Source organism: Natrix helvetica (assembly GCF_964273705.1).
Source record: "Natrix helvetica genome assembly, chromosome: Z".
Classification (NCBI taxonomy): Eukaryota; Metazoa; Chordata; class Lepidosauria; order Squamata; family Natricidae; genus Natrix; species Natrix helvetica.
This window is the reverse complement of record NC_138554.1, coordinates 135,988,209-136,060,076: the sequence shown is the minus strand read 5'-3', so window position 1 is coordinate 136,060,076 and position 71,868 is coordinate 135,988,209. Positions and strand designations below refer to the sequence as shown.

The 71,868-nt window shown below is 45.3% G+C and overlaps 2 protein-coding genes across 4 annotated transcripts in view; one reads left to right on the top strand and one right to left on the bottom strand.

The window, feature by feature from the left end:
- Nucleotides 1–1,260, top strand: part of LOC309401171 (solute carrier family 22 member 13-like) — a 7,786-nt gene extending 6,526 nt beyond the window's left edge. The window contains exon 11 of one of the 2 annotated variants that reach the window (XM_081970215.1): nucleotides 906–1,260. In XM_081970215.1, coding sequence (XP_081826341.1) covers nucleotides 906–1,002 — 97 coding nt within the window. In that variant the 3' untranslated portion in view covers nucleotides 1,003–1,260. Of the gene's footprint in view, nucleotides 1–868 lie in introns of both variants that reach the window. The other variant, XM_081970216.1, reaches the window with a different exon arrangement.
- A 22,397-nt stretch (nucleotides 1,261–23,657) lies between these two features.
- XIRP1 (xin actin binding repeat containing 1) lies at nucleotides 23,658–66,245 on the bottom strand. 2 transcript variants are annotated; one of them, XM_081970183.1, is made up of 4 exons: nucleotides 66,199–66,245; nucleotides 39,107–39,270; nucleotides 37,194–37,246; nucleotides 23,658–32,474 (listed from the first exon to the last, which is right to left on the bottom strand). In XM_081970183.1, exon 4 carries the CDS (start codon nucleotides 32,470–32,472, stop codon nucleotides 24,889–24,891), a length of 7,584 nt encoding a protein of 2,527 aa, XP_081826309.1. In that variant the 5' UTR covers nucleotides 32,473–32,474; nucleotides 37,194–37,246; nucleotides 39,107–39,270; nucleotides 66,199–66,245; the 3' UTR covers nucleotides 23,658–24,888. The 2 variants fall into 2 exon arrangements, with proteins under 2 accessions (XP_081826309.1, XP_081826310.1); XM_081970184.1 differs by having other exon boundaries at nucleotides 37,194–39,270.
- Between the last annotated feature and the right edge of the window lie 5,623 nt (nucleotides 66,246–71,868).

The window sequence follows — 71,868 nt, the reverse complement described above, 5'->3', positions numbered from 1 at the left end:
CTTGAAGACATCTTGCTTCTCATCCAAGAAGCTGCTGCTCCTTCTCCTTCTCTTCCTTCTCCTTCTCCTCCTTCCTTCCTTCCTTCCTTCCTTCCTTCCTTCCTTCCTTCCTTCCTTTCCTCCTTCCTTCCTTCCTTTCCTTCCTTCTCTCCCTTCCTTTCCTTCCTTCTCTCCTTTCCTTCCCTTCCTTCCTTCCTTCCTTCCTTCCTTCCTTCCTTCCTTCCTTCCTTCCTTCCAACTCTGTTATTCTCTGAAGCTTCTCAAATAAGAAACTAAAATGTTTTCAAAGAAAAACAAATTTGCCTTTTGAAAAAGCACCTTTGGCACTAGGGGTGGGTTCCTGCCAGTTCTGACCTCTTCTATAGAAGAGGTTCCACAAATCTACAGTGCCATTTAGAACCGGTTCCAGCTCCCTCCCCCCCTGCCCGTCTGCACATCATCAAGATGAAGAGCGAGAGGAGGAATTCTGGGAGTTGAAGTCCACAAGTCTTAAAGCTGTTTGAACACCCCTGGGTTGTTTTTTTCTAAAGGGTTAGGGGTGCAAGGGTTTTGTAACTTGACAGCTTTAAGACTTGCGTGCTTCAAATACCAGAGTTTCTGAGCCAACATTTTGGTTGCTATGCAAGAGCGTTGCTAAGTGATTTCACCACGTCTTACAAGTTGGGCCACACCCACCCATCACAGGCTGGCAAGCCACTCCCACAAATTAGGCTACACCTACAGAAGAGGTTCTAAAAAAATTTGAAACCCACCACTGCAATGGCACGCAGAGAAAGAAACATTCAAGTGAACTTTAAGATGGTGACTATTCCAAAGATCTAGTGAAGTCTGTCTACTTCAGTGTTTTCTCAATCTTTGCCCCTTTTAGATGGATGGACTTCAACGTCCTGTTCCTTTCTTTATAGGATCGCGGCGATTTACCACATTGATTGTGATCTGGAAACCATACCTGAAGAAGAAGAAGTCCTGGATGAAGCAACGATCAAGAAAAGTTATGTGTAGAACCAAGAGTTCTTTGCAAGCCATAATTTGGTTTGCTGATCGTAAATGTAAACCATTTTCCATCTTATCCAGACTAATTCTAATCATAGTTATAACACTGACATAATGTTTTCACACTGGGGTATTATTTTAGATTTGGGGTGCACATAACCTTGGACTATTGGGCTTATTACAACCACCCTCCGGAGTTCAGCGGGTTTAAATGCTGACTTTAATTTCTTTGTATCGGCATATCAATAAAACTGCATGACAAAAACCGCTGCTGCCTAATGTTTTTCTTTTACATTTTCTATTTATTAAAATATTGTGTTCATTACCTGGTGGCTGCTTGGAAACTCAGTGGGTCAGAATAATTTTATACAGTATTTGGTTTCAAGAAATCTTGAAACAATTGGAACATCCTGGAACATGGTTGGCTGACAGGATTATACTGACACTGTTAAATCTTTGTGTGGATGTGGCTGAAGGGCAGACATGAACCCAGCTTAGGACTTTGCTTTAGTGATTGTTCAGAGTTACAAAGGTGCTGTAAAAAGTGACTTACTGGCACGTAGGATGTCTATGGAGATTCTCAATCACCAAGGCCATAGAACATAGATTCAGAGAGTTGGAAAGGACCTCAGAGGTCTTCTAGTCCAACCCGCTGCTTGAGCACAAGACCCTATACCTTTTCAGACAAATGGTTGCCCAATCTCTTTTTGAAAGCTTCCAGTGATGGAGTACCAACAACTGCTGAAGTTATTCTCACAGTGCTTTGCAAACTTTATGGTTTTCAAACTATGGTTTTCAAATTTCAAACCAAGAGGTTTGGAAAAGCATCTTTCCAAACTTCATGGTTATCCCAAAGTTGCTTTTCAAAAGGCAACTGGACCTTTGTGTTTTCCTTAAACCAGGGGTGTCCAAACTTGGCAACTTTGGGGAATTCTGGGAGTTGAAGTCCACAAGTTGCCAAGTTTGGACACCCCTGCCTTAAACATTTCCCCCCTTTCCAAGAAGCTTCAGAGAATAACATAATAACAGAGTTAGAAGGGACCTTGGAGGTCTTCTAATCCAACTCCCTGCTCAGGTAGGAAACCTGATACAACTCCAGGAAAATGGCTACCCAATCTCTTCTTAAAAACCTCCAGTGTTGGAGAATTCACAAGCTGTCTCAGCCTGAGTTCAAGGTAAAAAAAAAACACCCAATGAAGTCCAGTTGAAAAACACTCTTGGCATTTAGGACCATTGCAACTTAATTGCTGTCACATTATTGCGGTTGGGATGCTTAGAAACTGGCATTTATGCCACATTTAGCATCCGGGGAGGGTGGTTCCTGTGATTGCCATTGTAATCTTCCCAAGAGACTTCTGACATGCAATATCAATACAGGAATTTATTTATCCAGGGTGGGAAAAAAAAGAGTCTTAAATCAGGCACAATCACATGACTGCATCACTTGGTGTCACAGGTGCTGGTCCCAATTATAGTCATATGCTGAGGAATATTTGTCTATGGAGATTCTCAGTTATCCAAGTCAAGGTTTGTCCCAAAGGTGCTTTTTCAAGATGCAACTGGATTTTCTTCGTTTTTATCTTTTAAAACATTTCGCTTTTCATCCAAGAAGCTGGAGCTGAGAAAGCTTCTTGGATTAGAAGCCAAACGTCTTGAAAGAAAAAGCAGAAAGTCAACTCCTGAAAGAAAGCACCTTTGGGACTGAGGATTATTTCTACATGGACATTGTTGGAAGAGACCCTTAAGTCTTTTTTTTCCAGTGCTGTTGTGACTTCGAATGGTTCCTAAATGAATTGTTGTAAGTCGAGGATTACCTTAACCTCCCTCACCTTCTTAGATCGGTCATTCAGCCGTTTTCAAAGATAGCAGCTACATTTTTCAGGGGGAGAGAGACCCAGTCCTGATTTGGGGGAAGGGAAGGAGACCATAAATAAATAAAATGAAATTCAATGGTGAAAAGAGTAAGGTTCTACATTTAGGTAACAAAAACGGAATGCACAGGTACAGTGTGCAGCAGCTGCCAAAAAAGCCAACGCAGTCCTAGGCTGCATCAACAGAGGGATAGAATCAAGATCACGTGAAGTGTTAATACCACTTTATAATGCCTTGGTAAGGCCACACTTGGAATACTGCATTCAGTTTTGGTCGCCACGATGTAGAAAAGATATGGAGACTCTAGAAAGAGTGCAGAGAAGAGCAATGAAGAGGATTAGGGGACTGGAGACTAAAACATATGAAGAACGGTTGCAGGAACTGGGTATGTCTAATTTAATAGAAAGAAGGACTAGGGGAGACATGATAGTGTTCCAATATCTCAGGGGTTGCCACAAAGAAGAGGGAGTCAAACTGTTCTCCAAGGCCCCTGAGGGTAGAACAAGAAGCAATGGGTGGAAACTAATCAAAGAGAGGAGCAACTTTGAACTGAGGAGAAATTTCCTAACAGTTAGAACAATTAATCAGTGGAACAGCTTGCCTCCAGAAATTGTGAATGCCCCAACACTGGAAGTCTTTAAGAAGATGTTGGATAGCCATCTGTCTGAAGTGGTTGTAGGGTTTCCTGCCTAGGCAGGGGGTTGGACTAGAAGACCTGCAAGGTCCCTTCCAACTCTACTATTGTATTGTATAACCACTACAGATCTTACAAATTGCTGCACATCCTCTTTTTATAAACCTTGGTCTTCTGCCCCTGGGATTGTTGCAGAATACTTCTCCATGGGAAAATTAAAAAACAAACAATGCAGTTTAAAAAGAAGAAGGGAAAGCATCTGATTTGTTTTGGAGAGTCAACAGAAGGTGAGGGATACACTTTCTCTAGGGAAAATGTGGCCTGGTGGAGAATCCCATAGAGATCTTGAAGATGGCTGCCAAATTAAAAGAGCAGCATTCCAGCTGTACAACAACAACAACAACAACAACAACAACAACAACAATAATAATTAGTCTGCAAAAAGGAGGAAGCTTTTGGAAATAAGGGAGAGAAGGAGGAGCCGGTTGGGCATCTCTGAAGTTAATTTTGTAAAATTAACAGCAACACAACACATGTGAAGCTGGAGGAGGAATCTTGCTAGAGCAAGATTTGCAGCACGTGGGCTGGTGCAAAATAATAATAATAATAATAATAATAATAATAATAATAATAATAATAATAATAATAATAAATTTGGATTTATTAGCCGTTCCCTTTCCAGACAGGACTCGGGGCGGCGTACAATGGAGCATATAGAACATAAAACATGTGTACAAACACATAAACATACATATATACAAAGACACACATGCACGGAGGAGGTAACAAATTACATAGACAGTTAAAAAGATGGACGTTTGGGCAAATTCAGCCAGAGATCAGACATGACAGTTGAAGGAGGATGCTGATTAACAGAATATAGGTAGTCCTCGAATTATGACCATAATTGAACCCAACGTTTATGTTGTTTTGTAACTTTGAGTGGTCACTAAGTGAGCTCATTCATTTAGTAACCGAATAAGGCTGGAATTCCTAAAGGAGTTATTTTCCCTCTCTTTCCATTCTTCTTTCTAGGGTTTTGCAAGGATAGGGTCAAAAAAGTCAAAATGGTCAACACAATTATGTTTTTTTCCCCTCCCACCCAGAAGACGAGATTTGAATTCATACTTGTGGCCTCCATTTTGACTTTTTTGACTCTATCCCTGCAGATATACCCCTACTAGGATGGGAAAAAAGGCACAGAAGTGAAGGCATAAGAAGAAGATGAAACAAAGGGAGGTAATCAGTGGTGGGATTCAGCCAGTTCATATCTATTCGGGAGAACTGGTTGTTAAATTTCTAAGCAGTTCAGAGAACCAATTGTTGGAAGAAATCTCCTTTTGTTTTTTTCCACTTTACAGGGCTAATCCTGTAAGGAAGGCAGGAAGGAAACATTCTGGTGTTGTTTCTAGCCTGATCTTTATTGCCCTGCTTACAGAAACTGCCTCTCTGGTTAACCCTTGTCACATTGCAACAGCTAAGGCCCATCGACGTGAGTGACGTTGAGATGGCCATGCCAGAGGTCAGTTGCTACCGGTTCGCACCGGTATTTTGGCCTGAGTTGTCCGAATTGGCAGCGACACAGGCTTGCCACACCCCTGAATCGGTTCCCCTGTCTCTGCTGCCGTTGCTGGCAAGGTATTTATTACTTTTTAATGGTCCTTGCGCATGTGCAGAACAATTTGCATTGAACTGCGCATGCACGATCAATGTGCGGCTGGCGCAAAGTGTGTGTGAAGTGAACTGGTAGCAACGCCGGTGGCAACCCGCCCTTAGGCCACGCCCACCCAGTCACATGACCACCGAGTCACATGACCATCGAGCCAGCTGGTCATTAGGGCGGAGAACCAGTTGTTAAATTATTTGAATCCCAGCACTGGATGTAATGAACAAAATAAGAGACACTGATTTTTCTTTAAAATCAATACCAGGGGGAGCTTTTTTAAAAATATTTTATTTATTAAAGCATTGAAATGAAGAGAATAAATGAAAATGCAAAAGAAGAACATGAAAGGAGCAGTGTGGCTCAAAACATCATTAAATGACCAAAGCATTTGCAAGTATGGGAGCATTTGAAGTTTTACTCTTTCCTCATTTATTTGTTAAATTTACCCCACTCGGTTCATCCATTTGTCATAAGGAATCACGAGCAATCTCTATAAAACGCTAACCATAATATTTTGATATACGGCTATCTGTAATTGCTAAAAAGCAAAAGCGGTAGAAAAGGAAGAAAAAGGGAGGAAGGGGAAAATTCAGAGAAAGAGGGAAAAAGGAAAGGATCAATTAAAAAAAAGAAAAAGGCAATAAAATCAATATTAAAATTCCTTTGTGGGATCTTCTTCCATCTAGCCATGCACCGCTTCCCGAAGAGAAATAGCTTAAATGTGACATATGCTATTTGGGCAGAACTTTTTAACTGATTGACTCCTCAATGGACAATCTTGGCTCTCTTCCAGGATTCAAATTCGACTTACAACCACAATTGAGCCCAACATTTCTGTTGCTAAGCGAGACAGCTGTTAAATGAACTTTGAGCCATTCATCGTCACAGCTGTTAAGTGAATCACTGCCGTTGTTCCATTAGTAACACGGTTGTTAAGTGAATTTGCTTCCCCATCGACTTTGCTTGTGAGAAGGTTGCAAAAATGGATCACATGACCCCCAGGACACTGCAACCGTCATAAATATGAGTCAGTTGCCAAGCTCCCGAATTTTGATCACACGAGGAGGCTGTAACTGTTGTGAGTATGATAAATGGCCATAAATCATTTTTTTCCCAGTGCGGTCACAACTTTGAACAGTCACTATAGGAACTGTTGTAAGTTGAGGACTAGCTGTAAAGAGAAAATATATACACCACCAAGGCGTTCTCCCAGTACTGGCGAGATGGGAAATATCATCTCTGGATCTTCCATGTATATAGAATCACGATGTATATAGAACACGTTTTGAGGGCACGCGAGCCATCAGCCCAGTTCAGTTCTGCTGCATGTGCATGCACATCTCCCATCAGCCAGTTGTCTTTGGGTCTCTGCTGTGCATGCACAGGGGTGGGGGGGCATGTGCGAGGGCCACATGTGCATTGCATTTTGGGGGTTCGGGTCAGTGGTCGGTTTCAAATTGTTTTAGAACCTCTTCTGTAGGTGTGGCCTGCTTTGTGGGAGTGGCTTGCTAGCCATGTGACTGGGTGGGAGTGGCTTGCCAGCCATGTGACTGGGTGGGAGTGGCCAACTAGTAAAATGTGGTGAAACTCACTTAACAACTCTCTTGCTTAGCAGCCAAAATGTTGGCTCAGGAACTCTGGCATTGAAGTGTGCAAGTCTTGAAGCTGTCAAGTTACAAGACCCTTACACCCCTAACCCTTTAGAACAAAAAATCCTGGGGTGTTCAAACTTGACAGCTTTAAGACTTGTGGACTTCAACTCCCAGAATTCCTCCTCTCGCTCTTCATCTTGATGATGTGCGGACGGGTGGGGGGAAGGAGCTGGAACCGGATCTAAACGGCACTGTAGATTTTTGGAAACTCTTCTATAGAAGAGGTTAGAACTGGCAGGAACCCACTCCTGGTTCGGGTGTACATGCTTTGGGCACTCGGTCCGGAAAAGGTTAGCCATCACTGATTATGACCCACTTATTCGCTTTTTTCCCTGGGTCTATTAGGGCAGGATGGGAGAACACATTGTTCCTAGTTTCTCAGCATACAATCATATCTGCGTTTTAATTGACCCCCGTTTCTTTTTTCATTTTATGCTCAGGGAAAAAGGAGGAAATTGAATGGTGTTGTGATTCCCTGGGGTTAGTAAAAGCAATTTCCTTTCTGCAGAATAATGACAATTCAGGTTTTTTTTTTCCTACCCTATAAAGAGGAAAAACAACTGAATTAGATGAAATGACCTGCAATTGGGCAGAAGTCTAAATAAAAGCGGATGCTATTTTTCCTTCAATCTTTTTCAGGTTTTTATGGGCTAAGAAGGAAGGAGGATAACATAAGTGAGGTTTTAAAAGGCAGGTAGTTAGACTAGTTCTTGTTTAATGTCACCACCTATCATGCCACTGGTCCCAAGTGAGGACGGGAGGATTAAAATATATAGGCAGTCCTGGATATATGGCTACTTGTTTAATGATAGTTCACAGTGATGTCAGTAGAAGTAATCCTTGACCTACAACAGTTCGTTTAATGACTATTCGAAGTTACAATAGCACCGAATGACCGTTTTTCCCACTTACGACCACTGCAACATCCCCATGGTCACATGATCAAAATTCAGATGTTTGGCCACAGACTCATATTTGTGACGGTTGCAATGTCCCAGGGTTATGGGATCCGCTTTTGCGATCTTCTGACAAGCAAAGTCATTAACAGGTTTAACAGAGTTGGAAGGGACCTTGCAAGTCATCTAGTCCAACCCCCAACCCAAGCAGGAGACCCTACACCATTTCTGACAGAGGGCAGTGCACTCTCTTCTTAAAAGCCTCCAGTGATGAAGCTCCCACAACTTCCGAAGGCAACTTCTGTTCCATGGGTTGATTGTTCTCCTTGTCAGGAAATTCCTCCTTATTTTTCAGATTGAATCTCTTCTTGTTCAGTTTCCACTCATTATTCCTTGTCTGGCCTTCAGGTGCTTTGGAGAATAGCTTGACTCCCTCTTCTTTGGGGCAGCCCCTGAGATATTGGAAGACTGCTATTCTGTCTCCCCTGGTCCTTCTCTTCACTAGACTAGCCAATGCCCAGTTCCTACAACTGTTCAGCGTATGTTTTAGCCTCCAGTCCCCTCATCATCCTGGTGGCTCTTCTCTGCAGTCAATGGGGAAGCCAGAATCACTTACTTAACCGTGTGACTTACTTAACAACTTCAGTGATTCACTTAACAACTGTGGCAAGAAAGGAAGTAAAATGGGGCAAAACTCACTTAACATGTCTCACTTAGCAACATAAATTTTGGGCTCAAAGGTTAAGTGGGAGGGCTGGCAGGAAAGATTGCAAATCACAATTACATGATGTCTTGCAAGAGTCACAAATTGTGATTGTGATGACTTACTTAATGACCATGGCAAAAAAGTTTGTAAAATCAGATACTGATGCCTCACTTAAGAACTACTATGCTTAACAATGAATTTTCCGGTCCCAATTGTGGTCATATGTTGAGGATTAGCTGAAGTCTGATCCACATCTCCTAGCAAATGAAAGTTGGTCCCTCTTGGAGTTTGGTTCCCCTTACTTATTACAACTGGAATACCTCATTCAATTCAATGGATCCTATCTCGGACTGCAAGCTTATGACTCATGACCACTGCACCCTCCCCATGGTCATGGGATCAAAATTCGGACGTTTGCCAACCGGTTCATATTTATGACAGTTGCAGTATCCCCGGGATCATGTAATTGTCTTTTGCAACCTTCTGACAAGCAAGGTCAACGTGGAAACCGGATTCGCTTAACAACTGTGTTACTAACTCAACAACTGTAGGGATTTGCTTAACAACTGTGGCAGGAAAGGTTGCAACATATGGCAAAACTCATTTTACAACCATCTTGCTTAGCAACAGACCCAACTGTGGTCCTAAGTCAACGGCTACCTGCAGAGATGGGATCCTACCAGTTTAACAACCGGTTCGCGGAGCGTGGGTGCACAGTTTACAGAGAAATCACCTTCCACATTACTGCTGGGGAGGACAACAGCTGAGGCGCAGCAATCCACTCTGCTGTGGATCAGCTGGGTTTCGGAAAAGGGAATATAGCTGAGTATAGTGCAGGGGCAGGCGGGCCCATCTGAAAGTCGGAGCAAACCGGTTTGCTCCCAGCTGATAGTAGGAGCTAGCGGTTTGCGTGAACTGGTCTGACCCGGTAGAATCCCACCACTGGCTATCTGTATTTTTTCCGTTAGCTTGGTTTGATTTCTCTTGGGTTCAGCACTTAGCCACAAGCCACTGAGAGAGACAAGTGCGAGAGAAATAAATGCACCAAATCTAAGCTCTCCTATGATTGCAGGAAGGGAGTTGGGACAAAAATGTATGGTTGTACGGATAATACTCTGTTTGCAACTACAATTGTGGCCAAAGTCCCCCCCCCCTAAACAAGGGGTTGTTAAGTTAGCTGTGTTCGGTTTTTCAATTTCTTTTTACCATGGTTGTTAAGCAAGTCACTACAGTCGTTAAGTGAATCATGCCATTATTAAACAAATCTTGCCTCGTCCACTGACTTTGCTGGTTGGAAGCTGGATCGGAAGATCAACAATGGGGATCACATAACTTCGACCCACTGCAATCATCGGAAACACAAGCCAGTTGCCCAGTGTCCAACTTTTGGTCATGTGACCAGGGTGTCGTAAATGTGAGGACCAGCCATAAGTCATTTTTTTTAGTGCTGTTGTAATTTCGAGTGGTGCTAAATGAATACCTGTATTTGGGTGTCTAGGAGAGCAGGGGTGAGCTTCAAAAATTTCAGAGAACCGGGTTCTATGCCCAGTTGCTGGGTGTGCATGGCCTAGTCAGCATCCTACACCATGGCGGGGGCTTCAAAGGTTATAGCAATTGTTCTTGGGGATGTCTACTCTCCGACACTTGTATTTGATCCTCTGGCGGATGTTTAACTTCAGCCGATTTTTCTATGGCCTTGCTCTGGAGTGTGTCTCGAAGGAGCTCGGGCATGGATTGAGATGGAATAAGCACTGGGTGGAAGCGGCTCTCTTTAATGGAGTAATTCTCATTAGTGGCTTGTTCAACATGCAGAGTTAGTTCAAAAGGATGATCTGAATTAGACTCCGGGGCCTGGAAATTTCCACTTTCTGGAGGCTGACTGTCCCTAAGGCTGCCATCTTTGATTGTCATGTTTGGCTCCAACTCTACAAATTGGGGGTGGCTGAGTCCCAGAAAGTTTTCTGAAGACCCTGAGCAAAAATGATCTTTCATGGATGTAAGTTCTGTATCTGATCCGGGTGAGGATTCTGCATTCTCTTTCTCCATTCTTCCTGATTCTTCCATCCCCTTAAAAGTTGAAAGCATATCAGGGATCCAATTCTCCTCATCTAATGCCTGGGTTTCATCTTTTGCCGAAGGGTCTAACAATGAAACATTTCTTGCCTTCGGCTCTAAATCTTGAATGTCCACATTGTCCAACTCCTGCTCAGAAAATGTATTTCTGCAAGAAACACTTGTCTCCACCGAAGTATTTGCAGGATATTGTGACGTGATCTCTGTAGACATCTCACAACTCTGAAAACTAGTTAGTGGTGATGATATTTCAGGTTCCTCCATTGTACGTTCTGTATTTATGTTTGATTGCCTGGGAATGTCAAGGGACTTTGAACTAGACTGCACTCTTGTGGGACTTGAAATCTCTCTTCCAAGCTCCAAAGAAACTGTTATGCTGTCCAAGAATGGAGAATTCCTGTTTTGATCTCCTTTTGAGCCAATTCCATGACTCTCCTCTGAAACTTGTGGGCCTACCTCTGAATTCCTTGTCTGGAGAACTACTCCAGTGTTCTCGTCTTTCTTGCAAAAATCAGGTTTTGGTAGCCTTGAGAAATGTGTAGATTGTAAATCTACTTTTCCTGAAAGTTCTCCTAAATCTATTCTTGGCCATTCCTTTTGACTCTTGTCTTTATTCACTGAATGTCCAAACAGTGTGAGCAGAGCAGACTGACTCTTGGGTGCGTTTTTAGTTCTTGAAATTGGCTTTTGGCTGGGAATACTTCTTTGTGTTTTGGATGCAAAAAATTGAGCAAAAGGGTTGTTTTGTTTTTTTAATGGTTGTTTTCTGGAAGACTTCGCTATAATATCTTGACTTGTCTTTATAACTGGGACACTTTCATGTTGAGCTTTGATTTCCATAGTTACATGTCCTGTCTCCTGTTTTTCTATCAAATGTGGGACTTCAAGGGAGGGAAGTACTTCTGGCTCTTTGGCAGAAGACAGAAGACTGGTATCTCTAGAGGTATCTTCTTGGGATGCAAGTTCTAGGTTAGGCGCACTGCTGGCTTTTGCTTTCAGCTTTTCATTTGTGTTTAGGATTTCAGGAGTAGGTTCTGAGTTGCAGATCAAAGTGGCATGTTCTTGTAGGCTATTTCTTGGTAGAACTTCCCCATTTTCAACATCATCTGCTTGTGAGCTGGATAATGAGCTACCACCTTCTATGTTCCCATCTGTGGCTGAAGAACTGGTTCGACCTTTAGCTTCAGTGTCTGGAGACACTGAAAAGCATGTTAGAGTCACCAACTTGTCTGAAATTCCACTTGGGTTCATTTCATTCTTTTTATCTTCTTCACTTAAAGGGAGGGTTTCAGGAGAAAGTTGATTGTCCACACTTGGACGCTTTTCAGGTTGCAATATTTCAGTCACTTCTCCAAGGAACTCATTCCTACTCATCCGAGATGGCTTTGGTTCCTGTTTAGTTTTCACTGGATCCACACTGAAAACCGATGTCTTCTCGTTATGTTCTATTGGATCGTTTTTCTTTTCTTCATGCCCGGGAGAAGATACCAAACCTTTAGGCTTAGATTGGGAAGTTTTCTCATTTTTCATTGGTGCCATGGTGTTGTAATATGGTTCTTCTACTTTAGCATCTAGCATATCCAGCCTATTTTCCTGTCTGGCTTTTTGAAGTTTCTTCTTTGATCTCTGCTCCAGTGGTGTCACCAAAGCTGGTAACATTGTCCTGATTTTAGGAAGAGGTTCAGCCATCTGCCTTGGATTCTTTCCATCTGATGTGATCTTCCAGGAGGAATCTCCACCAGCTTTCTTTCCCTGGAAACGATCTTTTGCAAGTTGAGGAGCACCTAATGTTGTAGCTGCAGGTGTTACTGTGGTATGCCTACGTGCACCTTCAGAAGACAGAAATGGACCACCAAGTGAAAACCTTGGAAGCTTCGGCGATAAAGGCGTGACCTTGGAATTGCTTCTTTCAACTTCAGATGTGTTAGGTTGAAATCTCCTGGCCTTTTCTAATATGCTGGACCCTATTTTCCTTACTTGAACTCCCACAATTCCTTCCTCCACAAACAATTGTCTGCTTTCCAGTGCCCTCCGTTCTTGACTTCCATGTACTTTTTTAATCCCATACAAAACTCGGTCCCCACATTTTGGGCCAATGACTCTGGGAAATTGGCTCTTCTTCTGTTCCCCAAAACTTTCCGTTGTTGAATTATCTCCCCAGGTCTTGGAATAACTCCTGTCTGATCTTTGGTGACCATGCAGAACTATTGGAGAATCTTGTGGCTGTGTTTCCTTTGTTCCAGATATCTCATGTTTTTTGCAAATGTAACTTTTAGCATCTCTCTTTAAAGGCGAGCAGACAGTTTTTAGCTTGTCTTGTGAGGTCACATCACTCTGGTTACCCTGGAGGTGTAAATTGAAAGGCCTCTGTGGCATTTTCTCTCTGGCCAATATCCTTCCACTCTTAGATTTAGATTCTTGCCTTGGATTTGTCTGAGTGTCCTTCAGTGAGAATTGCCGATGGTTTGGGCTGAGGGTGGTGTTGGGAGCTCTTTTTCCTATAACTTCAGCAAGCAGCTTGGAACAAACTTTGCAGTAGAAAGCTCCTTGAAAGACTTCATAGTTGAGCAAGCTGCAAAACACACATGGTTATTTCTATTATTTTGATGTCTTAAATGCCATCTTTGGAAGCAAGGCTACCATAGCAAGAAAAAGAATATGCAGTTTCCTAGGTGAGGATGGCTCAGTGGCTAAGATGTCGAGCTTGTCAATAAGAAGGTCGGCAGTTCGGCGGTTCGAATCCCTAGCACTGCATAACAGAGTGAGCCCCCATTACTTGTCCCAGTTTCTGGCAACCTAGCAGTTTGAAAGCACGTAAAAAATGCAAGTAGAAAAATAGGAACCACCTTTGGTGGGATGGGAACATGCTCTACTGTTGAGTCATGCCGGCCACATGACCATGGAGACATCTTCGGACAGTGCTGGCTCTTTGGCTTTGAAACAGGGATGAGCACTGCTTCCTAGAGTTAGGAATGAGTAGCACATATGTGCAAGGGCTTTACCTTTAGGTGAGGATGAGCAGACAAGGATTAAGTACTTTATCAATATGAAAACTTGTTTTTATTTTTGGAAAGGGAATTGATGTGATTTTTTTAAGGAAGAAAAAAAAATTAACCCAGGTGCCTTTTCAAAAATAAAAACCACTTTTGATATTACTATGTCTTGCCCTGGATGACTGTGAATTTTCATAGACATTTACTCTATCAATAACCTCCTGTGTTTCTTGGAGACAAAACCAATAATCTAAACACTTGCAGATGAATGTCTAAGGAGATTCTCAGTCACCCCAAAGGTGGCTTTTCAAGAGGAAACTGGACTTTCTGTTTTTTTTTTCTTTGAAGATGTTTCACTTCTTATCCAAGAAGCACCTTCAGCTCTGACTGGATGGTTGAGAATGGACAGAGAGGACCGCTGGTTTGAAAGAGGGGTGGAAGAGACCATCTATGTCAACATTGAACAGCCCTCTTTCAACAGAGGGGGGGGGTACAACATCATCTATCCCCAGTTTACAACACAGTCCTCTCCGCAGTTCCAACAAGGCTCCACACCCATTTGCACCACTCAGGTGCCCCTGAGGACACAGACAAACCTCCAGGTAGCCTTAATGACTCTCCAAAGCAGGGGTGTCCAAACTTGGGAAGCTTAAGACTTGTGGACTTCAACTCCCAGAATTCCCCAGCCAGCCATGCTGGCTGGGGAGTCCTGGGAGTTGAAGTCCACAAGTCTTAGGCTTCCCAAGTTTGGACACCCCTGCTCTAAAAGGATGCAGATGACCAGTTTTCTGTAAGGCGAGTAAGTCTTTCCATTCCCCTTCACTCGGTCAGAGCTGAAGAAGCTTCTTGGATGTAGAAGCGAAACATCTTCAAAGAAAAACTGAAAAGTCCAGTTGCCAATTGAAAAAACACCCTTGGGACGACCTGCAGGTGAATAAAAAAAGCATAACTTCCCTGAAGGATTTGCTTACTAGCCTTGAATGTTAGCCAGTTGCCATCTCCTGATTCTATAGTTGGTTTTGCAAACCCATCTTTACTGTTAACACTGATTATGATCTTTCTATTTGAAAAAGTTTGAAAACTTGACTCTCCAGCTCTTTGAAGGAAATTGAGGAAATTCTTCCAAATTTTCCAAAAATAGACAAACAAAATCATGGTCAGTTCCCACTCCAACCATATCAGTGAGGTCAGCAATCATTTTATATATTTATTCATAAGGTAAAGGTAAAGGTTCCCCTCGCACATAAGTGCTAGTCGTTTCTGACTCTAGGCGGCGGCTCTCACCTTCATTTCAAAGCCGAAGAGCCAGAACTGTCTGACGACCTCTCCGTGGTCATGTGGCCGCCATAACTAAATGGCGAAGGCGCACAGAGCACTGTTACCTTCCCATCAAAGTGGTCCTGATTTTTCTATTTGCATTTTTAACTGCTTTGGCACTGCTAGGTTGGCAGAAGCTGGGACGAGTAACAGGAGCTCACTCTGTTATGCGGTGCTTGGGATTCGAACCGCCGAACTGCCGACTTTTCTGATCGACAAGTCCAGCATCTTAGTCACTGAGCCACCACATTCCTTATTTATTCACACCCCAGCTTTATTCTTTTTTTGTGTGTGTGTAAATAATTCAAGGTGGTAAATATACCTAATACTTTTCCTCTCATTTTTCCCCTGTTCCTTTCTATCCTTGTGAATTGGGCTGAGAGAGAGAGGGACTGGCTCAAAGACACCCAGTTGGCTTTCACAACTAAGGTAGGATTAAAACTCAGAGTCTCCTGGTAATTGGCCCAACGTCATCCAGCTGGTTTTCAGGGCTAAGGAGGGACTAGAACTCATAGTCAGCTAGTGATTGGGTTAAAGTCACTATGCTGGTTTTCATGGTTAAGGTGGGGCTAAAACTCAGGTCTCCTGGTGATTGGCGCTCAGTCCCTCAATCAGCTTACGTGGCTAAGGCGGGACTAGAACTCACAGTCAGCTAGTGATTGGGTCAAAGTCACTATGCTGGTTTTCATGGTTAAGGTGGGGCTAAAACTCAGGTCTCCTGGTGATTGGCCCTTAGTCCCTCAGTCAACTTAGAACTCACAGTCTCCTACTTTCTAGGTCAGGGCGAAAAACGGCCCTATGGCCAAACCGGAAGTCCGTTCCTAAACTTCTGGTTTGTCCGTAGGGCCGGTTTTTCGCACTCCGGAGCCTTCAGGGAAGCCTCTGGAGAGCGAAAAACAGCCTTAAAAGAAGGCCGAAGTCAGCTGGCCAGCCGCGCATGTGCGCTGGAGCTGACAGGGCAACTCCTCACGTACCCTAACAAATAGCTCCACATGTCACCTGTGGCACGCATGCTATAGGTTCGCCATCACTGTTCTAGGTAGTAGTCCTCATGTTGTGACTGCACATTCAGCCACTATGTAAAATTACAGTGACGATAAATGAGGAAACTTATTAGTAGTCCCATCAGGCGCAGCATCCCCATGTTCGCATTGATTGTAAACCAGGAGTTTGGCTCCTAGCTTGCAATTATAATGTCATGCAATTATATAGCGAATCATGGTCACATAATCACAATTTCCGATGTTCTGTGCATGATTCCGGCAAGCAAAGTCAATGGGGAAGCCAGCAGGAAGTCTGAGTTCATGCCACTTTTTTTTTTTTTTGCCCAAAGGCCTGCACTCAGTAGCACCTGCCCATAGCTCTCAACCACAGTTGCTTGCCTGGGGTTCCTGCCTCTTCCCACACTGCAATAATGTGAGGGCCTCATTTAACGACTTTGCACAATCCTGGTGTTATAGCAACAACCAGGACTGCTGGAATTGCTATTGCTAACCTATGTGGTCACATGCCATGGACCTCTGCAATTGCATAACTTAGCAATGGAAATTTCCAGTCCCAACTGCTGTTATAACTTGAGGACTACTGTACTTGTATCAATTCCTCCCCACTCCCCAAAAAAAGAAAAGTTGGTTATGAGACTAATGATGACGTCAGCTTTAAAGTTTAATGACTCACCTTAAATTCCGTCTACAATGCTGGCAGCAGAAACACATCTGGTGCATAGGAATATTTTGGACGACCAGGCGCTGTGTTGCGTAGACTGGCATGCTACATAATGCACACATTTCCTGTGGTTCTACCTGAAACAAGAAGGCAGTAGCAAATCCAGATGTTCAATAAACGATTGGAATTTTTATTGGGCTGCTCCATTAAGAATAGGGCAGTAATGAATAAGTTGCACCTCCAGCAAAACTGGCGGGGAAAACTACTGTATATAAACAGGAAGCAAACTCCACACCTACTTGCACTGGTGATGTTACTTAGATGGGTAAAGAAATGTCTTCTAGAACAACCAAGAATCACTGACTCATCAGTTGCAGGAACTCAAGTCTGTATATTTATGGAATGCAAAGGGAAGAAGGAAAAGGAAATACGGCTGCTATCAAGGCAATGTTCAGATAAGAAGGGCTAGAACCCAGGTCGCTAAAGTAACTTGAGAATCCCTCTCAGACTTCTCCTGGTTCATCAAAGATAAAGGGAGGGAGGGAAAAACACATTCAGATTTGCAAAATTCTGTTTTTTTTTTTTCAACTGTTACAATAAAAGAGATCCTAACCTGTACAGGAAATCCTCAACAACTCATCTTATTTAAGGCCACAGTTTTGGCCATAAGTTGTGATCGTCATATAATGAGTCATCACACGAACACACCCAATTTTACAATTTTTTTTGCAGCGGTTGTTAAGTGAATACGGTGGTCATAAAGTGATCGTGGCAGTCGCTAAGTGAATCCATTATTGGCTATGGGGTGGTTTCCTCTCCCCCCCCCCCACCCTGAAACTGGAAGTAAATGCTGGTTTCCAGAAAAAAATTTAATTAGTGATAGAATGTCAATGGGGAAGGCAGATTCACTTAACACCTTTATTCTTCACTTAACAACTGCAGTGATTCACTTAACAACTCTGGCAAGAAAGGTCATAAAAGGTGGACAAATTAAATATTTCACTCAACAACAGAAAAATTTGATTTAATTGAAATGATAAGTCGAGGACTTCCTGTGTAAATGGGGGCTGGTTGTAGTATGATCATGCAATCGTGGGCAGGGGGAGAGGAATGAGAATTTGAATCCGAATTGTTAGCCCCCTTTCCAGGGTCTGTCATAACTACAAAAAACCAGCGCTTGTTGTAAATCAAGGGCTACCTGTATGGCATTTAGCCTTGTTTATATTTTGTAGGGAAAATTGCATTTCACTTATTTTGGCCACATCATGCAGGGGAATCCACTGGAGAAAGCAATTATGCTTAGAAGAATTAATGGCACAATTAGTCCTTGACTTAACATCAATTTGTTTAGCCACCATTCAAAATTGCAACAGCACTGAAGAAAATGACTTATACCCATTTCCCACACTTATAATAACCATTGCAGCACCCCCAGGATCACGTGATCGAAATTCAGACACACGGGTGACGGTTGCAGTGTCTGGAGATCATGTGACCTCCTTTTGCAAACTTCTGGCAAGCCAAGTCAATGGGGAAGTCAGGTTCACTTAACAACCATGTTGCTCATCTAACTGCAATGATACAATACACTACGGTAAGAAAGGTTGCAAAATGGGGCAAAAATCACCCAACAACTGTCTCATTTAGCAACAGAAGTTTGGGGCTCAATGATGGTCATAAATCGAGGACTACCTGCAAAACTAAACCAGGCCATCAAAGAACAGGGTGGCTGGAGGCCCTCAAAGCTGACACCAGCCACATCATAGAATCGTGATGGTGAACCTATGGCACAGGTGGCACATGGAGCAATACCTGCCAGCACGCAAGCTCTCAGCTCCAGCACACGCCAGCTGATTTTTGGCCTTCCGGAGGGTCGGTGGAGGCTGTTTTCGCCCTCCCCAGACTCCAGAGGCTTTCCTGGAGCCTGGGGAGGGGGAAAAGAGCTCCCCCAGAGGAAATACCAAGCTCAGCTTGGAGTGCACCATGCGTGGGGAGTATGCACGCATGCACATGTGGGGCGGGATTTGCACTGTGGGTGCTGACACGCATCGTACATGCCCTCGCACTTTTGGCACCCAACAACAAAAAGGTTTGCCATCACTGTCATAGACCAACTCAAAGAAGCACTGCATGATCGGAAGATGTGGAGAGACCGCTGAATCGCGCAAGTGTTGGACACAACTGAATGGATACTGTCATCATCATCATCATCATCATCGCCATCACTTTGTAGGTCTGACATCAAGAGGTGTTCCCAGGTACGGACATAAAAGTGAGGATAATGGCTGGAACAGTGCAATTGAAGTTTCTGCTGCTTTTCACGTGCAGCACACAATGCACAAAGCACATCTGGAGCTTTGATCGCAGGGCTGCATCAGCCCCATGAAATCGGGACCTCCCACAAAGGCAGGCTGCCAGATTTCCATGGCTTTCCGTCAAATTTGGACAATTCAAGAGGTTGCAAATGTGGGTAATGGTGTTGGTCGATCGTGTTAGATGCACACATCATGATGTTTCAGAGCAGGAACTAGACTGGTCTAAGCCACCCAAGGTCTTTGGGCCGATCACCAGGAGACTGGGAGTTTTAGCTAGAATCAAGATCACGTGAAGTGTTAATACCACTTTATAATGCCTTGATAAGGCCACACTTGGAATACGGCATTCAGTTTTGGTCTCCACGATGTAGAAAAGATGTGGAGACGCTAGAAAGAGTTCAGAGAAGAGCAATAAAGAGGATTAGGGGACTGGAGACTAAAACATATGAAGAACGGTTGCAGGAACTGGGCATGTTTAGCTTAAGAGAAAGAAGGACTAGGGGAGACATGATAGCAGTGTTCCAATATCTCAGGGGCTGCCACAAAGAAGAGGGAGTCAAGCTATTCTCCAAGGCACCTGAGGGTAGAACAAGAAGCAATGGGTGGAAACTAATCAAGGAGAGAAGCAACTTAGAACTGAGGAGAAACTTCCTGACACAATAGAACAATTAATCAGTGGAACAGAAGTTGCCTCCAGGAGTTGTGAATGTCCCAACACTGGAAGTCTTTAAGAAGATGTTGGATAGCCATTTGTCTGGAACTGTATAGGGCCGTGATGGCGAACCTATGGCACGGGTGCCACAAGTGGAACGCGGAGCCATTTGTCAGGGCACGCGAGGCGCTGCCCTGTCAGCTGGCCAGCACGCATGCGTGCACTGGCCAGCTGAGTTCACCTTTTTAAAAGCTATTTTTCACCTTCCCCAGGCTCCAGAGGCTTTATAGGAGCCTGGGGAGGGCGAAAAGAGCCCCCCCGCCCCCCCGGAGGCTTCAGGGACCGTCTGGACGGCGGAGGGAGGGGGGACTCTATAGCCTTCCTGCCATGCATCCCGCACAGGAATCCGTCCCCTTGGGGCTTTGCGCGGGCGTCGCAAGGATTAAGCCGAAGGGGGGGGGGACGGGGAAAGCGAAGGGGGCTTTGTTGTCCTCCTTCTCCTTCTACTCCTTTCCCCCTCCGTCTCGAACGCGGCGCCGGGGCCCGGCAGGCAGCGAACGAGTCGGAGCCTGCTGACTGGAGGAAGAGGGTGAGAGGCGGGTCCTGTGAATGGCGGCAGCAGCGGCGGCAATAGTCGCAACTCGGCGGCGGGCCACCCCAGCTGGGAGACAAAGGAGGGGAAATGCAGCAGGCAGCCGAGTTGCGACTATTGAGCACGCCGCGGTGCCGCCTGAGGCCGGGATCGAGGCGGCTGCGGGCGTGCCTGGTGTGGCGCCGCGGCAGCGATGTGAAGGCCGGGCCCTGGCGAGCGCGCAGAGGCTGGGCGGAGTGGCGCAAGGACGCTGGGCCCGAGGCGCCACACAGCGGAGGTGATCCGGGCCCGGGCGATGGAGACGCATGTCTCGTGTGTGTTCAGGGAGCGTCCCGAGGCTTCCCTGAAGCTTTCAGAGCGCTTAAAACGACCATCCGAGCAACCCGGAAGTTGCTCGGAGGGTGGTTTTAAGTGTTCCGAAGGCTTTAGGGAAGCCTCCGGATTGTCCCTGAAGCCTCCGGGGGCTGGGGGAAGCTCTTTTCGCCCTCCCCAGGCTCCTATAAAGCCTCTGGAGCCTGGGGAGGGCGAAAAAAGCATGCAAAAATGGGCGCGTTGTGCGCGCATGCGCACTGGGGAGCGCGTTGCATTATGGGTGCGACCCCCCCCCGCGCTCCCCCCACTTGTGGCACGCGAGCCAAAAAAGGTTCGCCATCACTGGTATAGGGTTTCCTGCCTAGGCAGGGGGTTGGACTAGAAGACCTCCAAGGTCCCTTCCAAGTCTGCTATTGTATTGTATTCAGCATTAAATGACTTTGAGCCAAATCATTAGGAGACTGGGAGTTCTAGTCCTGCTTTAGGCATGAAAGCTGGCTGGGTGACTTTGGGCCAATCACCAGGAGACTGGGAGTTATAGTCCCGTCTTAAGTATGAAAGCCAATTAGGTGACTTTGGGCCAGTTGTCCTTTCTCAGCCCAACCAACCCCACAGAATTATTGTTTGTGGGGAAAATAGGAGGAAGGGGAAGAAATATTGTGCATTTTACGGCCTCAAGCTACCTATAAGCGACAAAGGCAGGATAAACATCTAATAAATAAGTAAACATTGTCAGAAGTGGATTTATCTTGGTTCTTTCTTTGGATTCTCCAAGATTCTGGAGTTCCAGGCAGAAGAAGGCTGGGGAATTCTTCCGTTAGACTTGGCCCTATTGAACGGTGTGCAGCCCAAAGGTAGGTTCCTAATGGTTTGGCCCGGTTCGGCCAAACCAGTACTGGTATGGTGGCCAGTTCCAGCAACCCAGGCCACCCTACCACTACCGGTGGTATGGCCTGCCACGCCCCCGAACAAGTTCCCCAGTTTCCACCACCACTGCCATCTTATTTTTGAGTTCTCCGCATGCACAGAACTATTTTAATTGAGCTGCGCATTCATGCACAGCATGCACACGACCGAACCGGCAGTAAAACTGGCCACAACGCACCCATGATGTGATGCCATACAAATCAAAGGCTCCAGCCCACTATTCCAACAGGAGGCAGCAATGGGCCTGGTGACCATCCCTCTCTTTTGACGGGCCCGGAGATGTTTGGTCCCCATCAGTGTCCCTTTCCTCCTCACGTCTTCCCTCTGTCCATGGTCATGGATTTTTTGTGGGGAGGGGAAAAAAGCAATTCTTATACAGGTACTCCTCGATTTACAACAGTTCATTCAGTGACCATTTGTAGTTGAGACGGCACTGAAAAGAGTGACTCACGGCCATTTTTCATACCGACTACCATTGAAGTAATGTGATCCAAAATCAGATGCTTGGCCGCTGACTCCTATTTATGACGGTCGCAGTGTCCCAGGGCCATGCGATCCCCTTTTGCGACCTTCTGACAAGCAAAGTCAGTGAGGGAGCCAGATTCACTTAACAGCCGGGTTACTAAGTTGCAACTGCAGTGATTCACTTAACAACGGTTAAATGAAAGGCGGGTGGTAAAAATGAGGAAGTAAAATGGGGCAAATCTCACTTAACAAATGTGGCTTGTCTAAGCAAAGCCCTGCTTAGCATAATGTGCCAATACTATTAAAATACTTCTGGTGAAAAGCAAGGGAGCAGATAGTCAAATGTATTTATTATTTAGTAAGCAAATTTGTATAGCCACCCAGCTCGCGCTTAAATGACTCCGGGCAGCTTACAGCATTTTAAAAAATCCACTATATAATTAAAAAACCTATGAATTCCACCCCATCCCCTCCAGGGGGCGCAACAGTATGGGAGCCAACCATACCTCAGGGTGAATGACATTCCATAAAGGAGCCACCACTAAGTAGGTTCTTTTTTGTGGTACCACCAGATGTACCTCCCTAATCAATAGGACCTCTTAACATGCCCTGGTGGGTTAGTAAAGGTAAAGGTTCCCCTGGCACATATGTGCTAATTGTTCCCAACTCTAGGGGGCGGTGCTCATCTTCCTTTCGAAGTCGAAGAGCCAGCTGTCCGAAGACGTATCTGTGGTCATGTGGCCGGCATGACTAAACACTGAAGGCGCACGGAACGCTGTTACCTTCCCACCAAAGGTGGTTCCTATTTTTCTACTCGCATTTTTATGTGTTTTTGAACTGCTAGGTTCGCAGAAGCTGGGACAAGTAACGGGAACTCACTCCTACACCTCACTAGGGATTCGAACTGTCGACCTGGTGGGTTAGGTGGATATAATAAAGGAGTGGCAATTCTTCAAAGAGCCAGATCCACTCCAAGTTATGGAGACTTTAAAGACGATGGCCAGCTCCTTGAATTATAGCCAGAAATACAGCATATCAATCCTTCAACTTGATCCTGAGACCCATGGAGAGCATCTCAGGATATAGAAAATGAAAATAAAATTGGTTCTATCTTGACTTGTGGTTCCAGTTAATTTGGTCTATGAGTTCTCATGTACTTTGCAAAATCACCCCTGAATATAATGTCGTGACTTCAATTTCCTGGAGGAAGATTTGCTGTAGGAAAACCATCTGCTTCATTTTATTTTTACTTTATTTTACTTCCCAAAGTTCTGACTTCATTACCCAAAGCCACTTATCAGAAAGTCTCCTCAACTGTTGAGATTCTGTCATAAGTCCTTTCCTCAGCAGCGTCGTAAAATTGAATAGTCGCTGAATGAAGGGTGCACCTGTATTACAAAAACACCACGGAATGCTCTTTATATGATTTCAATCATTGGACTGGTCATAAGCCATTTCTTTCAATGCCATTGTAACTTCATAATAGCAGCAATGTTTCTCCATCTTGGTCACTTTAAGATAGGTGGACTTCAGCTCCCAAAATTCTCCAGCCATTTATGCTGACGAGAGAGTTCTGGGAATTGAGATCCACCCATATTAAAGTTGCCAAAGTTAAGAAACAGCATTCTACAGTAGGTGACTATTGATACTTTTAATTACCAAATGATAGGAAAAACATTTTTTCTGTGTACTAAAATTTACATAAAAGATGAAGCATGGGTAAAGGGATTAGTATCATAATTGTTGTTTTTGCTACTAACTATTGGCTTTGAATGGATATACTCAGCCATCTTTTATTCAAAAAGTGTTGTTACTAGTCTGGGCCAACTCATGAAGAGAATAGGAGGATTCAGAGGAATTTGAACTCTTTCAGCCAAAATACAGCAAATAACCAACACAAGAAAAACAACTACAAACTAATTTTCAGAAGTCATTGTTTATCTTCATATAGGGGTTAAAAAAAATACCCCCCAGGATATCTAAAATGTTTGGTTGAGAATATACAAAAAAGGCATAATAAAATTTATATAATTGATTTAAACATGGTTGCAAGAGATAAAGGAAGCAATGCCTCTAGGATAAAATACATACTAACAATCAATTAATTACAATCCTAAATAAAAAAGAGGATAATAAAATCATTATCAACATGTTTAACTGCCTCCCTCATTTAACTAGAAAATGTGTTCCCCGTTTTTCATCAGGGGGAACTGCAGTGAGGAAAATCCTTAAAATCCCGTAATTTCCCCTAATATGTAACTCTTGCTAAATAGTGCTAACAAATCTGCCCAAATAAAGTATAATAAAACTAAAAAAGGGATAAACTCTCTACTTTTATTTGGGGAATATCCCCCACACTCATTTTCTGATGTATCTCTATCAGAGAAAGGATTTGGGAAGAGAAATCTCCCTAGACACACAAAAAAGGGAAACAGAGAAAGAAGCAAAATGTCAGGCCAATAGCAAAAGGGGCCAAGGAAATTAGCATATGTCTCAAAAATGACAGCCAGTTTGGTGTAATAGTTGAGGTACGAGGCTAGAAATCAGGAAACCACGAGTTCTAGTCCCTCCTCAGGCATGAAGTCAGCTGGGTGATTTTGGGCCAATCTCTCTCTCTCTCAGTCCTGGGAAAGAGGCAATGGCAAACCACTTCCAAAAAAGTTTCCTGGAAAAACTTAGTGACTAATCCAGGAAATTTGCAGGAATTGAGACTGAGTTAAAGACACCCACTTATTAAAAAATCAATATTCACAATATTGCTTGAGGACCCTAATTTGCCACGGATCAGATGAATACCCTAAGGCAAACATCTTCAGCTGGCGATGATTGGGGTTGAAAGAATCCATCTTGTTTTTGTATTTTATTTCACAGTTGTGGCTTTTTCTTTTCTCTCTCTGGAACTGGAAACTTGGATTTCTACTGAATTGGAAGTCCTTTTAATCTTCAAGAACCAGCTTTGAAGGAACATCATCTCATCTCTCAGACCCAACATTATTCGGAGGGCAAAGAGGGTTTTTTTGTTTGTTCTTTCTTTAAAAAACAGTAAAGGACACAAGGACAACATTGCTTATGGGTTTCAGTCCTTTTAAAATCCAATCAAAGGTGTAGAACGCCGGACGGTCAACATCAATGATCTGGTTGACCTCAAGGACGTTTGCTTATTTCTTCACTGGCTTAGAATTGCTAAAGGTGACAAAGACCACTCCTGTTTCTTGGTGACCATCATCTGAAGGGAAATTTGCTGGGCTGTTGAGATACCGGCGAAGTATTGGAGAAGCTGTGACTTCATATCTGGTTGGGCAAGACACAATGCCGCAAGTGGAGGAAGTCTGAGTCTCTGATTGTTTGGTGACGGTTGTGGACGATGTGATGATTTTGTTTCCGAATTCATCCACCTCCTCGTACTGCTCAGTCACTGTCCGGGTAGCCCCATAGAGTTTGGATCCATCATGGCTCGTTTGCAATTCTAGGATACTTTTCTGTCTCCTGGGGTTGGAGGGACTTAAAGCACTTAAAGAAGGCTTGGAGTTGCCATCAGAAGCTCCCTCTTGGACTGTGTCCTTCTCCTTGGTACCATTACTGTTGAGGTGTTGAGCCAAGTGTCTAGCACTGCTAAGCTGTTGCTGTTTAATCAGACTTCCTCCTTTTTTAATTTGGATGACCTCCTGATCCCCTTCACCAAGGGCCCTTTCGTAGCCACCGGATCTCATTGGTTTACTCGGCAAGGAGCCGAAAATATTTGGAGAGAATGCCTCTCTTCCGGTGGCCACTTCCATAGGGTGGGATGAAACCAAAGGCACAATCTGGGACGACTCTGTATTTTTCCGTGCAGCAGATTGAATGGAGATGTAGGACGGAGAAGAAGGAGAACTTGACCGAGGCTGAACCACACGTGGAACTTCTAGGGACAGTTTGGGTGCCTCGTGCTGATCAGCTACCTTGTCTCCTTCCCATGATGGACTTGGTGTCCCTTTTTCTTGCTTGGCTTTGCTGGATATAATACTGATTTTGCGTATATTGTTCCCCGCTGCAAGGCTTTGAGAACTTCCAAGCGATTCCTTCAGGAGACCTGAAAGCCCAGCTATGTCTGATTCAGACTTGAGACTAGAAATGGAATATAGAGCTTTCTTAATGGCTTCTTCAATGTCCAGAAGTCTACTTAGGGTCTGCTCCTTCAAGTGAACAATCTCAGCACTGGCTCGCTCCAGATCTTCAAAAGCTAACTCCACCGATGAGACACTCTCTGAGTCTTCTTTAAGTTCCTTCAGCTGTTCAGGTTTCTCTATTTTGGGCTGTCTTGTCTGCTGAGGCTTTTCATTGACCACCCAATCGGCCACATTCTCAAAGAGATTTCTCAAGGCCTTGACGTCCACCTTTGATGTCTCCTCTTCAAACTCCTTCACTTGTGTCAATATTTCTTCTAGAGCCTCCTGTTTCCGTAAGTTTTCAAATATCTCCATGGCTTCCTTGACGTTTCCTTTCATGATCTCCTCTTTATGGACGGATAATCTCTTGCGACGTTCTTCTTCGGTTTCTTTGCCAACCTTTTCCCTCATGACCACTCCAAGATTTCTCTTCTCTACATCCCAGTCATTCTTCCTTTCTGGATCTCTTGAGCTACCACTGTGTGCAATCAGATGTCCTGTAAGAACCTGTTTAGCTTCTAAGTCTGGGGGAAGAGCAGAGGCTGACCTGTCTGCCTGTGATCTCATGCTTGTTTTTTCTGACTTAGGTGGTGTGACATGTGTCATGACAGTTCCTTTCCTCAGAACATTGGCATGGCATTTTGCAGACAAATATGGCTTCCTCTGAACTTCTAGATTAGGATTAAGATTCATTTGGCATTCAAAGGGTGTGAGAGAATCTTGCTTCTCAGGCAAAGAACATCTATTTTCTTCTTCGGGTGTCTCCTGGGACCCTTGAAGGTCTTTGGTTAGATGACAACTTCCTCCTTCAGGGCTCTCCAATCCAGTTTTCACTGTCTCTAACAAAGAGCTGTGGCCAATCAAATCGACTCTGGCTCTCTCCTCTTTCCTTGCCTTAGATTTCTCTTCTTCATCCTGCAGAGGCAATTTGATGATACCTTTTATTGACTTCTTCTCAACATTGATGCCCTCAACATTGGTCACTTTGGGTGAAGGACACACAGCGGAATCCTCTCTACATTCCAAATGTCCCCAAATCTCAGCTCCACATGCTTGGTTCATTGTAGGTGAAGTCTTTGGCTTGTTCTGTTCAATCAAGGTGAGTGACTTGGAAGGAGAAGGAGGCAGGGTTGCGTTTCCTGGTTGCCCTCTGTTGACACTGGCAGGATGGGGGAGTCCCTCCTTCAAAAGGAAGTCTGGTTTTGGGGGGATAACAGGCTTTTTCCTTGGTGGGGTGATCACATCAGGCTTGGGTGGCAGTTGGGGCTTCTCTGAAGATCTCTGATGACCCGCTTTGGTTGGGGAAGACAAGGGAGTTTTGAGGTCACATGGCTGCGTGGATGGGGAACAGCACCGAACTTCAGCCTGTCTTGGTTGAGGTGAAGCTGCGTGGACATCAGGTCTCATCAATGAAGCTGGAGGAGGAGGAGGAGGAAGAGGAGGAGGAGGAGGAGGAAAGTCATTAACATCTAGTGAGTCCGCAGATGGCACAGCTACAGTAACTGTCTGGTCACTAAGACACTCAACCTCCTGTTTCTTTTTACCCATGGAATGTGACTGCCCTGCGTTTCTGTATATCATGGCTGCTTTAAAGTCCCCTTGGGATACATTAACGTTAGACTTCTCCAGAGACTCGAGCGCGGCTTTTAAGTTGCCGCGGACCACGTCCTCTTTCTCGACTTGTCTCTGCTCAGCTGCAGCGTTCTGCAGAGCTCTGATAGCTGTCTTTACATCCCCTCTGATTATAACATCTTGCTCGCGTTCTTCAGGAACGGAGTGCTCTTGGTAGTCCAATTCAAGGAATGGATTTACATAGGACTTCACGGGCGTGGCTGTGTATAGGCCATCCTTAATACTAAGATCTGTCCTAGATAACTCTTGGCCAGCTTGGTGAGCCACAAAAGGCTGTGTCCCTCCCTGTCCTTCCTCAGGGTCACTGACCTTTAGGGGCAAGGATGCCGGGCTCTTCTGAGACAGATTGACGCCAGGTTCGAACGCCTCCTGCGGTCTAGAAGAGGACACTTTGCTACTTGGCTGTAGCTTGCTGACCTCACAGCCTTCTTTGGGCACTGTGTTTTGCACCATTGCAACGCAGGGCTGGGTGCTGCATAGTTGCACGCTGTCAGTCATCTTTTGCAGCTTATTCTGCACTTGCTGCTGCAGAGTTTGGGCTTCTGCTGTGGCTTTTCTCAAGCTATGCATTGCAGCTTGAAGATCATTCCCAGGAACCTGTGTTGGGGATTGAACTGTTGTAGAGTTGATTTCTCCTCCTGCCTTAAAGCTGTGGTGAACTTCAACCATCTTCTGATCTGCCACTTGCATGGATGTTCTTTCCTTTCCATTTTCCAGAATTATTTGTTGTCCTGGTGTTCTTTGGCTACTATTTCGGGCTCCTTCTACCAACTGGCAGGGCAATGTGACAGGTGGAAGAACTATGCTTTCTTTGGATGACGATGGGGTCCCACAGTGTGCCAAATGAAAGGGAGTACAACTTGCGTGGGGGACTTCTCTTTCTGAGACACCTTCTTTGGTCTTCCACAAGAATGCTTGCTCAGAGCAGTCATGCTTCCCTTGGATCACATCTGCCGTCATTACACCTTCCTTGTTCTGCACCATGGTTGGTGCCACAATCGCTTGCCCAATTTTTGGTGGTTCTTCTTTCGCTTGTGTAGAAACTAGCGATTCTATCTCCGACTCCCTCTGGAGGTTCTTTAAGTAGTCAAGATCTCCCTTCTCAATGCAGCGAGTATACAACTGGACATTCCCTTTCTCGTTGTCCTCTGGTCTGATGGTCCCTGTGGTTCTCTGCTCTCGTGAAGTCAGGAGATTCCCAATCACTGACTTTACATCACCTTTCACAAATGTATGCTGCTCAGCCACCCATTGACGGAGGGAATAAACAATCACCTTTGTTGATCCTATGTCTGCCTCCTGCATAACTATTCCTTTCTTAACTGAGATCTCTCGGTTAAGAAGTTCTTGAAGAGTCCTTGCCATGTTGTTCCTCATTTCCTCTTGGCTCTTCTCAGCTTTGTCAAAGTCCAACAGCTGTATGGGATTAATTTTGATGCCGCCATTCTCCTCTTCTCGCACTAGCAACCCACAGGCCTCCACATTACTATTCTGAAGGAGTTTCAACAAGACCATTTGCAAATTGTCTTCTACAACCATTTCATCTTGGACTTTGGGGGTTTCCTGGTTGCTAAAGTGGTATGCTGCCATCTTGATGCCCTTGGTGTTATTGGCTTCAATAAGGATGCCGTTCTTTTGGATCAGTTGATGGGAGAATAACAGTTCCAAAGTATCTGATGGTGTTCTCTCTTTTGCCTCTACTTCTCTGCCGCATTGAAGAGAGCTGAATTTATCCAGAGGGATACTTTCAAACAACCACGTGGTGCTTTTTACACAGGCCTGAGAAATTCCTTTCAGGGACTCTGTGCTTGTGGAAGTCTCCGTGTCTTTGAAACTGTCCATTGGTTGGGTCTCAAAGAGCCATGTGCAGCGTTTGGCAGCTCCTTTATGGGTATCTTCTCTCTGGACTGTGGTCAAGCTGCAGGCACCTTCAGAATCTCCTTTCAAGGAATCCATGGGTTGATTTTCAAAAAGCCAGGTGGATGTCCTTACATCTCCTTGCTGGACATCACTGACACTAACCATCCTCACGTACTTCTTTTGGCTGAGTTGTTCTGACTCAAAAAGTTGCTTGTTCGATTGGACATCTCCCTTCGGTATCTCCTCAACGTTCTTCAAGGTGGGCCTCGTTTCCTCTGCAACGGAATCGAGAGGCTCTGTTTCAAATCTCCACCTAGCGGACTGGACATCTCCCTTCTTGAAATCTTCTTGCGTTACAGCTCGGATCACAAAGACCTCGTCGTCTTTCTTGATTTCATCCAACGGTTTCGTCTCAAATTGCCACCGGGCACCTTTCACGTCACCTTTTACGACTTCTTCCTTCTTCACTGAGGTCACTTCATGGTATCCCCCATCTTTGTCCTGGATAGCATAGAGAGGCTGGGTCTCAAACAGCATAATGCAAGAGTTGACGTTGGGTTTTCTTGAGGTTTCTTCATGGACTTTTTGGATTTGTGTCTCATTCTCTTTTTCATGGATCTGATCAAGAGAGAAGGTTTCAAAAATGAATCTTTTGCCCCCAACATCTCCACCTTGAATGTTCTTTTCCAGAGTTGTCTCTTGGAGACTCTCGGCACTGCTCTTCAAAGTATCCATGGGGCAGTTTTCAAAGAGCCAAGTGAACTTGGGCACAGCCCCAGGTTCAATTTTTCCATCTACTGGGCTTTCTTTCACAACTATCCTTGATTTAGCTGCTGTATCCAAAGGCTTTGCTTCAAAGAATTCTTTTACTCTGGACACCTCTCCAGACTGTATCTCCACCCGGCTGGAGCACCTGATAATTTTCTGGCTATTTCCAGGGATATTACTGGACAGAGGTTCCATTTCAAAGAGATGCCGGACCGTTTTCACGTCTACCCCTTGTAATTCTTCCTGGTGGAAGGTCTTTCTGACTTGTAAGTGTTGTTCCTCTTGACCTTTCAGGGTATCCAAAGGTTGAGTTTCAAACATCCACGTATATGATTTGACATCAGCTTGAGGCACAGGCTCTTCCTGGCTCTCCTTCATCTCATCTTTTTCACATAGGGCATCGATTGGTTGTGTCTCAAACAACCACCGACAAGTCTTTACATCTCCCCCTTGAGAAACTTCCCTTTTCTCAGAAATGTTCTGCTCTGCTTGGTTGACTTGGCTGTGGATGACTTCGATGGGTTGGGTTTCAAAGAGCCACTTGGCTGTCTGAACATCTCCAGCCATTATCTCCTGCTTCGTGATGCCCTTGATCACATCCACTTTTTGGATGCTCCCATCAAACTCATCCAAAGGTTTGGTTTCAAACATCCATTTGTAGTTCTTCACACCTCCACTGGTCACTTCCTCGTCTCTACTCACATATGTGACTTGGTGGAAGTGGCCAAAGGAGTCCTTAATGGCGTACAAAGGTGTTGTTTCCAACAGGAGCTGGTTACTTTTCACCTGCCCAGAAGGGATGTCTTCTTCTCCCTTGGTGATCTCCTCAGTGCTGACTTGCCTGATGCTATCTAGAGGAAGTGTCTCAAAGAGGCTCTTGAATGCTTTCACATCTCCTTTCTCTACCTCTTGGACAGGTGCACTGGAGAGATCTTCAGCGGGAGTTTTTGAGATGCTTCCAAAAGGGCAGGTCTCAAAAAGATGTTTTGTTTGCTTCACAGCTCCTTTCTCGTCTTTTGAAAGCTCTACTCTTTTTAAACGCCCAACTTCAAAGTGATCCCTCAGGGTTTCCATCGGTTGGGTTTCAAATAACCAGAGAGTTGATTTCACATCCCCTTTGATAACTTCTTCCTTAGCTGGAGGGCTGTCGGAGGACTCACCTTTCAGACTATCAAGAGGTTGGCTCTCAAAAAGTAGGCACTGTTTGCCGACATCAGCTCCTTCGATAAGATCTGGAGACGCTTTGAAATCTGCTTCGGACACTGTGAATTCCTTTATGGCATCTAGAGGTTGAGTTTCAAACACCCATTTTGTTCCGCTGACATTTCCCTTGACAGCTTCCTCCAGAGATATTCCACGAATAACCTGCACTTTGGAAGTATCCTTGTTGATGGTGTCCAATGGCTTTGTTTCAAACAGCCACCGAGCCGTCTTCACAGCGTTGGTTTGTATTTCTTCTCTGCAGATGGATTTGATCTCATGAATGCTTCCTGTTTTATCCTGAAGAGCACAGATGGGTTCAGTCTGGAAAAGCTTGACGGTTTTCTTGACGCCTCCTTTGAGTTCCTGAATTTCTGACTTGAGCTGTAGGATGCTCTCCTCTTCCACAGAGTTGCAGTGACCCAAGGCTTCTAAGGAATGAGTTTCAAAGAGTTGGGCTGCTCCTTTCACGTCCCCTCGCTCAACAGGTTCTTTCAAGAGTACTTCTTGGACACTTGTCTCATCCAGGTACATTTTGTTTAAAGAATCTAAAGGTTGAGTTTCAAATAACCAACGAGCTGCATGTACGTCTCCTTTCGTTTCTTCTAGCTCCGATCCTTTGCCCGAATTGAGCAGCTCATCTCCGTGGGAAGGCTGGCCTTCAAACCTCATGGACCTGTTCTTTACATCTCCACTTGGGATGGCTTCTTCCTCAGACAGCTTTTTAGCAGCTTGGCGTTCCCCAATGGAGTCCAGGGACCAGTTCTCAAAGATCCAACGCATGGATTGAACTTCGCCTGGGACCACAGCATCCGGAGTCGCCACGACTGGCTCGTTAGGGTCATCTGGACTCAACATTTCCGCCAGGTCTTCTGACACAGCCTCTTCCAGATTTTTTCTCAGCTCAGGGTGCATGTGGCGGTAAAGTCTTTTGAGCTCATTCACTTGGCGTTGCTGGTAGAACTTGGAGAAGGATTCCTTAGGCGGAGGTAAAGGAAGATAACTGGAATCCTGTGTCACAGGGGCAGCAGGAGAGTCCTGGAGGTGAGGAAGAGGAGCAGGAGGTGGTGGTGGTAGATCTTCCACTGCTTTCTTCATATCTGCACTGGAAGTCCTTTCACTCTGAGTGTCTGCCATCTCTAAGGAAACAGGGGTTTTCAGCATCAGTATTTGCCACCATCAACCATCCTGTTAGTGTCCAAACTCATGCAACAGTTTGGGTTAATATTGAAAAGAGGTGTCTTCATTCCAGACTTCTCACACATAGACACACACACACAGACACATATGCCAATTCCCACACCATGAGAATTCCACCATCAATACTACAGGTAGTCCTCGACTTGCAACCACAATAGAGCCTGGGATTTCAGTTGTAAGTCATTGCAGTTGTAAGTCGAGGCACCACTTGACTGGAGCTGATGTTTCTACTGGTTTTATGACTGTCGTAAAGCAAGCCACCATGGTCTTTAAGCAAATCACGTGGTCGTTAAGTGAATCTTGCCTATCCAATGTACCTTTTTTTTTTTGCCATTTTCTGCTGGAAAACACAATTGTAAATTGTGGCTGCATGGCTGCAGGACACTGCAACTGGTCGTAACGGAGATCTGTTTGCCCAGCACCCAAAATGCAATCACATGACTACAGGGTTGCGTATATCAGCCGTACCTTTGAGGATGGGTAGCAAGAAGCTTTTTCAAAATACGTTTTAATTTTGAATAGTCATTAAGCAACTGGCTGCTAAGCGAGGACTACCTATACTGTGTTAATGAGCGGGGTGAAGAGATGCCTAACTTGACACTGAAGTGTCAAGTGCTACTCTGGTGTTTAATGCTTTATTCAGGCATTCCAGAAAGTAACAAAGTTCATCTAATCTGGTTGGCATCAGATATGGGTAGCAGGGACCGAGATGGCAAAGAGCAGGCACGGCAGTCTCTTAGCACATAACTTCTTGTATTCGGACAACGGCCGTCTCTTCCTTGTGAAGGGTCATAAAGTCCCAGTGAGTAGCTACAGCAAGGGAGCCATTTGCAACCTATTGATCTGGCTCACGCCGAAGCATTACGCCCAAAAGCTTGGAATGAATGGTGTCTATTCTTTGGGGGGAATTTGGAGGAGAAGTTCTACCTGTACCCGTGTCTAAAGATGCCCTGTTTGACATTTATTGGCTGCCTCTGGTGAGCCCATCTGAAAAGAAGAATTAAGGGTGACATGATAACAATCTTTCAATATTTGAGAGGCTGCCCCAAAGAAGAATGGATCAATCTATTCCCCAAAGGCAAAGCAAGATGGAAACTAATCAAGGAGAGACTCAACCCTAGAAATAAGGAGGAACTTCCTGACAGTGAGAACAATTAACAAGTGGAGTGGCTTCAGAAGTTGTGAATGCCCCATCACTAGAGGTTTTTTGGAAGATATTGAAATGCCATCGGTCTAGAATGGTATATAGGGCCTCCTGCTTCAGCAGGGGGTTGGAGTAGAAGATCTTAAAGGTCCCTTCAATTCTGTTATCCTGCTATTCTTGCATGTTTAAAAGTTTCTGATCATTTTCATTTTTTTCATTATTCAGGAAAACCAACAAATAAGTGCATGAAGCAGCTCCAAAGATTCCAAGACTTTTCCAAGAAGTCTTCCAAAATCATCCCTTAAATTTCAATCCATTGTGTTAAAATGGTTGACTGACTGACTGGTTGGTTGGTTGATTCATTGTGACCCAACAAATCAGCATCAAGAAGGTTTTGTTTGGAAAGGATCAATTAGGCACCCCATTCTTCAATGGCTTTAGCTGGAGAGTTGGAATCTCAGAGGTTCCAATATTTCCAACCACAATCTCAATGTTCCAGTGTTTGAGGGGTTCTTACAAAGATGATGAGGGGGTCAAACTATTTTTCAAAGCATCAAAAGGCAAGACGAGAAGCGACGGAAGGAAACTAACCAAGGAGAGAAGATGTTGGATAGCCATATGTCTGAAATGGTATAAGGTTTCCTGCCTAGGCAACGGGTTGGACTAGAAGACCTCCAAGGTCCCTTCCAACTCTGCTATTGTATTATTGTATAACCTAGAACTAAGGAGAAATGTCCTAACAGTGAGAGCAATCAACCAATAGAATGGGTTGCCTTCAGAAGTTGCAGCTGGCTGGCACACATGCGCAGTTCCACCATGCATGTTTGCCGGCCAGCTGATTTTCGGGTCTCTGCCATGCATGCGTGGGGGGGGGGTCACATGTGAATGTGTGGGAATGGGGGAGCATGGGGGAGTGGTGTGCCCCCCTGCGTCCCATTTTTGGTCCCAGGAGGCTGCAGGGAGGCCTCCTAGGCACAAAATGTGACATAGGGGGAGGTCGCGTGTGCATGTGCGCGGGGACGGACTGTGGGGGTGTTGCATGCACATTGCATTCTGGGTGTGGCCATGCATGCACTCACTTTCGGCATGCAATGACAAAAAAGTTAGCCATATAGTCTCCTGCTTGAGCAGGGGGTTGGACTAGAAGACCTCCAAGGTGCCTTCCAAATGTTTTATTCTGTGTTCCATGGTTGTTGAAGTAATTCATATTGAAAGAATTATATATTGGAAAGCCTTATGGTTTTCATACAGGTAGTCCTTGACTTATGACTAGCCGCTTAGTGACTGATTGACGTTCTGACAGATCCTCCTGTGGGGATACCTATGACCTGAATTTGAAGCTCTGACGGTCAAACCGCCCCCTTCTTTTTGGGCTCAGCAATTGAGTCACATGGATGGACATTTGCAACTGAACCACAATCACAGGTTTCAGAAGTATGGACTTCCGCTCCCATGACTGGCTGGGGAATTCTGGGAGTTGAAGTCAGCACATCTGAAAGCTTCCAAGGTTGAAAACAAGATTACTTTTCAGTTTCCCAATTTAGCCTACAGCTCTATGATTCTCTGGTATCAGTGACGTGCGGTGAGGTTTATGGCTGGTGAGGCTGGTGACGTCATCAGGAAGGCGGGGAATGGGACCACGTGTGCTGGAGGCTGAGGCTGCCTCAGCGTCCAGTACACGTGATCCCATTTTCCGCCTTCCTGAGCGTGCTCCGCCGGCTCGCGCTCTGCAGTCCTCGAAAGCGACTGGGGAACGATGAGAACCTTCCTGCCTCTGCTGGACTTTGCGCGCTCCTCGCGACTGCATATTGCAGTCGCGAGGAGCGCGCGAAATCCAGCAGAGAGAGGAAGGTTCTCGTCGTTCCCCAGTCGCTTTCGTGGCTTCGTCATCCGGGAGCGCCGACAACATTTCTGCCTCCGCAGCTCCTGGGCGCGGCCAGATGGAGGTAGCCAGAATGGCGCCGAGGCAGTCCGGCGGGCGAGCGACCGAGGATCAGGCTGCCTCGCTCGCTCTTTCGTCCGCCCGGACCGCCTCGGCGTCGCTGTGGCTACATCCGTCGTTATCCGGGAGCGCCGACAACATTTCTGCCTCCGCAGCTCCCGGGCGTGGCCGGACGGATGTATATAATATTATAATATTATATATATATATATAGTATATAATATTATATACTATTATTTCATGAAGAGAGGTGAGGCTCTGCCTCCCCTGCCTCCCCTGACCGCACGTCCCTGTCCTTGACTTACCACAGTTCATTTAGTGAGTGTTCACAGTTACAACGTCACTGAAAAAGGAGACTTATGACTGTTTTCCACACCTACCGTATTTTTCGGAGTATAAGACGCACCAATGTTTTGAAGAGGCAAATTAAAAGAAAAAGTTTTTGCACTCTGCAAACTTCCCAAAATCAGCCTGTTCTTCAAAGAACGGGCCTATTTTGTTTTGTTTTTTTAAAAAGGGCATGGATAGCTTTTAGGAGGCTTGCAGAGTGCTCCTGGAGGATGGGAGGGGGCAAAATTGAGCAAAAACCAGCCCGTTTATCGCTCATTTCTGCCCTCCCAAGCCCCCAGGAGCACTCTGGAAGCCTCCTAAAGACAATGCATGGCCATATTGGTGAAGCGGGCAGGGTTTCAGGAGGTAAAAATGCTGTATTCAGTGTATAAGATGCACCCAGATTTTCACCGTCTTTTTTGAAGGAAAAAAAGTGTGTCTTTATACTCTGAAAAATATGGTATTTTCCACACATGGGGTTCTAGCATCCCCATGATCATGTGATCAAAATTCTCCTGCTAGGCAACTGATTCATATTTATGACGGTTGCAGTGTCCCAGGTCATGGGATCACTTTTTGCAAACTTTGGACAAACAGAGTCAATGGGGGAGCCATATTCACTTAACAACCTTGTGGTAACTTAACAACTGCAGTGATTCACTTAACAATTGTGGTGAGAAAGGTTGTAAAATTGGGCAAAATTCACTTAACTATCTCACTTAGTAACAAAAAAAATTGAGCTCAATGATGGGCCGTAAGTTGTGGATCACTTGTATCTCTCATGCAGCTATTAATGGGCCCGATCCTCCTTAGCTTCGTAACCCAAAGGAGGTAAGAGATGCCAGCTTCTATAGCAGGCAAAATTACAGAAAGAAGGAAGGATACAGTGGAGGAAAACAGCCGGATTATTTGCTTTTCATTCCTTGCTCTCACAGGACCTGATAGACTTGCATAATATACAAAATCAAAGAGATCCCTGAATTAAAACATATGAATCCACTCCCATCTCCTGCACATCTTTAACATGGTGAGTTCCTCAGTTATATGCATGAACATTTTTTTAATAAGCAAGAAACTAATGTGTGAGTAAGCTAGAAGAAGAAATGAAACGGCATTTGCAAACAAATTTGGTATTAGTGGAGTTCCAAAAATGCGATTATTTTGCACATCCTGAATCACACGAACTGCAGCCATTTGACGGCAGAAATTGGGTTAGGCAACCATAGTCTAAGAATTTCCTACCTGCTTGATTACTGGTTATCAAGAGTATTACAAGGAATCTGGTGTATGAAATTCTGAATAGAACATAGAAAAACAGAAAAGCAATTTAGATGGTGCATGATTTTGTAGTGATGATATAAATTTAACCTTTCTCTTTCTTTCTTTCTTTCTTTCTTTCTTTCTTTCTTTCTTTCTTTCTTTCTTTCTTTCTTTCTTTCTTTCTTTCCTTCCTTCCTTCCTTCCTTCCTTCCTTTTGCAGTGTCCTGCAAAAGTGATCCCCTTTTGCAACCCTCTGACAAGCAAAGTCAATGGAGAAGTAACATTCACGTAACAACCCATGTTACTAATTTAGCAATTGCAGTGATTCACTTAACAACTGTGGCAAGAAAGGTTGTAAAATTGGACATAACTTACTTAACATAACTTATTTGTTTAGCAATGGAAGTTTTGGGCTGAATTGTGGCCATAAGTTGAGGACTGCCTATATTTGCTTGTTCGTTATGATGCAGATTCACTCTCCCCTTATGCCAAAACATAATGCAAACACACTGTATTTGGTTCACTTTTCTGTTGTGTCCCTCTGATTCACTGTTCACTAATCTTAGCCATGTTAAGATGTATAGACTTCCAAAATGCACTAGGCAGTATTGCTGGCTGGGATATATTGGGCGTTGAAGTCCACATATCTTAACATGTCTAAGATTGGCAAACGCTGCTTTGCTGGGTCCTTCATCTCCTCTGCAGCCTAAGAGTGAGTCAATCTTAAGTGGTCATTAGTTGGATCGACATACAGTGGCATTTTCCTCCTTTTTTTTTCTTCCATTACTGAGAAAACACAGCACCAAAGTATATAAAATCTTTCGGTTTTATCACCCATTAATCTGGGGAAAAGTCGGGTTAAAAAGGCAAAGAACATAACAATGGGGTTGTAATGGTGTAATTTTCTGTCAAATCAAGGAAGAAGGAACAGTTCAGTCACTTAGAAATGAGTAAATGTCACAATTAAGTTCAGACCATAGAATTAAATGAATCGTAACTGGATATCTAGGAACTGATGGAGGTTAGACTGCTAAGTGAGAATCTTTCTTTCTTTCTTTCTTTCTTTCTTTCTTTCTTTCTTTCTTTCTTTCTTCTCTCTTTCTCTCTCTCTTTCTTACTCCTTCATTCCTTCTCCCTCTTTCTTTCTTTCTTTCTTTCTTTCTTTCTTTCTCTATCAATCTATCTATCATCTATCTATCTATCTATCTATCTATCTATCTATTTTCTCTTTGTTCTTTCTTTCTTTCTTTCTTTCTTTCTCCTTCCTTCCTTCCTCTCTCTCTTGGTAAGAGAGAGGAGTAAGTACTTACTTACTATAGCTGCCGATCTCAACCAAACGACTCTGGGCGGCTTACAAATCTAATACTCATCTGATTGTCAGCAGAATTTGTGACAAATTTGCTGGTTATAATGATAGTTCCGTTGGACACTAATATACAGCACCACCCATTTGTACTAAAGTTCATCTTTCCTAGCTCAAGGCTTTAGAGAGCCATCTCCCATGTTTCTCAGCCAGCATGGCAAGGAACTACGGGCAGTGAAATCTACGACTTTTGACCTGCAATTGAAAAGTTGGTATAGACCTTCTTCTAAAATCTTTCTTCATATATTTTGATGCCACCTGAGCCCAGGATTTCTAATTTTTGCACTTTGGAGTTTGCAAATTTTTACAAAATCCCTTGTTCATTTCTGCTTCCCGTAAGATTCAGATGCATGAAATATGTGGTTAGTGGCACAAAGGGCAATTTTGCCGCAAAAGCGCATCATGGCACTGAAAAGTAAATAGATATACACATATTTTTCCATCCGAATGAACATTTGCTGGAGAAGGACATTGCTAAAATAGTTCCAGAGAGGCAGAAACATGGCAGAAATGCAAAGAATGGGAAACTCACCCTCTGGGTCTGACGGTTGGTGGAATAAACAGCAGCAGCTGCTACCCGGGAGAGATAGAGAGCAGACCGTTCCTTGATGGAGAGAGATGGGGAGAATCCCTCTCCTTGAGGAGGCGCGTGACTTCTGTTATCAGATGCAGCTAAAACTCCAGGGAATTTTTCATCTGAAACAGAGGGGGATTCCAAAAATTAAGAGACATCCCAGGGCGCCAGCATCAGTAGATCAAGGTTTACTCCTGCGTGGTGAAGGACAGTTTTAAGACGCAATCCCGGGTCACGCTGGAGGACAACGATTCTGGCAGAATGAGGAAAGGATGCTAGACTCACACCGAGGACACCCCCAGCTCTAGTTTATCATTAGCTGTGGAGGCGCTTGGAGAACTTTAGGCCTGTGCTCCTCTGTCTGACCAGACTACATCACAGCACTGATGATGTTACCTAGTTGGGTAATGAAACGTCTGCAAGGAAGGTGTCCTTGGGCCAGTCGCCCTCTCTCTGTGCCCAACCCAGCAACTGAGACCAGAACTATGGCTGTAAGTAGTGGTGGCCATTAAACGGGCCACCAGGTGACCCTGACTGATTTTGTAATCCTTAGTGCAACAGCTGTTAAGCAAAAGCTGCACTAAGGGATTCAAAAAAAAAATTTTTTTTTTGGTGGAAACCAGAAATAAATGCAAGTTTTCCACACCAAAAAACAATTGTAAATTGTGGTCGCAGGATGCTGCATGTCAGTGGGATGGTTTGCTTTTAGAATTCCTGGGTGCTCCATCCCTGGAGGCTTTTAAGAAGAGATTGGACAACCCTTTGTCTGAACTGTTATAGGGCCTGAGCAGAGGGTTTGACTAGAAGACCTCCAAGGTCCCTTCCAACTCAGTTATTCTGTACTGTTCTGTTGTGTTACAAACAACCATGAACGACGTCCAGTTTCCAAGCATTCGGTTGCATTACCTCAAGAGAAGGGGCTGGCCTTCAGAACATCAGAATCAGGTCATCAGTAGCTTTTGGAGGGGTATGTCATAACTTTTGCTACGTGGTTACTCGTTAAGTAAGGACTATCTGTAGTGGGATTTGCAGCGGGGAAAACCAGGGTAACATCTACTTTTAACCACGGAATCCTCACTGAGGATTCTGGTCAGTCTTTCCCTTTCAGATCGACAGCCAGGATAGTATAGTACAGGGGTGACAAACTCAAGGCCCCTGGGCAGGATCTGGTCCGCGGGGTTCTTAGATATGGCCCGCGGGGCCTCCCTGGGAACAGCAAAGGACTGTCCCCCGGTGCCTCTGCCATAAAAAATGGAGCTTGGGAGGGCTGCTTGCGACTCTCACGAGCTCCGTTTTTGCTGGCAGAAGGTTGCAGGAGGCTGTCACAGACAGAAACGGAACTCGGGAGCCCATTTTCACTGGCAGGACACTTAGGCCGGCCACCACAGGCGCCCCTGACACAAGTGATGTCAAGCTGGCCACGCCCACCAAGTCACGCCTACCCCAGCCCCCCAAGCTCGATGAAATTGAGTTTGACACCCCTGTGCCAGTAGAAAGAATGCTGGACTTAGAACAGGAAGATTCAGGTTCCAGTTTTCCGCTAGCCATGAAATCTCACGGATTGTTTGGGCCAGTCCTCCCTCTTATCCCAACAGCTAAAACAGCATAGTGGTGAACGTGGCAGACTAGGAGCGAGGGGATCTGAGTTCTAATCCCCCCTCAGCCACTAAAGCTCCTTATGAGGCATCGTAACGGGCGCACTAGTGGTGGGTTACGGATCCTGTTGCAACCGGTAAGCTGCAACGGGGCCCGGCATCCACCACATGAACGGCCGCAGTGCACACATGTATACTTACCGCCCGCGACGCTCCAGCTGCTCGGCGGAGCATTGCGCAGGCGCCGTATGCTACATGCGCTTGCACAAAAGCCCCGATCGGCTCAAATAGTGGTAAGGAGCGTGGGCGGGCGGGCGGGCCCTCCGGGGCGTACCAGTTGCATCCCACCACCGGGGCACACTCTCGCTTCTGACGTACCTCCCAAAGTTGTTGGGCTATGGAACATGGGTGGGGGAGCTGACTTCTTTGGATTGGAGAAAAGACTACATTTATTGGTGATCCCTGATGGACTTTTCGCATAAAAACAAATCAAATGTGATTTTAAGGTTTTGAGGATTACACAGGATAGATTACAGACAGAAAGAGAGTTGTGATGTGACTTTAGAGATCAGTTGATATCAGTGACGTGAGGTGAGGTTTACACCTGGTGAGGCTAGTGACGTCATCAGGAAGGCGGGGAATGGGACGTGTGCTGGAGGCTGAGGCTGCCTCAGTCTCCAGCACACGTGATCCCATTCCCCGCCTTCCTGAGCGCGCTTCACCGGCTTGCGCTCCCCAACAGCAGCTGCTTTTTAGTGCTTTTCTGTGCGTCTGGCGTTTAGAACATCCGGCTATCTACCTAAACGCCAGATGCACAGAAAAGCAGCTGCTGTTGGAGATTGCGGAGTGCGAGCCGGCGGAGCGCGCTCAGGAAGGCGGGGAATGGATCAGCACATGTGATCCCATTCCCCGCCTTCCTGAGCATGCTCCGCCGATTCGCGCTCCGCGATCCCAAACAGCAGCTGCTTTTCTGTGCATCTGGCATTTAGGACATCCGGCTATCTACCTAAACGCCAGACGCACAGAAAAGCACTGAAAAGCACTTCACCTCCAAGCCACTTTGTCTTGATGATGTCGCTGACGTCGCTGCTGGGCGCGGCCGGACGGAGGTAACCAGAGTGGCACCGAGGGGTCCAGGCGGACGAAAGAGTGAGCGAGCGAGCGAGCGAGCGAGCGAGCGATGGAGGATCAGGCAGCCTGATCCTCGGTCGCTCGTCGGCCGGACTGCCTTGGCGCCACTCTGGCTACCTCCGTCCGTCCGCGCATGGCAGCTGCGGCGACATCATCAAGCCCCTGCCACTTCTGGACGTCGATTGCAGTCGCGAGGAGCGCGCAAAGTACAGTGAAGGCAGGAAGGTTATTGGTGCTTCCCAGAACTCTCCTGCCTCCGCCGGTTGCCCAGCTGGCACCGCCCTGTGCGGGCTCCTCCTCCTCCCTCCTCTTCCTCTTATATATATGAAACTCCCTCGTGGATATTATTATTTTATATATTATTATTTCATGATGAGAGGTGAGGCTCTGCCTCCCCTGCCTCCCCTGACCGCACGTCCCTGGTTGATATATGATTGTACAAGTAGTCCTCGACTTACAACAGTACATTTAGTGACCTGATTCAGTTCAAAGTTACTGCGACACTGAAAAAAAGTGAGTTATGACCATTTTTCACCCTTATGACTGTTGCAGCTTCCCCATAATCATGTGGTTTACATTCAGGTGCTTGACAACTGATTCACATTTATGACAGTTGCAGTGTCCTGGGGTCACGTGATCTCCCTTTTGGGACCCTCTGACAAGCAAAGCCAACGGGGGAGCCAGATTCACTTAATGGCTGGATTACTAACTTATCAGTTGCGGTGATTCACTTAACAACTGTGGCAAGAAAGGTTGTAAAATGGAGCAAAAGCCCACTTAACAAATATCTCACTTAACAGAAATTTTGGGCTCAAGTGTGGCCATTGGTGGAGGACTACCTGTACTTATAACTGTTAGGAAGAAAATTAGAAGCCACTTTTAACGTATTTATCTATTAAATTTGTTTGCAGCCCATCTGGCTGCAAAGAGACTCTGCGGGCCTTATAAGGTGAAAAGCAATAAAGCAATACAAGAAGTACACACTTCTTTATGTCGTGATGTTTTTCTCTACATTTTGGTCTTTCTTTTTTCTATTTTTGTTTCTTATTGGACTTTTAGCCTTTTGTGGGGAGGGAATCCTTGACCCACATAGAAACCTGTCTGTACAGAGTCCTGCGCTCATATGGCTGGATTTTACAATGTTTTTGCCAAAAACCATTATACAGTTCCTGTTTTTGGAAAAATAATGAACAATGACTTAACTACTGCAGGATTCATTTAATAATCACCCTCCAAAAAAGGTCATAAAATCAGATTGGTCTCATGGATGGTCAGCTTTACGACCAGCGTGACTCATGGGCATGCTACATTGTTGTAACTTGAGGACTCCCTATATCTACTGTACGTTTCAAGGTATTGATTACCATCTTCAAAGCGCTCCATGGCACAGGACCTAGCTACATGCGGGATCGCATCCTGCCCCATAGATCCCTACGACCAATTCGCTCTCACAGAGAAGGACTTCTCCGGGTGCTGTCCACTAAGCAGTGCCAGAGGGGGGCGCCCAGGAGTAGGGCCTTCTCTGTGATGGGCCCAGCCCTCTGGAATGACCTCCCCCCGGATATTAGGATTACCACCGACCTCCGCTCCTTCCGTTCAAAACTCAAGACCCACCTTTTTCAACTAGCAGGCCTTGGCTCAACCATAGCTCCATTTTATTCCTCCTGGCAATTTTTAAACTTGTAATTTCTATTGGGGTTTTAATTTAACTTATTTTAATATTGCTATGATATTATAATATTGTATTGTGTTTTATACCTCCTCCGTGCAATGTGTAATTTTATAATACGTGTTTTATTTATTGTACGCCGCCCTAAGTCCCTTTGTGGAGAGGGAGCGGCTAACAAATTTAATAAAATAATAATAAAATAAATAATGTACCAATGAGGCCTTGTGAACATAAGAAACTTGTTCATCCATCTGCACCCCATTCCATCCTAACATAGTTTGCTCTTAGTAAGGCCTCTGAAAATAATCCAGAAAGAGCAACTAGAATTCAAGTCTTTTTTTTAAAATAAAAATAAAAAAAAGAACGGCAAAACTAGAGAAGAAGGAATTCATTTCACCCCCAAATCTATGAAGAAAAATATTTCCATAGAAACACTGAAGACAGAAAAAGAATTTGTGGTCCATTGAATCTACTCTTGGGATTTGTTTTGGTTTTCTTTAATTAATTAAAGAAATTATATATATATTTGTTTGTTTTCGTAGATTTTCACGGGTGTAGGTATGCTGGTTTTGTTGTATTCGGGTCTTTTCCCGTGTAAGGTTGAGATTGTCTTTGCAACGTTTCGGCAGGATCGCACCGTTGCAAAGACAATCTCAACCTTACACGGGAAAAGGCCCATGCTGCATTAACAACCCATTTTGAGAAAAAAATGAGAGAGGGAGAATTTGAGAATGTGTGTGTGTGTCTGAATATCTATATATTTATCTACCTACCGACTATCAGTGTATACACACACACACACACACACATCCTGTACAAGTTTTGTAAGTAGATGCCAGAGAGGGATGATCATGTTGAACTAAAGCAAGGCAGAAAAAATATGTAATCGTTTTTGCTTATCCTGTTAGCCCTCCTATCTCCAACAGCTATAGTTGGCTTTTGCATGTGGTTGCTTTTATCTGCACTTCCACAGCCACAATTATGGAAACAAACACACTTGCTAGATAGTAGCACATTTTGAGCAAATACACACATTCAGGAAGGCTGAAAGAAATATCATACAGGTCTGGTTTAAAATGGAAAGTGGGATAAACCATGGTTGTTGAGTAAATTGTTCATGAATGGTAAATCATTCTTGAGTTAGGGGGGGAAATATACAGGTAGTCCTCAACTTACAACCACAACAGAGCCCAAAATTTAAGCTGTTAAATGAGAAATTTGTTGACTTTGTGTCCCACTTTACAACTTTTCTTGCCACTTGTGTTAAGTGGATCACTCTAGATGCAAAGTTAGTAACAGCCGTTAAGTGAATCTGGCTTACCCCATTGCTTGTCAGAAGGTCGCAAAAGGGGATCACGTGACCCTGGGACACTGCAACCGTCATAAATTTGAGCCAGTGCCCAAGCATCCAAATTATGATCACGCCACCCTGAGGATGCTGCAACAGTCATAAGTGTGAAAAATGGTCATAAGTCACTTTTTTCAGTGCCGTGGTAACTTTGAATGGTCACTAAACGAGCTGTTATAAATCAAGGACTAGCTGTAAAGGGAAAATAACGGTGTGCACCTCCAACAGCTTCTCCCCAAAGGATACTTGAGAGACAGAAAACATCATCCCCAAATTAGCTGTGACATGTGACATCTTCATTATCAAACTCCCTTTTTTGCATTTTTTGCCTCTGTTCCCAGTTAATCCACTCCTGATTTCTCATGAAGAGATTATTCGTCCCTGGAAGCCAGCTGGAATGATCCCAGAAGATGGAAAATACTACAGGTAGTTCTCAACTTACAACCACTCGCTTAGTGACTGTTCGAAGTTACAACCGCACTGGGAAAAGTCACGATTGGTTCCCACACTTAAAACCATCACACCCTTCCCCACAGTCATGTGATCATGTATGTAGTCACAATGGTTGCAGGATCCTAGAGTCACGTGGTCACCATTTGTAACCTTCCCAGCCAATATCTAAGAGGCAAAGTCAACAGGGGAAGCCGGGTTCGCTTAATGACTGCAGGGTTCACTTAACAACTGCTGCAATTCCCTTAGCAGCCATGGCAAAAAAAAAAAAGTTTGCAAAATCAGGCGTGACTCATTAAACGATTGCCTTGCTTAGCAACGGAAACTCTGTTCCCAATTGTGGTCGTAAATTGAGGACTGCCTGTGCTTTAATCCTGTCACAATTAAGGAGGAGATGAAGCTCATGGGTTGTGAATGGGAGGAAGACAACAGGGTGGAGACAAAGTCTTCAGTAGGTGTAGTCATGGCCAAAGGTTGACTCTACAACACATGTCTACATCTTCCTGGCAGCAATATACATAGTCCTTGACTTATAACAGTCCATTTAGTGACTGTTCAAAGCTACAACGCCACTGAAGAAAGTGACCCATGACCATTCTTCACACTTTTGACCATTGCAGTATCCTCCATGGCCATGTGATCAAATTTCAGACGCTTGGCAATTGATTCATATATAGCATTGTTGCCATACCTCGGGGCCATGCGATCACTTTTTGAGACCTTCTGGCAAGCAGTCAATGTGGAAGCCAGATTCACTTAATAACCGTGTTACTAACCTAAACACCTGCAGTGATACACTTAAAGCAAGAAAAGTCGTAAAATGGGGCACAATTCACTTCATAACTGTCATGCTTAGCAACCCCAGTTTTCCCTCTCAGTTGTGACCTACATGTACACAAATGGTTTGCCATTGATCTCCCAGCTTCTTCTATACCTTGTGGTTAGATCTGAGTGAATTCTTACTTACATCCAGGTGTTTCAAGAGGCAACTGGACTTCCTTCGTTTTCCTTTGAAGACGTTTCGCTTCTCATCCAAGAAGCTTCTTGAGCTCTGAGTTGAGGAAGCATCTTGGATGAGAAGCGAAACGTCTTCAAAGAAAAACGAAGGAAGTCCAGTTGCCTCTTTGAAAAAGCACCTTTGGGACAACCCGGATGACTGAGAATCTCCATAGACATTCTGTAACAACCTCTGCAGCTTTTCTCTCTCACCCCACACATACAACCGCTACAGCAAGATTTAAGAAATGGAAACCAGCAGAGAGAGAGAGAAGAAAGCAAACCCATCCGAATTAATGCTTTTTTTAAACGCACCCCCTTCTGAAGGCAGCTCTTTTCCCCCTTCTCTCCCCACCCACTTTTGGCTGCTGGTGACTCAGGCCTCAAACAATGCAACCCACCTGTTCAGGGACATCTTCTCGGGCCCCGAGAGTGGTGAGCTGCTGCATTCACCCCGTAGCTATCATCGGAAAGAACTTTTCGGAAAAGATGCAGCCAGCCCGCCTCAGTGTTGGAAGCGCCCAAGAGCATTTCGTCCACTTTAAATGGGACAGTCTCTGCCCTAAACAAATATGCTTCCCTAAGCAAAACGTCTATTGTGTCCCTGTGTAAGCTTGGTGTCAGCCCAGTGCCAATTCCATGGTAGTAGAAATATGCGGTGCAGAACACAGAGTAAGTCCTTTTTGTCCTCTACCTTCCTCCTCCTCCTCCTTTGACATCTTTCTCCCTGAGATCTCAGAAGTGATGGATTCCCACATGACTTAAAACCATTTGGGGTCTAAATATGCATCCTCTCTGCCTGCTTCACTCCCATCTTTATCGTTGCTACAGGCATGTACCCTTCATATCTATGGAGATTCTCAATCATCTTGGTCAGAGTTTCTCAAACTTGGCGACTTTAAGTCCTGTGGACTTCAACTCCCAGAATTCTGGGAGTTGAAGTCCACAGGACTTAAAGTCGCCAAGTTTGAGAAACACTGATCTTGGTCATGGTTGCCTCAGAGGTGTTTTTTTCCAAAAGGCAATCAAATCCCCCCCCCACCCCTTGAAATATTTCACTTCTTTCCCCAAGAAGCTTTCTCAGTTTTAACTGACTGAATTTTCACCCTTCAGTTAGAACTAAAGAAGCTTCTTGAAGGGAAATGTTTTCAAAGAAAAAAACAACCAAGAAGTCTATTTGGCTTTTGGAACAGCACCTTTGAGATGTAGCTTTCGTGCAAAGGCTCTTGAGAAATTCCGGCAACCTCATCAAAACTCCTTCGAGATCTTTTAAAACAAGTGTTTCTCAACCTTAGCTACTTTAAGATGTGTGGACTTCAACTCCCAGAATTCCTCAGCTAGCATGTTGGTTGGGGACTTCCGGGAATTGAAGTCCATGACATTAGCTGGCAAATTCTGTGAGATTTTTTTTATTTTTTATTGGCATGCAATTACTGATATACAACACTAATAAACACATTACACACACAAACGGGAATGCAATAGTCAAGATACAATATTACATTAGAGTAGGTAAAGATTCCCCTCACACATATGTGCTAGCCGTTCCTGACTCTAGGGGGCAGTACTCATCTCCATTTCAAAGCCAAAGAGCCAGTGCTGTCCGAAGACGATTCCATGGTCATGTGGCCGGCATGGCTAAATGCCGAAGGTGCATGGATGCTGTTACCTTCCCACCAAAGGTGGTTCCTATTTTTCTACTTGCATTGTTTTTACATGCTTTCGAACTGCCAGGTTGGCAGAAACTGGGACAAATAACCGGAGCTCACTCCATTATGTGCCACTAGAGATTTGAACTGCTGATCTTTCTGATCGACAAGCTCAGTGCCTCAGCCACTGAGCCACCACATCCCTTTTTAGGGTAAAACCATGATAAAATTGCCATAATAGGGCACCACTTAGCATCGGAATAGGATAGATTTCATAGTTCAACATCTAAAGACTCTAACCATCTAAAGACTGCTTGTGGTGTGACTGTGATGAAATTCCCCGAGGAGACATTCTCCATCTATAAGTATTGTAGTTTGGTCTCGAGCATCACAGTCGCATTGCTGGCTCTCAGCTTTGCTAGTTTTGGCATGGGATGTCCTGTTTCTGTTCAGGTGCCTCAATATTTTTCAGGGCAGCTGCATTCCTGCCAGAGGTTTTGTTGGATCTACATGAGCTGGTTGGCTGTGGTTATTAAAAACTGCCCATTTTGGTCGCCATTCCTCATGTAGATCATAAGACTATGGTAGGTTATCCCAAATCTGGGAGTTGAAATCCATACACTTGAAAGTTACCGAGGCTGAAAACGTTGAATAGAATAGAATAACAGAGCTGGAAGGGACCTTGGAGGTCTTCTAGACCGACCTCCTGCTCAGGCAGGAAACCTTTTACCACTTCAGACAAATGGTTATCCAACATCTTCTTAGTATTGGAGCATTTACAACTATGGGAGGCAAGTTGTTCCACGGGTTAATTGTTCTAACATTACTTTACAGTTTTTCAGGAGTTTTGCCAAAAGAGGGATTTGTGCCAAGAATATTGTTTATTGAACAAATGAGTTGGATGAGACAACTGAAAGAATGTCTATGGAGATTCTCAGTCATCCAAGTCATGATTGTCCCAGAGATAAATTCAGCTTGGCAACCTCTTTGTTCTTCTGTGCTCCATGTTGGCGTTTACCTCATCCCCAACCCTTAAGGCTTTGTCCCCCGTTATCTTGGAGCGGGGGAAGAATTATGGAGACTGGCAGGAGCAGGGAAAAGGGATGATAGAGACAGAAGAGGAACCAGCAATGAGGTTGGCACAAGCATACCAGTCTCTGTTGACTCAAGATGGGTGAGGGACACTAGATGCCTTTTCCCACTGTATCCCGGGTGGGGTTGCTACGGGTACGCCCTCGTTCAGGAGAACCCGTAGCTAAGGTTATGGCAGGTTTGGAGAACCTCCAAATCCCACTCCTGGCTGGCCCCTCCCCTCCCAGGAGTCTCCACCTGGCCCATTTTGGATGTGAGGTGAGTGCAGGGCCCACGCAGAGGCTCCCAGAAGTTCAGTGCAGTGTAGGGAAAATGAGCCTCCCGGAAGTTCTGGAGAGGCAGTTTTCGCTCTCCCGGAGTCTCGAGGAAAACCTCCGGAGCCTGGGGAAGGCGAAAATGACCCCCCCTGCCGCCGCCACTGTGGTGCAGGAGGCTGACTAGGCTACGCCCACCATGGCCGCGCCCGCCCACCCAGCAACTGGGCAGAGAACCCATTGCTGAAATTTTTGAAGCCCATCCCTGACTGTATCTGTCCCCTGCATCTGTCACTCCCCCCTCTCCTCTGCATGGTCTCTTAACCCCTTTATTGGTGCCATGTTCCCATGCTGTCCTTCTGCCCATGCCCACCCTGGAACCAGCCTCATTCACCCTTAGTTCTTCTGGTGTGAAAGTGGTGACTTTCTAGACCTTTGCCAAGTGTCAAAAACTACCTGTGACTTTAGTCCAGGGGTGTCCAAACTTGGCAACTTTAAGACTTGTGGACTTCAACTCCCAGAATTCCCCAGCTGGGGAATTCTGGGAGTTGAAGTCCACAAGTCTTAAAGTTGCCAAGTTTGGACACCCCTGCTTTAGTCCCTACTCTGATCTATCTCCAAGGACTGGCTTATTTCAAGATGGCCTTGAGGTCCACACATAATTTGGGAAACGGAACCAGCAGGCGATTCTTCCAGTTGTGCCCGTTCTTCAGACAAACTAGATCTTTCACAACTAGCTCGGCTCTGCCCTTGCCACGAGGCATGCTGGCCTCTTGACCGATGACCTCTCCAGCACCATCCCCGTCTTTAAATGGCCTGGGGAATCTGTTGCTGGAAGTTAAGGAATTCACTTGTGTGGCCTGTCCCTTAATCCCTCTGCCGTTGCTTGCCTGGTGGATAATTTGAGCCTGACGCAGACCCACTGACTCCTGGCGCCGTTTACGCGCCTGGTGTTGTTGACTTCTCATAGATGGATAAGCAGTAATAATAGCTGGAGGAGAAGCCAATGTGGCAGCCGAAGGGAGGTGGGGAGAGGCCTGGCTGTCTGCAGGCCCCATTCATTTAAGGTCTATAAGCTCAATGGCCATTTTCCTGTCCTGTCCCTTCTGCACGCAAGTTGGCTATTGTTCACAGCTTCCAAGCCCTAATCCTGTCTACATTCCTGGTCCAGCAGGCTCTCGCCTCTTCCTGACCACCACTCATGGCTAGGAACAGATGGCAAAAAATTACTAGCTGGTAAAAAGAGATGGGTCAACTTGAAGCATCTCATAGAACATAGAATGACGGAGTTGGAAGGGGCCTTGGAGGGCTTCTAGTCCATCCAAACCCCTGATCAATTTCAGACAAATAGTTCAGTGATGATCTCAACCAGCTTTCTCCATCCGGTGTTCTTATTTCAAAAGAGCAGCTTTGGGAATTCTTTCATCAGCCCAGCCTTTGGTTGAGACTCAGTGGCATCTTTCACTGGCAAGATGTTTAAAGACAAATCAGCTAAAACTTGAAAGTGCCACCAGATACCTGGATCTTACTATCATATGAGGTGGACATGTGGAGAGGCAAAAAAAAAAACATACTGGACATAAATAAAGATATCTCAGGGGTTGCCACAAAGAAGAAGGAGTCGAGCTATTCTCCAAGGCACCTGAGGGTAGGACAAGAAGCAATGGGTGGAAACTAATCAAGGAGAGAAGCAACCTAGAACTGAGGAGAAACTTCCTGACAGTTAGAACAATTCATCAGTGGAACGGAAGTTGCCTCCAGAAGTTGTGAATGCCCCAACACTGGAAGTCTTTAAGAAGATGTTGGATAGCCATTTGTCTGAAACGGTATAGGGTTTCCTGCCTAGGCAGGGGGTTGGACTAGAAGACCTCCAAGGTCCCTTCCAACTCTTCTATTGTATTGTATTGTATTTTTTTTTTAATATGGTTGGAAAAGATGATAAAACAACGCACTGAGCTAAAACCTGAAATATTTTTGTTGGGGATGTCACCCGAAACTTATAATAAGGAGAATACACATTTAATTAGTCATATATTAACTTCAGCTAGAATTGTACTTGCGCGATATTGGAAAAGTGAAGAGAGTCCTACTGACGAGAAGGTGATTAGGAAAATATTAGAATGTGTAGAAATGAATAGACTAACATTGGCAATTAAGGAGAAAGAATAAACTGATTATTATATGAGATGGGAAGGGTTTTACCAATGGTTAGAGAATAAAAAAAGAAATTGGAAATAGATTGAGCTCAATTTTTGGACATCACAGGTCTAATTCCCTTGGAGGCCATGGGTTCAGGGACGATTCGAATGCAAGGTTTGAACCTACCTACCTAAGTAGCATTACCTAATGGTGAGAACAATCAACCCGTGGAACGACTTGCCTTCAGAACTTGTGAGTGACCCATCATCACCGGAGGCTTTCAAGAAAAGATTGGGCAACTGTTTGTCAGGAACGGTGTAAATTCTCCTTCTCAAGCAAAGGGTTGGACTAGATGAACTCCAAAGGCCCTTCCAAATCTGTCACTCTATGCCAGTTATGGTGTGCCGGCACCCATAATGCAAAGTCTGCCCCCACATGCGCATGCGTGCACCCCCCGATGCCCTCCCCTCCCACGCGTGCTGCACTGCTTGCCTCCAAGCTGTCCCTGGTATTTCTTCCGGGAGGCTGGGGGAGGCCATTTTTGCCCTCCCCAGGCTCCAGGAAAGCCTATGGAACCATGGGGGGGGGGGGGGGGCGCAAAACAGGCCAAATGGAAGTTCATTTCCAAACTTCCAGTTGGCCGCTGGGCCCATTTTTCGCCGTCCGCAGCCTTTCCTGGAGCCTGCGGAGGGTGAAAATGGCCTCTCCCGGCTCTCCAAAAGGCCGAAAATCAACTGGCTGGCGCATGGATGCACGCTGGAGCTGATGGCTCGCATGCCGGGAGATATGGCTCATGGTGCCATAGGTTTGCCATCACGGCTCCATGCTCTTTGTTTTTTTCCGCTCTTTGGAATAAAAGTGCTTTGCATGTTGATGCGTAGCTGCATAGCTCTACCTGACAGAATAACAGAGTTGGAAGGGACATTTGAGGTCTTCTAGTCCAACCCCTGTTCAGGCATGATCTAGCTCATCTATAGTCCTATGGCTGATTCTTATACAAGTAGTACCTGACTTATGACCATTCCATTCAGAACCACCCAAGGTTATAACGGCACTAAAAAGAGTGATTTACTACCGGTCCTCCCACTTATTTTATTTATTGATTAAATTTATATGCTGCCCTTCTCACTACCCAAAGCAACTCACTTAAAACCATTGCAGCTTTATGAGATCAAAATTCGGGCACTCCGCAATTGGCATGTATATACAATACAATACAATACAATACAATAGCAGACTTGGAAGGGACCTTGGAGGTCTTCTAGTCCAACCCCCTCCCTAGGCAGGAAACCCTATACCATTTGAGACAGATGGCTATCCAACATCTTCTTAAAGACTTCCAGTGTTGGGGCATTCACAACTTCTGGAGTCAACTTCCGTTCCACTGATTAATTGTTCTAACTGTCAGGAAATTTCTCCTCAGTTCTAAGTTGCTTCTCTCCTTGATTAGTTTCCACCCATTGCTTCTTGTCCTGCCCTCAGGTGCTTTGGAGAATAGCTTGACTCCCTCCTCTTTGTGGCAACCCCTGAGATATTGGAAGACTGCTCTCATGTCTCCCCTAGTCCTTCTTTTCATTAAACTAGACATACCCAGTTCCTGCAACCGTTCTTCATATGTTTTAGCCTCCAGTCCCCTAATACTCTTGGTTGCTCTTCTCTGCACTCTTTCTAGAGTCTTCGCATCTTTTCTATCATATATATGATAGTGTCCCATATATATGCATTGTCCCATGGTTATGTGATTGCAAATTCCCAGGGAGCTTATGACAAGAAAACTCAGTGGGGGAAGCCAGATTCACTTAATAACTGCAGCAAGAAAGGTCATAAAATAAAACACAACCCGCCCTGCTTAGTAAAGGAAGTTCCCAGTGCCAATTATGGTTGCGTGATGCAGCATTCCACAATGTGGGGGTAGGAACTTAGCAGTTCCCAGTTCCCAGTTCATGACTGTACAGGTGGTACTCAAATTGTGACAGCAAATGGGACCAACATTTCAGTTGTTAAGTGAGTCACACCTGATTTTATGGTGGGGTTTTTTTGCCAAGATAGTTAAGCAAGTCAGTGCAGTCATTAAGAGAATCATGTGGTCAGTAAGCAAATCTGGCTTGCGCTATTGACTGTTTTTTTTGGAAGCTGGTTGGAAAGTCACAAATGGTGACCCCTGGGATACAACAGCCGTCATAAATATGCCAAATGCTCAAAGTTTGATCACATGACCATATGGATGCTGCGATGGCTGTAAGTGTGAGCATAAGCCATAAGTCACTTTTTTCCAGTGGCATTTTAACGTCAAATGGTCACTCAATAAATGGCTGCAAATCGAGGACTACCTGATTCAGCAATCCCAATAGCAACGAGATATGTACACGTTGCGTATCCATAGCAAATATTGAGACCACCTATGCCCAGGATGGCTAACCTATGGCACACAGGCCACAGGTGGCATGGGGAGCCATTTGTCAGGGCACACGAGGCATTGCCCTGTCAGAGTTCAGCATTTTTAAAAGCCATTTTTGCTCGTAGGGTCGGTTTAAGCCCTCTGGAGGCTTCAGAGACCTTCAGGGACCTTCAGGAGATTCCCCTGAAGCCTCCGGAGGACTAAAAAGGACCCTACTTCCAGTTTCCTCCCGGGGGGGGAGGCATGCAAAAAATGGGGGGGGTCACGCCTCTCATGCGCGCATGCACACTGAGAGGGTCGGGCATTGCATTAGGGGTGTGGCACGCCCACACGCTCCCCCCCTGCGCTCCCCCCCCCTTATGGCACACGAGCCAAAAAAGGTTTGCCATCGCTGAACTATACATTTCAGAAGAGACGCGCTGGCTCAGTGGCTAAGACGCTGAGCTTGTCGATCAGAAAGGTCAGTAGTTCGGTGGTTCGAATTCCTAGCACTGAGTAACGGAGTGAGCGCCCATTACTTGTCCCAGCTTCTGCCAACCTAGCAGTTCGAAAGCATGTAAAAATGCAAGTAGAAAAAATAGGAACCACTTTGGTGGGAAGGTAACAGCGTTCTGTGCGCCTTCGGTGTTTAGTCATGCTGGTCACATGACCACGGAGACGTCTTCAGACAGCGCTGGCTCTTCGGCTTTAAAAAAGAGATGAGCACCGCCCCCTGGAGTTGGGATCGAGTAGCACATATGTGCGAGGGGAACCTTTACTTTTACCTTACATAAATTTCATCCATGCACCTTTATTATGTGCACTTCTGCAAATTTTTCAATGTGAAAAGGCATTTGGCCCAAGGTTTCTGGGCTTTTTTTGCCTCATTTTCAATCAAACTCTTTTCCAATCTTATGTCTGCAATGCTAAATTAGGAGAGAAACCAAGATGCTTATCTTGGTTTTAGCTCCATTCCTCATTCAGCTGCAGCAGGGACCTCCCAAATAGCAGTGGATAAGTATAGACATAACCCAGGGGTTGCATGCGCAGAAGCCAAAAACAAGATGAACCGATGCAGGGGTGTGGCAGGTCTGGGTGGTTTCCGGTCCCGGAATCCCAAGCCGCCAAACCACTACCAGATCGGCCAAAACGGGCTGAATCCATAGGAACCCACCATTGAAGTAACCACCTGACACATCAATGTTATTATTTTATGTATGAGGGATTGATCATGCAGGAAAATTGTGCACCCAAATCAGGAAATGTTTGATCAAGGCAATAAAAAAGACCAGGATGGCCAGGCTGAACAAATGCGAAGGAGGATTAAATCCATTCTGCATTTGGGAGGTCATTTAATCTCGGACTCCATCTAGAACGGACTTCGCAATGAGTGAAATTTTGGTTTTATCATTTGAAATTGAGAAGGGCCCGGAGAGAGTTGAAGTCAAAACAATCTTCTCTGCTATTCGGGATGAAAAGAACCTCATGCCTTTTGAGAAAAATTAAAATGAATTCCAGGTCTGAAAATATAGTTGAATAATCACCCGTAATTTTGGCATCAGGAGGAAGTGATGTCCTTTTAAACTTCCGAAATGCAGTTTGCATTTGAGGCATTTCTCCCCCAGGCAAATTATCTTTGACCCAGAGAGAATAAGAGCAAGTTTGAAATAACACAGCCCTTCTATTTCTGACTCAAAAATCCAAGGGTGGCCCTGCCCACAACAGCTGCCTCTGGCATTTGGAGTAGGGGGAAGGATACTGTCTTTCAGCAGGCAGCTGGTGGTGAGTGAAGGCCACTCATGGGGGCTCCATTCCCAAGGACTTCTGTGAGCCCTCCAACTTTTTGGAATAGCAAAAGAATGAATGCAAACTCAAGGAATGGCCACCTCAAAGGACAGGTGGGGGCACACATGACTTCCATAGGCCCTCAAACGATTATACATGTCATATGCGTTAAACATACAGTGACCAGAGTGTACGTTCTTTCATTATAAAGGGCAGCTCTTTTTTTCAGGAAACTATCCTTTACCTTTATTTAATTCAATTATTGATTTTTCTCAATATATAGGTAGTCCTCGACCACAATTGACCACCAACATTTCTGGCGCCAAGCGAGACATCTGTTAAGTAGTTTTGACTGATTTTCTTGTCAGGGTTGTTAAGTGAGTCACTACAGTTGTTAAGCGAGTGGCTTGGTTTTTAAGTGATTCTGGCTTCCCCATTGGCTTTGCTTGTTAGAAGGTTGCAAATGGGGAATCACATAATCCCGGGGTTATCCTGCAACTGTCATATATAGAAGCCAAAGTAAAGTGTCATAACCCTGAGCAAAGCGTCATAACCCTGAGCACCAAAGAATTCAGGCCTTTGAAACAGTGGTGGGATTCAAAATGTGTTCTCTGGGCGTGACTTGTTAGGCGTGGTAGGGAGAAGGTTACTGCAAAATCCCCATTCCCTCCCGATCAGCTGGGACTTGGGAAGCAGAGAATAGATGGGGGCGTGGCCAGTCAGAGGTGGTATTTACCAGTTCTCCGAACTACTCAAAATTTCCGCTACCGGTTCTCCGGAACTGGTCAGAACCTGCTGAATACCCACCTCTGCTTTCAACTCTGGTGCTGGAGAAGACTCCTGCGAGTCCCTTGGACTGCAACGCCATCCAACCGGTCAGTCCTAGAGGAGATCAACCCTGACTGCTCTTTAGGAGGCCAGATGCTGAAGAGGAAACTCAAATACTTTGCCACCTAATGAGGAGGAAGGACTCCCTGGAGAAGAGCCTCATGCTGGGAAAGATGGAGGGCAAAAGAAGAAGGGGACGACAGAGAATAAGGTGGCTGGATGGATTCACCGAAGCAGTCGGCTTGAGCTTAAATGGACTCCAGAGGATGGTAGAGGACAGGAAGGCCTGAAGGAACGTTATCCATGGGGTTGCAATGGGTTGGACACAACTTCGCAACTAACAACAACAAACCCTGGGGATGCTGCAGAAGTCATAAGTGTGAAAAACAGTCATGAACCACTTTTTACAGCGCCTTCCTAACTACAAATAATCATTAAATAAATGATTATAAGTCACGAATAATCTGTGACCTTGCTATCCTTTATGGTGCACAATTGATCTTATACTTAGAATGTGGCTAAATATCATCATTTGATCCAAGCAAAGTGGTAAATACCTTTGCCTCTCTTGATCGATAAGTTTCAAAATGTTTAAAATAGCTGCCCCCAAGGAAAGCAACCCTCCCCTACAAAATACCATTCCAATAATAAAGAATAATAATAATCACGGAACCACACTGAAACAATTTTTTTCCAAAAGTATTCCAATTACTATGCACAGAGGCTCTGCTTTTATACAACAAACTCATGTCACCCACAAGAATTGGCTTACAAACGAACAAAAATTCCCCACTGCACTTTGGATTCTGAGGTTGGTGCCAAGGAAATCCACTCTTCCTATATACGGATAGTCCTCAATTTATAACTATTTATTTAGTAACCATTTGAAGTTACAACAGCACTGAAAAAAGAAACCCATGACTATTTTTCATACTTGAGACCATTACAGCATCCCCATGGTCATGTGATCAAAATTCACACATTTGGCAACTGACTCATAGTTATGACAGTTGCATTGTCCCAGGGTCTTGTGATCACCTGTTGTGAACTTCTGAAAAGTAAAATCAATGGGGAAGCCATATTTACTCAATAACCATATTACTAACTTAACAACTGCAGTGCTTCACTTAATAACTATTACAAGAAAGGTCATAAAATTAGGGGAAACTTACTTAACAGCCATGTTGCTTAGTAAAAGAAATTTTGGGCTCAGTTGTGGGCTTAAATTAAGGTCAACCTGTATTTAAAATCAATCTGTAGGTTTAAATTTATAAACCTGGCTCCACACAAGACAGAAGATTCTTGAATTTCCTAGATAACAATATTTTCAATTTTTTCCCCAAAGAAACAAATGCTATAAAACTGGGTTAGTCTTAAATATATTTGAGAATATCTTCATGCCCCTGGAAGGATGTTCTGTTTAATCTCATCCACACTTCTTGAGATAAGAAACTCCATAGACAAGCAACTATTGATTAACTGAAACAGGAGAAAAAAATCTGATCTTAAATTCCAATCTCAGATATCCTCTTTCTATATCCAGAAATGCTAAACTCTCATTTTTCATCCTGTTGTTTCAATGTTAAAGGAGAAACAAGTGGTTTGTTTCTCTGTGTAGATGTGTATGTAGCAATGGAGGAGCCACAGTGCAAATTTCAATTCCATATTTTAGCCTTTCATTCCTAGAATGTTTTGGTGACTTCTGTCACTTGGAAGTCACTCCCAGATACGCCCCTGAAAATCCACGAAAGAGTTTCACCGATTTTTAAGATTTTTAAGACCAGAAATCACAAATCCCGTGGGGAGGGGGTGGGAAGGCTATCACCCACCCATCCCCCAGCTGGGAAAAACAACAAGACCAACCCTCCTTTGCATCATGACTTTTCCCAATGCTAAAAACAGAGAATCTTTTAGACCAGGGGTCCCCAACTTTTCGGACCTCAGGGACCACTACATTCATAATTTTAAATCCCGCAGACCACTAATATGATCTACCTAATGATCTACCTGGGTAGGTGTGGCTCGGTGGTCATGTGACTGGGTGGGCATGGGCAACTTGATGTCACTCACATCAAGGGATGCCTGGCTGGCCTCTACTCATCCCTCCCCTCCCAGCCACTCCTTGCCTGCCCGCCCAGGCTCCTTAGAGCCCCAACAGGAAGCAGCTGTTGGAGCTAAGCAGCTAATGAGAAAGAGTTGGCAAAACAGCTCAGTTCAAATAGGATCTGGCTGAGAAGGAGGCTCAGCAGAAGCACCTCACTGAGGACTAGGAGCATAGGCTTTCCAAGCAGAGGGGAGACCTGCGGGAGTGCAAGGCCAGGGTCCAGCGCTTGGAGGCTCAGTGGGCTGAGATGGTCAGCCAGTTCCAGGCCATGATGCAGTCCCACTGGAACGAGGCCCTCCGGCTCTTCGCCACCAGCTGCACTTCTTCCCTCCAGCCTTCGCCCAAAGCCCCCCACCAGGAGGCCGAAGCAGACCCCAAGTCAAAATTTCAGCCCCCCTCTGACCCACACAAAATGTCCCCGAAGGGAGAGACTCTTTGCAGCAACAGAAACGTTCATTGCACGTATCCGGCTCAGGGGCCGTAGCTTGAGGACCTACGATTTAGTGCAATACAAAAAATGCAAATAATTTTTCTGCGGACCACCAAAATTTTCTCACAGACCTCCGGTTGGTGACCGTTGTGTAGACAGCCAAAGTTGCGCTCACTTGTCTACAGGGTGGGGGCAATGCTCCACTTTGCCAACTGTCTCACTTTCCAAGTCCAGGTGGTCCTCGACTTACAACCATTCATTTAGTGGCCATCCAAAGTTCCAAATGTCATTGGGAAAAAGTGATTTATCACCCTTTTTCACAGTTATGACCTTTGCGGCATTCCCTGGATAGTGTAATCAAAATTCAGACACTTGTCCACTGACTCATATTTATGACGGTTGCAGTGTCCTGGGGTCGTGGGAATCCTCTTTTGTGTGTGACCTTCTGACAAGCAAAGTCAATTGGGAAGCCACTTAACAACCATGTTACTAACTTAACAACTGCAGTGGTTCTGTGGTTAAAATTGTGGTTAAAAATGGGGGGCAAAATTCATTTATTTATATTTAATTTTTATTTATTTATTTATTATTATTTATTATTTATTTATTATTTATTTATTTATTTATTTATTTATTTATTTATTTATTTATTTATTTTTTTTATTTATTTATTTATTTATTTATTTATTTATTTATTTATTTATTTATTTATTTATTTATTTATTTATTTATTTATTTATTTATTTATTTATTTATTTATTTATTTATTTGGATTTATAAACCGCCCCCTCTCCCAAAAAGGGACTCGGGGCGGTGTACAGTCAATAAAACACAGATAAAATACATAAATAACAATATAAATAATGTATAAACAATTAAATACTTGAGCATTTGGGTGGAGGAGGTGAGACTGTACAAAGAAATAAATATAGTATGAAAGCCCTAAAACATCCCAATTAAAATACCCAAACCCAATTAAAATATATCCCCGGGAGGTAAGACTAAGAGTGTGCCAGGCCAGCTAATTGAAACAGGTGAGTCTTTAGTTTTTGACGGAAGGAACGGAGGTCAGTGGTGGTTCTGATGTCGGGGGGGGGGGGAGGTCATTCCAGAGGGTTGGGCCCATCACAGAGAAGGACCTACTCCTAGGTGTCGCCCGCTGGCATTGCCTGGTGGACGGCACCAGGAGGAGTCCCTCCCTGTGAGAGCGGATTGGTCGTAGGGACGTGTGTGGTAGGATGCGATCCTGCAGATAACTAGGTCCTATGCCATGGAGCGCTTTAAAGATGGTAATCAATACCTTGAAACGCACCCGAAAGGCCACAGGCAGCCAGTGCAGCTCGCACAGGAGGGGTGTTACGCGGGAGTATCGTGCACTCCCCATGATGGCCCGCGCGGCTGCGTTCTGGACTAGCTGTAGTCTCCGGATGCGTCCCAAGGGGAGCCCCATGTAGAGGGCATTGCAGTAGTCCAGGCGAGACGTCACCAGCGCGTGAGTGACCGCGCGTAGGGCACTCCGGTCCAGTAGGGGGCGCAATTGGCGCACCAGGCAAACCTGGTGGAACGCCCCCCTTGCCACGGCTGCCACATGGTCATCCATTGACAGCCGGGCATCAAGGAGGACGTCCAAATTGCGCGCCCGTTCCACAGGGGACAGTTGTTCGCCCCCTATGGCCAGCGATGGTATCAGCTGGCTGAACCGAGGTGCCGGTAGCCACAGCCACTCAGTCTTGGAGGGGTTGAGTTTGAGTCTGTTGTCCCCCATCCAGACCCCGACGGCTTCCAAACACCGGGACATCACTTCGACAGCCTCGTTGGGGTGGTTTGGGGTTGAAATGTACAGCTGAGTATCATCAGCGTACAGATGGTACTCAACCCCAAAGCCACGGATGATCTCACCCAGCGGCTTCACATATGCATTGAACAGGAGAGGCGAGAGGACCGACCCCTGTGGCACCCCACAAGTGAGTGGCCTCAGGGTCGACCTCTGCCCCCCTGTCAACACACATTGCTTCCGGTCGGAGAGGTAGGAGCCGAACCACCGCAAGACGGTACCTCCGACTCCCATCCCCTCCAACCGGCGCAATAGGATACCATGGTCGATGGCATCAAAAGCCGCCGAGAGGTCTAATAGGACCAGGATAGAGGAACAACCTCTATCTCTGGCCCTCCAGAGATCATCGACCAACGTGACCAAGGCTGTCTCTGTGCTGTGCCCGGGTCGGAAGCCGGACTGGCGTGAGTCTAGATAATCGGATTCGTCCAGGTGTCGCGGAAACTGCTGCGCCACCACATTCTCAACAACCTTCGCCAAAAAGGGAAGGTTGGAGACTGGACGATAATTAGCTAGCTCCGTTGGGTCGAGCGAAGGCCTCTTGAGCAAGGGTCTCACCACCGCCTCTTTCAAGGCAGTTGGTAAATATCCCTCACCCAATGAGGCGTTCACCAGGCCCAGAAGCCAGCCTCGTGTCACCTCCCAGGCTGCCAGTACCAGCCAGGAGGGACACGGGTCCATTGAACATGTAGTGGGTCGCAGCCTTCCACGCAACCTGTCCAAATCCTCGGGGGCAACAGAGTCAAACTTCTCCCAGAATGGTCTCTCAAGATTCGCTGCTGACGGCTCGTCCGGTCCACTGACGGGGGTCCATCCACTCCGGATCTGAGCGATTTTGTCCTGCAGATATTCCCCAAACTCCTCTGCTCTTCCCTGTAAGGGTGCCTCCTGCGTCCCCTGCAATAAAAGGGAGCGGGTCACCCGAAACAGGGCGGCAGGGCGGTTATCCGCGGACGCAATAAGGGCGGCACAATATCTACGCTTGGCCGCTCTCATTGCCACAAGGTAAGTCTGCAAATAGGCTCTTACCTGTGTTCGGTCAGATTCGGAGCGTGAGGACCTCCACCTGCTCTCTAGACGTCTCCTGTGGCGCTTCATCACCCTTAGCTCCTCAGTGAACCAAGGAGCCCGGGTGGATCGATGCCGCCGGAGAGGTCACAAAGGCGCAACCCGGTCCAAGGCCCCAGCCGTCGCCCTATTCCAGGCAGTCACTAGGTCCTCTGACCGGGAGCGGGACAGGGCTACAGGTATTGGCCCAAGCTCCGTCTGGAATCTATCCGGTTCCATCAGGAGCCTGGGGCGGTACCAGCTTGGAGAGTCTGGTTCCGCCTCCTCGCGGTGGGGGATAGCGCCAGGGAAGTCCAGCCGGAGGGATGAGTGATCTGACCATGACAGGGGCGTGATGACTAAGTCCCCTATTCCCAGATCACTCGTCAACTGTTCAGATACAAAAATAAGGTCCAGTGTGTGGCCCCCTTCGTGAGTGGGGCCCTGAACTAATTGGGTCAGGTCCATGGCCGTCATGGAAGCCATGAACTCCCGAGCCGCCTCAGAGGCCGCTCCCGTCGACGGCAAGTTGATGTCCCCCATGACCAAGAGTCTGGGGGTCTCAACTGCCGTCTCTGAGATTAGCTCGAGGAGCTTGGGCAGGGCTGCTGATGCATAGCGAGGAGCCAAGTATACAATCAGCAAGCCCCACTGCCTCCCTGGGCCCCAGTTCACACCAAGGGACTCACACCCGGGTATCTGAGGGACAGTGAACTCCCTCGGCTCTAAACATTCCCGGATAACCACCACCACCCCACCACCCTTACCCAGGGCCCGGGGCTGATGGAATGCCCGGAAACCTGGTGGGCACATTTCCACGAGGGGTACACCACCCTCGTGGCCCAACCAGGTCTCCGTTATCCCTGCAAGGTCTAGCTCCCCCTCTGAGATCAACTCATTGATGAGGGGGGCCTTGTTAGTAACAGACCTTGCATTGCAAAGCATCAGCCGCAGGCCCTGGCTCTGTAGTTCCTGTCCACCTAGACTGCAGGGGTTGGTACAAGCGACCGGGTGTAACCAACAGCCACGGTCTCCCAACCGACCTTGAGATCTTCTCCTGTCCTCGCATCCCCCCCTCCCCACGACCGTTTTAACAACTGCTTTGCTTAGATTATAACCAGTGGTGAAATTCAAATTTTTTTTACAACTGGTTCTGTGGGCGTGGCTTGGTGGGAGTGGCAGGGGAAGGATACTGCAAAATCTCCATTCCTTCCCCACTCTGGAGCCAGCCAGAGGTGGCATTTGCCGATTCTCCGAACTACTCAAAATTCCCCCTACCAGTTCTCCAGAACCTGTCAGAACCTGCTGGATTTCACCCCTAATTACAACCAAACTCAAAAGTTGTTCAAAAGTTCTGTGTATTACAAAATTAGGAAAATATGTCAGTGAAGATTCTCAGCCTCCCAGGTAGAATGGTCTATAAGTTGAGTCATAGCAATTAGACTTATTTTCTTACAGGTTTGAAAAGTTTTACTGCTCTCAGAGCAAATTGGTTAGCAGACAGTTGTTGGAATGTACTAATTCTTCTTTCTCCTCCTACAACAAAGCAGCTTCCTCAGCCAGAACCAGTTGGCTAGGCAGGAAGATTTTGGGATGTATCAACCCCTCCTCCACCAAACCACAGGATTTCTTCCCCAAAACATGCAGCAATATGTTTAAGAAAATAAGCCTAGTTGCCCTGGCTCAGCTTACAGATACCTCTATGTGGATGACTGAGAATCGGCATTGACTTATTGCCATGAATACGTGAAGTTGTAAATGCTCCAACACTGGAAGTTTTTAAGAAGATGTTGGATAACCATTTGTTTGAAGGCGGTGTAGGGTTTCCTTCCTAAGCAGGGGGTTGGACTAGAAGACCTCCAAGGTCCCTTCCAACTCTGTTATTCTAAATGGGTACCTTCCAACAAGTCTCTGCCTAACCAGCTTGCTCTGACTGAGGAAGCTGCTTGAATGAACAACTAAACAATTCAAATCAAGAAGAAGAGAAGTCCAGTTGCTGCGACTCAATTTACAGATGGTACAGTAAAAAGTTCATCCACGCAAGTAGTCAGACATTTAAGGCCGTCCTCATGTACAGAAGGACTCTTGGCTACGTAGGGTCAGTTGGTCTTTTTTCAACTGAGATCTGTTGTAGTGGAAAATGGAGAAGGAACTGCTATGTATGATGCCTAGAGCTCAGAGATGCGTTTCACATAAGTTTACTACTGGTTCGCCCTGGACATGCATGCTCGCTTTGCTCACGTGTGTGGCTTACACATATGCTCATGGCTTTGAAAATGTGGCTAAGTAGGATGGCATAGAACTGGCGGGGGGGAGGGGCCCCCACCCGCCTGCAGGTCATCACTACCGGTTTTCCCAAACCGGCGCGAACCGGCTGAATTCTACCTCTGCTAGAGTTCCATTCTGAAAGCAAGATACAGTCCTTGATTTGCAAACATTTGTTTGGCGACCATTGGAAGGATGGAAACTAATTATTCTAATCAACTAATCAAAGACTAACCGAGGATTAATCCGCTAACTTAAGGCTTATCAAGGAAAGTGATCAAGGAAAGAAGCAACGTGGAATGAAGGAGAAACTTCCTAACAGTGAGAACAATTAAGCATTGGAGGAGCTTCCCTTCAGAAGTTATGGGTGCTCCATTGTCAGAGGCTTTTAAGAAGAGATTGGACAACCATTTGTCTGAAATGGTATAGGGCAGGGGTGTCCAAACTTGGGAACTTTAAGACTTGTGGACTTCAACTCCCAGAATTCCCCAGCCAGCTGGCTGGGGAATTCTGGGAGTTGAAGTCCACAAGTCTTAAAGTTCCCAAGTTTGGACACCCCTGGTATAGGGTGCTTGAACAGGGGGCAGGACTAGAGGACCTCCAAGATCTCTTCCAGCTCTATTCTGAATTTGAATTTGAAAGTTAACAAATACACTAAAAAAGTTAGTTTTGACCAGTCCTCACACATACAACCGTTGTAACACTCCACAGGTCATGGTTAAAATTCAGGTGGTTGGTTGGCAACCTACAAATATTTATGAGCAGTGATGGGTTCCTACTGGTTTGGACTGGTTTGGCCCAACTGGTAGAGTGATTTGGCGGCCTGGGTCGCTGGAACCAACAAGCCATGTCCTCGAACTGGTTCCTTGGGCACCACCCACACTGCCGCCATCTTGTTTTTTTGGTTCTGCGCATGTGGAGAACAATTTTAATGGCACTGCGCATGTGTGAGTGAAGCCCGCACACCAATGAACCAGCAGTAGTGCCTACTGGAATCCACCCCTGCTTATGATGGTCGCAGCATCTGGATCCCTGTTTATGATCTACCCAGTTTGCTTCTGACAGGCAAAGTCAAGGGGGAAAGCCAGTTTTGTTTAATTCAGTCAACAATGGCAGTGATTCTAGGCAGGGGGTTGGACTAGAAGACCTCCTAGGTCCCTTCCAACTCTACTATTGTATTGTATTGTATTATTCATGGCAGAAAAAGGTTGCAAATTAGGACGTGACCCACTTTACAACCAGCTTGTTTAACAAGGAAAATACAACTCCCAATTGTCATCGTGAGTTGAGAACGACCTGTCTACAACTCACAACCGGTTCACACCAATTGATTCAAAGCCATAATGGATCTTTTAACATCTGGATGGCTTTCTTAGTTGGGTTACTGCCAGGAAGTGAGTTGAGCTGGTATTCGTTGGGATATTTCATGCCTCTCCATCAAATCCTCATTATAGTTCAACAATTGGAAGATTGAATATCTTTAACCAGAATTACAAAGTGAGATTTTTTCAGCAATCCCCAACTCTGGCTTTGATTTCGCTCAGGGGGTATGCAGTTCAGCACAGGCAGTCCTCGACTTACAACATAGAGACTGTTCAAAGTTGCAACGGCACTGAAAAATGTGACTTAGGACAGTTTTTCACACTGCCTCCATGGTCCCATGATCAAAATTCAGAGGCTTGGCAAGGGACTCAAAATTATGACAGTTGCAGTGTGATCACGCGATCCCCTTCTGTGACCTTTTAACAAGCAAAGTCAAAGGGAATCCAGATTCGCTTAAAAAAACATGCTATTAACTTAGCAACTGCAGCAATTCGCTTAACAACAGTGGCAGGAAAGATTGTAAAATGGGGCGAAACCCGCTTAACAAATGTCTCACTTAACAGAAATATTATTATTTCTGTTAAGTGAGACATTTGTTAAGCGGGTTTCGCCCCATAATAGACTCAATTGTGGTCGTCAGTTGAGGACTGCCTACACCGAGAGGTCTTTTAAAAAAAAAATCTGGCTCCAATTTAACCACCCTTATCATCATCCCACCCTGAAAATTGACTTACAGAAGGGAGCCAGAAATCTGGAACGGAGTCGCTTAGTCCCAAATCCCGACCTGTGTCTTCTGCCGGTCTTGTCCTGTGTCTCTCTAAAGAGGAGTCCTGCTCCACTCTTCAGCCTGGCTCAAATCTCTTGCTGGCCCCTTGCAAGTGGATTATATTTGGGAGCCCTGAGCTATGTTGGGAGAATGAAAAATGTGGTCTATTTTTAGAGGGTAACCAAATTGCTATTTCACCGGCCTGAGTCAATCATTGTAACCTTGATGGGAAAAGGGGGAACATATTTTGGAGATACCGGGAGCAGCAGCCCACCCAGGAAGCTTGCAATACCCCAAAAATAAGTCATTTGAAAGGCTCCCCGTAGGGAATGTGGCCAAATTTCAAAGTAGCCAGTCAGGGGAAAGAAATACCGAGACACTGGAGAAGGATTCAGGGTCGTGGTGACACATCATCATTCTTAGATGACGTTGCTATGATGTGATGTAAAGCTAATAATGAGTCTGTCTCCTATTCCATGAAAATCCCCTTGGGCAGCTCATCCTATTGACACACAACGCTGAATGGTGGACGTATCGTATTTGTATTCGTACTTTTCTATTTCTGTCTATCTGAATCTACTCACCTTCTTACATTTCTCTCTAGACTAGTCAATCTCTCTCTCGCGCGCGCACCTCCTATTAAGTCACTGCTGACTCTTAGTAACCGCACCTTTCTCGGGTATCTATCAATCTGCTTAGCTTACAAATCTGGAAATCTTCTCTCTGTGTAAATGGGACATAATGTCCTCCCCTCAGTGTGACTGTGGGGACTTACATCAAACTATATATCACATTGTGGCCAGTGGTGGGACTGGATCCCTGTACGCATGCGCAGTTCATTTCAAAACAGCTCTAAAACTTACCTTCTACGGTAGCCCCAGTGAGTAAAACAGCGGAGGTATGACAACCCATTCTGCTGCGCCTATCAGCTGGGCTTCAAACAAAGGAAATATAGGACACTCTAGCGCAGGGGCAGGGGGTCAGGGTCAATTGATCGCTGGAACTACCGGTTCATGCGAACTGGTCCAAACTTGCTGAATCTCACCCCTGATTGTGACCAGCTGCAAGCTGAGGGTATACACTCTCCACTATTTGATTTTTAATATAAAGGATGCTGTGCTTCAGTGGTTAGATGGCTTAGACATCGGTACTTGAACATAGACCTTTTAAACATTTATATTTTACTTCTGAAAACTTGCCAAGAAAACTGCCAGGCATTTCCCAGGAATCAAGATTGACTTGAATGCACCCAACGACATTAGGAAGAATAGCCAAGGTGTTGAAGGCACCCAGCAAAAGTGATAGACGTGGGTTTATTTATTCCCATAATTTGTTTTATCATCTTTTGGAATAAACGTTTCCCCCCAAAATGGATAAACTACAAAATAACTCCTAGAGAAGGCCTGTCAAACTGGCGGGCTCATAGGCTGGATGTGTCACATGCAGTCCACGCCCACCACAAAGCAAAAAATGTTGTGATACGTCACTATATGTCATGTGACGCAATCACGTGTGATACTCGTGTCTTAGAGGCTGATACTCGTGTATAGAGGTTTGATACTTGTGTCTTAAAGGCTGAAAAAGAAGGACGAAGACCAGTGGCCCTCAACCTATGACTGTAATTCAACCCAGAATTACGGTCGTAAGTCGTGGGGTTTGTTAAGTGAGTTACTATGAGACCACACCTGATTTTTTTTTTACAGTGGTGGTTAAAAAAATGCTACTGTGATTAATACCATGATCATTAAACAAGTCCATTATACCAATGGACATTTTTTTGCCAGACACTGAATGTAAAATCTGAAAACTGGCAAATCTTTTTGGGAAAATCTTGGTCACATGACTGCAGGATGCTGCAAATGTGAGCTGGTTTGTTTGCCAAGCACTAAAAATATGATTATGTGACCATGAGGAGGCGGAGTGTGGCTTTCATAACACTAAAATCAGTTCATAAGTACCTTTGGTGGGGTGTGTGTGTGTGTTTCCATCATAACTTTACTAAGTGACAAGTCATTAAGCAAGTACTACTTTTGTATTTCAAGCCATAATAAGCAAAGAACAGATGGATGTCTAATCGGGCTGTTAGTCCTTCATTTAAGTAGACTAGGAGAAAGAAATTCATGTTTTGCCTGATTTTGCTACTCTTTCATTGCAATTTTATTTTTTATTACCAAGATAGGTTACATCATCAGTGCACTGGGAGGTAGAGTTTGCTGGCTTTTTATATATAGTATCTTGTCCTACCACCTTACTTGGGATATGGATTATTCCTCGTCATACCTTATCAACCAATACTAGATAAGCACCAACAGAAGACAATTCCTGAAGCACAGGATTAAACAACGGGGCTTGATTGTTTTGGGGTTTTTTTGCAAATGTTTTTGCAAATGTTTTTTTTTTTTTTTGCAAATGTATCATTATCCAATTGGGTAATGAACATTGGTTTCAGGGGGAAATGGGCGTTGCTCTATATTAGAGAACGCCCATATATTAAACTTCTGTTCCATTGGTTTATATACCAATGGAACAGAAGTTGCCTTTGGAAGTTGTGGGGGCTTCATCACTTGAGACTTTCAAAGAGTACTCTAGTTTACCCTATACCAGTGCTAGTGATCTTGGTAGTTCTTTGGTAAGGCTATTGGTTAATGTTAGTTTCTCTGTCTTAGTTGTAGTTCCTTGTGCTGTTTATTGCTTGATTATTGGCCTAGTGTTAACTTTATGTTAATCCCTGTTTATTTAGGTTTAACCGATTTAACAGATTAACAGAGTTGGAAGGGACCTTGTAGGTCATCTAGTCCAATCCCCTGCCCAAGCAGGAGATCCTACACTATGGCAGTCAAGTCTCTTCTTGAAAGTCTCAAGTGATGAAGCTCCCACAACTTCCAAAGGCAACTTCTGTTTCATTGGTTGATTGTTCTCACTATCAGGAAGTTCCTCCTTATTTTTAGGTTAAATCTCTCCTTGGTCAGTTTCCATCCATTATTCCTTGCCTGGCCTTCAGGTGCCTTGGAAAATAGCTTGAGCCAGGGTGAAATACAGCAGGTTGTGACAGGTTCTGGAGAACTGGTAGCAGAAAATTTGAGTAGTTTGGAGAACCGGCAAATGCCACCTCTGGCAGCCCCAGAGTGCGGTGGGAATGGAGATTTTGCAGTATCCTTCCCCTGCCACGGCCACCAAGCCATGCACACCAAGCCACACCACGCCCACATAAGCGGTAGTAAAAAAAAATTGAATTGCACCACTGGCTTATCCCCCTCTTCTCGGTGGCAGCCCCTCAAGTATTGGTCAGCTGCTACCATGTCTCCCCTGGTCCTTCTCTTCATTAGACTAGCCATGCCCAGTTCCTGCAACCGTTCTTCATATGTTTTCGTCTCCAATATGGTTTAGTTTTTGTTGCTAGTTCAGAATGCGGCCGCGCGGGCCATCATGGGGAGTACTAGGTACTCCCACATAACACCTTTCCTGCACGAGCTGCACTGGCTGCCTGTGGTTTTTCGGGTGCGTTTCAAGGTGTTGATTACCATCTTCAAAGCGCTCCATGGCACAGGGCCTAGTTACCTGCGGGATCGCATTCTACCACATACATCCCTGCGACCAATTCGCTCACACAGGGAGGGACTCCTCCGGGTGCCATCCACCAAGCAATGCCAACGGGCGGCGCCTAGGAGTAGAGCCTTCTCTGTGATGGGCCCAACCCTCTGGAATGACCTCCCCCCCGATATTAGAACTACTACCGACTTCCGCTCCTTCCGACAAAAACTTAAGACTCACCTGTTCCGACTAGCCGGCCTGGCCCACTTATAGTTCTACTTTTACCTCCTGGCGGATATTTTATTTGGGATAGCTTTTAAGGTTAATGTTTTTAACTTTTTTAAATTTTCTAAAATTTTTAATCTAACTTAACTAAATTGTACAGGGAATTTCTACTACCTCCTCCAGTCCTATGTTTAATTTATTTATTGTATACTTATAACATGTATATTTACTGTCTAACTATTTTAATATGACTGTACACCGCCCCGAGTCTCTTTTGAGAGAGGGGTGGTCTAGAAATCCAATAAAGTTAAGTTAAGTTGCTGTTCTCTGTACTTTTTCTAGAGTCTGAACATCTTTTTTATAATGTGGTGACCAAAACTGGACGCAGTACTCTAGGTGATGATTGATTGACAGGTTTCCTTTCGGATGGTCTGCTTTGAATGGGATGAGGATGTTGTTTATTTCTATGCCTGTTGATGGCTGAGTGTCAGGATTCAGGAATTGTCCAGCAATCAATCAAACAGTAAACAGCAGCCTATTCAAGGAACCATCAAGCCAACCCTGACTAACTCTGACAGGCCCAAGTCATTTGTATATAAAAAGAGAGCAAACCAAATTCCCTTTTACCTAGCTGGATAATGAAACATCTGCAAGAAAACAGCCAAGCTCAGGGAGCATCAAGACCGCAGATAAGCAGGAAGGAGTTGCAGATAAGCAGGAGCCGTCCAGAAAGAAACAACATTCCAATTAATTTTCTCTTCGTCCGGACTCTCCAGTGTCCTTGACTCTAAAGTCACCTCTGTTTTAAAGAGAAGGGAAAAATATCATCCCAGGGAACGAGACTTAATAATTTACTCACGGTTGTTGACTTGTAAGGCAGGATAAGCCAAAGTGAGTTTTGCGGATGGTGCTGCCCTGTTGATTATTTTGCATGGGGTCAACTAGAGGTGAGAGATAGGAAAGAATGAGAAGAATATTTTGAGAAAGTGGTGAAGAGTGTGAGCTATGAGCCGTGGAGGTACTGGTTCAAGTTTTAACAGAGTTGGAAGGGACCTTGGAGGTCTTCTAGTCCAACCCCCCCCCCCGATCAGGCAGGAAACTCTATAACATTTCAGACAAATAGTTGCCCAATCTTTTCTTAAAAACCTCTAGTGTTGGAGCGACCACAACTTCTGTTCCACTAATTAATTATTCTCAATGTCAGGAAATGTAATTCTTAGTTCTAGGTTGCTTCTCTCCTTGATTGGTTTCCATCCATTACTTCTTGTCCTGCCTTCAGGTGCTTTGGGGAATAGGAGGACCCCCTCTTCTTTGTGGCAGCCCCAGGGGTGACATGCTACTGGTTCGGACCAGTTCGCCCGAACCGATAGTAAAAAATGCTACCGGTTCGGGCAAATTGGTATTTCCTTCTTTGTAGCTAATCTAAATTGCATGGCACGGCAGATTTCTCTCTCTCTCACACACACACACCCATTTGTTGTTCTACTTACCTTTGCAGGAGCGCTCGGTAGCAGGCTCCACCCACCCACCCGGACGTCATCACGTCTGTTTTTGAGGCTCTGCGCATGCGCGGAAGGTCCTGTACGCTCACATTTGCGAACCGGTAGCGAAGATTTCACCCTTGGGCGGCCCCTCACATATTGCAACACTGCTTTTATGTTATTCCTAGAGCTGTGGTGGTGCAGAGGTTAGAGTGCTGTACTGCAGGCTACTTCTGCTGACTGCTGAGTGTCAGCAGTTCAAGTCCCACCCGCTCAAGGTTGACTCAGCCTTCCATCCTTCCGGGGTCGGTAAAATGAGGACCCAGTTTGTTGGGGGCAATAGGCTGACTCTGTAAACCACTTAGAGAGGGCTGTAAAGCACTGTGAAGCGGTACATAAAG

Excerpts from the sequence above, each read along its gene's own strand:
- XIRP1 (XM_081970184.1), bottom strand. The coding sequence starts at position 32,472 with ATGGCAGACACTCAGAGTGAAAGGACTTCCAGTGCAGATATGAAGAAA.